General features: G+C 43.5%; 1 protein-coding gene across 1 annotated transcript; it reads right to left on the reverse strand.

Annotated features, from left to right (window-relative positions):
* Window positions 1–3,774: 3,774 nt before the first annotated feature.
* MTMR7 (myotubularin related protein 7) lies at window positions 3,775–57,973 on the reverse strand. The gene is made up of 14 exons (XM_088478746.1): window positions 57,857–57,973; window positions 50,153–50,275; window positions 47,155–47,317; window positions 44,234–44,391; window positions 42,310–42,438; window positions 41,117–41,251; window positions 30,875–31,007; window positions 15,106–15,215; window positions 14,706–14,831; window positions 14,550–14,599; window positions 13,259–13,459; window positions 11,865–11,996; window positions 7,003–7,129; window positions 3,775–4,448 (listed from the first exon to the last, which is right to left on the reverse strand). Exons 1-14 carry the CDS (start codon window positions 57,878–57,880, stop codon window positions 4,086–4,088), a joined length of 1,974 nt encoding a protein of 657 aa, XP_088334872.1. The 5' UTR covers window positions 57,881–57,973; the 3' UTR covers window positions 3,775–4,085.
* Between the last annotated feature and the right edge of the window lie 14,116 nt (window positions 57,974–72,089).

A 72,089-nucleotide genomic window follows, 5' to 3' on the forward strand; every position in this document is an offset into this window, starting at 1 on the left:
GCAACAATTTCTACAAATACTGGACCCAGCGTTCCCGGAGACCTGTGAAGCAGAAAATGGCTGCTGCATGTCTCTGAGGGGGCAGAGGGTGAGGGAGAAGCAGCTCAGGGAACAGCTAGACCACAGCGGAATGGCGCCCTGAGTTGGGGGAGGGGATGCAGGGAGAGCGCCTTTTCCCCATGCTGTTAACCACCGGATCCCCTGGCCTCTAAATATGCCTCTGCGCCAATATATTAATGCCCCGGTGGTCTAGTGGAGTTGTGGGCGCACCGGTGTCCACATCATCGCCTCTGGTCAGTCTCCTGAGACCGAAGGCTAGACTGTGTAAAGACGCGGGCCCCCGCAAGCAGGGGTCTGCCTCACATGTCCCCTGGATTCCGGGCTGCAGCCTGGGTCTGTGGAGCTTGCTAGCTAGTCCCCCCAAGAGCCCCGCCGGGAGTACCTAGCCGGGGCTTGTTGTCACGGGGCCAAGGAGGGGTGTTGGAGCAGCAGTGCAGACTTCCAAGGGACAGTCTTTTGCTGCTGCTCAGTTTAAAACACTAGAAATAAAAAATAAATCATAAAAATAAGCTTGGGCTACTTGAAGCAGCCCTATTAAAAATGGTGACCCAGCTCCTGTCAGACGCCAATGAAACAGAGTTACCCTTGGGCTGTGGGAGTGGTATAGGGGGAAGGACGGGGCATCCTGGGATTGATAAGTTTTGCTGTTGGTATCCTACACCCCATTTTCTCCCTGCGGAACCCTATGGACCATGAAGAAGAAATGCTACTGGACATTACTAAATTTTTAATTATTTACTAGTGTATATTTTCTACCAATGAAGTATTCAAGACTTGGACACCAGAAAAAAAATTCTGAACATAGAGGGAAGACTAGATAATCTAAAAGGCTTCTGATCATCCCGGTGTTTCCCATGTCACCTTATAAACTATTGTACTGTATGCAAGGCAAATAAACTTCTGCAGTACGTTCCTGTCAGAACTAAAAGATCCAGGGAGAAATTGCTGCAAGGTTATTACTGACATGTATATTTGTTTAAATGGAGGATGCCGACGCTCGGGATCCTGGCGGTCAGAATCCCGACGCCGGCATCCTGACAGGGTTAGGAAACCGACACCTGTCGGTAAGTATCCTAACCCTACCCCTAACCCTCCCCGCACCCTAAACCTAACCTCCCCCCAGTGCCTAAACCTAACCCTCCTTCTGTAGTGCCTAACCCTCCCCCTAGTGCCTAACCCCTAACGCTCCCCCTAACCCCACTACTTAACGTCCGAATTCCGGCGCCAGCATACTGAGCGCCAGAACCCCAACAGCTGAGATTTCAACTACCTCTCATAAATGCACAGCTGCCCAGACATTGAGAGTCTATATTAGGTAAGCCACCTGGCACACAATTTAAAGAGCATGTTCATGTTCATGTAATATATTTAGGTTACTATGGACAACTATTGGTAACTAAGACAGCACCCTTCCTAATTGCACACAGCAGCTCACACCTACAGTGGCTAAAGTCCTAATCACTATCCTTTAACAATTTTCACATTTATTGTCCTAAATCATGGAATCAAAATTGATTGGAGCTCACCTGTGCACAATTAATGTTCCTCAGCTAAAATGACAGCGGTAGCAGAGCTGGTCAGAACATGTCCATACAACAGCTCCATCGAGAAGACAGTGAACATCCAAAGCATATCAGAGGAGTGGTTTCGGAAAGGTATCAAGTGGGGTTAGGAGATGAGATTTCTAAGCCTTTGAATATACCCATGAGCACTGTCAAGCCCATCATAAAAAGTGGAGGGAAATATGGCACAACCGTGAATTTGTCTAGAACGAGTTCCCCTCAAACCGGTGGGAGAAGCGCACTTGTTATGGAGGCAGATAAGAGACAAATGGCAACTCTGGAAAATGTGAGTAACTAGCAATGGAACAGCTATAGCCACATGAACTTCACAAATCGGCACTTTATCTGTATGTAGGAAAATGAAAAGTATTCTTAAAGAAAACCGGAAATCTCACAAGACTTTTGCCAGAAAGCACATGGGAGATCCTGACAGGAGAAGGGTGATGAGAGATTCTATGGACTGATAAGATCAAGATTGAACTTCTTGGCCACAAAGTCAGGTGCTTTGTTTGGTGTAAAACGCTCTTCATCAACCCAAAATCACTATCTCAAACATCCAAAATAAAGGGCAAAATTGCAGAGCAAGATATAGGCAAGCCTTGGGAATACAGCTGCAGTCTAGGACTTCAGAGATTGATGTTCCAGCAAAGCAATAACATAAACCTTACAGCAAACAACACATGGGACACAAAACAAACCTTAATCCTATTGAGAGTCTGTGGAATGATTTCAAATTGCAGCTCACCAACAATCTGCAACCAAACTGATTTAGCTACAGCAGAACGCAAAAATATGCAACGCTGATTGGCACTTACCCAAATAGACTGACAGCTGTATTTGCAGCACAAGGTGCTTCTTCCAAGTATTTAAAATGAGGATAAATACTTTTTTTAATTTGTAATTTAGATTTGTTTGTTTTTTTTACATTAATAATTTATGCTGATCATTATTAACTATTTCCCAAAAAATCTACTTTGATTCCATGACGTAAGAATTTAAAATGAAATGCCACATGGGTAAATGCTTTTTGTAGCCAAACATTCGGAAACTAAATAGTGAGAACAAAACATAGGTGACGGCCATTGTGGAATGATGCCATGAGGCAGACATTTTGTTAATAGTGAGAAGCAATTTTTTCCTCACAATTTACCTCTACCTATGAACATATCCCAGACCATTCCAGGGTGTTGTATCATAGATGTACATTGCACATGTGATGATTATTGAGCAGCCACACGATTCCAGTCTGTAGCTCCTGCAGACACAATACTGATTTTCTCTAAAATGAAATTGATGCCAGGGAAAGTGTAAATTCACTATTTGAGGCAAAGATAAATCATGTGTTTGCCGGTTTCAGAAAGAAGGCTCCTTAAACAGAGGCGTCCTCACATATAGCCCACAGCTGAACAGTTGGATTACCCATTCATCTGTATTGTACAACACTAAGGGCCTGATTCAGACTTGGTCGCTAGCAAACGTTCGCTCGTTGCTGGCGATGTTTGCGAATGTGCGCATGCATATGCATCGCAGTGTGCAAACTAGTCCAAGTGATCGGGAAGCGCTCGCTCGCCCAGCAAAGACAGCCCAGTGGAATGAGTGACAGGAGAGGCCGTTTGTGGGTGGTAACAGGGGCAGGCCAGCAGTAACGGGGGAGTGGAGGTGCGGACGCAGGCGTGCCTGAGTGTTTAAACGCAGTTTCAGAGGCGTGCATAATTAATAGGCAGCGTCATAGTACACGTCACCTGGCTGGTTTTTACACTGAAGTGCTTGCGGTAGGGTAAAGGCAACCACAAGCGTTGCGAATGCTCCTGATGGTACCTGATGTACCGATGGTTGTATACACTTCCTGGAGTTGACGTGCGTAAGTGGGCGTCTTAAGACAGGCTGGTGGGCGTCTGGATACACAAAGTGATCGCACGCCAAAACATAGTGGGTGTGCTTATGCCTTGCCGTGCAATCGCCTGCCTTGCTGGGTGTGTTCCGAATTTGCATAAGCTGGGAGCGAGCGTACGCATCTAGCGACCGGGTCTGAATCAGGCCCTAAGTACTATGTATAGAGGTTACCACAAGGCCTGGTTTGCATCACTGAATATCTTAATTGTAATGCAAATAAAACAATTCTAAGTATATTTACTGACATGCATCTGTCTGCTTTACTGGGTTTGGAAATACAGAGGTAACCCAAAGGGCATTTTTATATACCAGACGAATATTACGTCACAGGGGGGCACCTAATTCTCAATTTGTAAAGAAAAATGATACAATTTTACAAAGCTTATAAATAATCCAGGAGCCACCGGAGAAGGACACAGCTTCCAATCTCCTGTACACACCACTGTCCCGATGTGTGGACATAGGGGAGTGGTGTTTTTCTCTTCAGCATACTGTTCCCAGATAGCATTGCACAGCTCCCTATAAATAAATATAAACACATAATATAATAGCAAATAGTTACTAAGACATTTAGGCATTCAGGAACACGGCTTCATCCGAATCAGGGTCCTTTCCACTGTCCTCACTGGGTATGGAGTCTCCCCCACTTGGAGACCTGCAGCTCATGTCCTCCACCCCGGACTCCTGGTCGCTATTAGTAGATAGGTCAGGGTCTGAGCTCCTCAAATGGTCCTGGGTTAGGATGAGGGCAGAGTCCTCCTCGCCCTGGGAAGGGCTGCGGGATGGGAACAGCTTCAGGTTGCTGCTGTAGTCCTGGGGAGTGTTGGCGGGGGAGTGCTTAGTGATACATATCTGGAAGGTATGGTCTTTCTGGTGGTCACAGAGCTTCTTATTGGTTTTGTTGGTCTGCTCAGTTTCCAGTTTAGCTAATCTCTGAAGAGAGAATTGTTACACATGACAACAATTACATACTTCAAACACTTCCAGGGTCCATGATGACCATACACAAGAATAGTGTTGTAAAACGTCTTATTTTTTAAGTTTTAGAAAATGCAAAACATTCAACAGTGCAGATTACTGAGAACTCCTAATCAGAGGACGTGGAGCAGACACTAGATGAGCCATCAGAAAGGCCCACTTGTTCCCTTCGGGTTGGGTAGGGGATGCAGGCACTCGGGATCCCGGCGGTCAGAATCCCGACACCAGCACTCCGACGGGGTTAGGATACTGACACCTGTCGTTCAGTATCTTAATCCTACCCCGAACCCTAACTCTCCCACCCTGCTGCCTAAACTTAACACTCCCTCCCTAGTGCCTAACTCTGACCCTCCCCCTAGTGCCTAACCCCTAACCTCACTACTTACTGTCAAGAGTCCGGCGCCGGGTTTCTGACTGGTGTCAGGATTTTGGTGTCGGCATACTGAGAGCCGCCATCCCTACAGCCGGGATAGTGATTACATCCTATGCCTTTAGATGATGTGACTGTGAATCTATAACTGCATAGTGATAAACCTGCACAGTTTATGTTGTCCTGAGAAGTGCAACATCTTCAGTATGTGCTTTAAAATGAAACAGTTTAAACTTTATTTTACTTTGCTAAAGAAAAAAAACATTTGTGATTTGTATTTATTAATTTGTCAAAGTTCCAGTTTAACATGGAGATCTCCTGACTGTCTAGTGATAGATGGTGTGATTTCAACTTTTTTTTTTGTTTATGGTCCTTGTATAAATTGGGGAATCTGCTGCTAGAGACTTGCTGAAACTCGCCTCCCAAAACCTAATGGAGCCGCTCATGCTTTCATTTTCATCACACCCTAGTGACTGTATTGAATAAGGTGGTCAATTTGATTGCTGCTAAACTTAAGGCCATTACTCACTTCTAATTCTCCTGGATCTCTCTGCTGTATTTGACACTATCAAACACTCTCTTCTCACACACATTCTACATTTCACCGACACTGTCCTGGCCTGGTTCTCATCCTACTTTTGAAATTGCTTTTTGGATCCACCTTCTCTCTACCTCCTTTGTACAGTCCTAGGTCCTCTGCTCATTATATATACATACTGTATATATATGTCCCAAACGGACCGGTACTCTCCACAAGTGGTATTCCTTGCTCCGGTGCCCCCTGGAGCATATTCCACAGGTACACGATACAAAGAAGCAGCTGCACTCGGAGACTGATAAAGGTTCAAATATCACAAACTATGGTATAATACACTTTTGTGGTCTTTGAACCTTTATAAGCCTCCGAGTGCAGCTGCTTGTTTGTATCGTATATGACCTAGGACTGAGCCTTGCTGTAGGAAGGAGGTGGAGGTGTGGAGACACTCTCACTATCCTTGTCTGTCACTCTAACTCCTTTTTTTTCTCCCAATTTTATCTTTTAATATTCCCTGCTTTCTTAGTCTCTCGTTACTATATAGATATATATATATATATATACTCCCCTGTCTCTCTTCACCTTCTTTGTCATGCTATCTAACACAACCCCCAACCCTGCAACTCTCTTGCGCTCTCTTTTTGCAATTGCCCCTTTGTCTCAGTCTCTCTGGCCTGCTCTTTGTCGCTCTTCATTTCCCCTCTATCTCTTAGATACAAGCAGATCTGTAGCATGAAGACATGGCACCCAGAGCATGCACGTACACGGTAGAGAACCCCACTAAATAATTTCACCAAAGGGGGGGCATGGTCAACATGTGGGGGCAAGTTGAAGTGAAAAAGAAAAAAACAATCAAATATTTAGCTGGATAATAGATGCAGGAATTATACATTGTTTTTATCAGTTTTAGATTTAACTAATTTTGAATTAGACATATTATATATATATATATATACACACACACATACACACACACACACAGTATGATTGGTTGGCGCATCATTTAAATTTAGTAAAGAGTGAGAACAAGAATATCACTCGTTGATAAATCTGGGTCTAATGGTGCAGTCAGAATCTCAGCTCGCCCATGGATGCTACGGCCATGACTATTGGCAGAAAGTTAGTCATGCCCCTCATGTCATATCCCCATCACTGTATACAGCTTCTTCCCTAAGCACCCACCACTATTTCCCACATCTGCAAACTCTTAAGCTTGCAGCCCTGTCTCATGCCAGTGTAGGGTATTACCAGTACCAGGTTATTGTTCATATGTTTTCTACTGGGGAATCGGGATTCATGTGTGTGTGGGAGTCAGTCAAGCTAATGTATTTTCTATCAGCGGTCAGTTTTATTATATAGATTAGGATGTCCAGGTATTTGTTAGAAACTTTTACATGTTCAAGTTTGTCCCAATTTGTTGATACAGAGAATACGAACTACAAAGTTAGCTGGTGTGAAAGTGAACATAGAGCTCAGCTATATATGAGGAAGATGCATACAGTGAAAGCAATCACAAATATGGGCTTTAGCCCATTGGTTCCATATAGTGACCACAATGACAGCATACATTTCAAGCCGTGTATATTACATATAAATTCCTCTACCTTTTCCATGAACTCCAGTTCCTCCTCCAGTTGCTGGGTCTCTTCTTTCACCGCCTGAAGAAAATCGGTCACTGACTGTCGGGGGTGCATGCCTTTTTCAAAGCGGTTGTAAAGACCTCTCCAGAACCTGCAAAATGAGGCCAATCAGCAAATTTTCACTGAACCCTAAAGCAGGGCCCTCTTACCTCTGTTTTGGTCTGTTAACACATATTTATTGTTTTATTAATTTGCTTCCAATTGTAAAGCATAATGGTACATGCTGGCACTATATAAATAAATAATAAATACATTTCTAATCCAATGACAGACAGGCAACGGTCACCTCCTGCTCAGTCTAGTGACAGACAGGCAACGGTCACCTCCTGCTCAGTCTAGTGACAGACAGGCAACGGTCACCTCCTGCTCAGTCTAGTGACATACAGGCAACGGTCACCTCCTGCTCAGTCTAGTGACAGACAGGCAACGGTCACCTCCTGCTCAGTCTAGCTGCCGAGCAGTCAGTAATGCCAGTGCTCAAACCATAAATCATTTTTTATGTTTCTATCTACTTTCGCCCTATGGCAGTGGTTCCCAAATTGAGTGCCCGTTGGGGCACTTTCAGGGGTGCCACGAGTTGGTGGTCCAGGACCAAATCAAATTATTTGTGGTACAGTACGTAGGCAAAACCAGAGCTGGTGGCTAAAATATGTGGACAAACAGTGGCGATGATTCAGAGCCAGATGCTCTGACAGAGCGCTCGCTCTGAATCAGGGCCGTCCCTGCCTCCTGGCCGCTCGCATAGCTGTGGGTGACCACCCACAGCTATAGCGAGCGGCCAAAATGATGGCCGCGATGGTCAAGACCATAGCGACCATCGGGCATGCGATGAGACCCTTGCGGTAGGGTCTTGCTGCCGCAAGCCCTGGAGTGCTTTTGGCTCTATCAGAGCCAAAAGCACTCCCACTGACATCACTAGTGATGTCAGTGGGGCTGGCCCCAGACGATAGGCGTTCCCATGGGAACGCCTCCGTCTGGGCAGCCAAGCCCCCGGCACGCCCACCAAAGGGGGCGTGCTGTCAATCACCATCGACAGCACGCCCCCTTTGGGGCGAGACCCATAACAACGGCTTGGCCGTCGTTATTCGGGTCTCGCGCATGCGCACGACGGAGCCACCTCCGTCGTGCGCATGCGCACTTGGGCAACATCGACTCACTTGCGAGCGCCCAGCGCTCGCGAGCGGGTCTGAATCAGGCCCAGAATCACCACCCTATCCACATCCACATAGCTGAACTTAAGCATTACAACACGTAAGCACAATTTATTACATTTAATCATTTCACCATAAGAAACTTTTGGCCTAGGGGTGCCGTGACAAAAAGTGTTGAAACTCTAGGTCGCCGTGATTCAAGTAAGTTTGGGAACCCCTGCCCTTTCAGTTTTTATGTCAGATACCAATGGAAGCATTTAGACATTTTTTAATCATAAAGGCCTTAAACTTTTACGTATCAATATGCAATCTTCAGTCTTCAGACAAGATGCTAAGCTGCAAATGAGAAGGTGCCACCACGTGGTTGGAAATCACTGCCAAAAAGTCATTACAACTTCCATATGTTTCTAAAACTTTGAGTAGTAGAAATATAGGCAGCAAATTGGCTTTATCCACATTACCTATATGACCACCAAGCCTAAAAAACAAGTTGTGTATAGAACATGGCTAAGCTATCAGGTGGGGACAGCTGGTACTAATGTACCGGGAGCAGTTTGCTCTCAGGATTATCAGCTGCGGGACCCCAATGCCGGATAACAAACAATGTGGCCAGGCACTTCTGCTCAGCGGGTGTCAGCCGAGCCGCCTCCTCCTCGCTGCTTAGTAACGGGATGCCAGATCATTTTAGTCTGAGCATCCCGGTCTCATGATGCCGCCCAAGAAGAAGAAGGGGAAGGTCGCCGCCACGGGGAAGGAGAGGAAACCAGAGGAATAGTCAAAAGCGGAGCCAGTGATCCCAGGACAGCAATAAATATTACCTGCTGTGCTGCATATACGTGACCTGGAGGGTGGAGAGGTGAGCATGGCGGGGACTCAGCGGCGGGCAGCCGGGAACTTGCAAGGTGCAGGGCATTTTCGGACTTCTAGTTCTGCACTCTGCACACACAGAGGGGAGACACCTCTCAGACCCAGGCAGTAAGCAGTGGTAGCTGGCCGCACTACCATGGGATGGTCCCAATCCTCCGTGCCGCACATCATCCTAGTGAGTCCTCTCTTTTTCCTCTATGTGGGGCTTCCACTGTCATGTGTGGAAATAACTTTTTGCATAACATTTGTTTTTCTTTTTTTTGCTTTGCTGCACATATGGGATGGGGGTCTGTCTCCAAATTGTGAGGGCCAACTCTGAAGGACAAGGTTTGGACCTCATTCAGAGGCGGTCGTAAGCGGCCGCTCGGTCGTATGCCTAACGACCGAGAAACTGAAAAAGGAAGCAATCGCATGGCCAGTCGGTCGCAACCAAAGTGACGCCCATACGTGAACACTGCACCTCCTCTAGCTAATGAGTGATAGCAGCTAGTGATCGAGTCAATTGTTGTCAGTCGCTGTATGTTAATTTTCTTCTGATGGTTGCGGCCGCTTGTGTTGTGTTGATGTCCACAAAAAAAAAACGCATAGAGAAAGCCATCAACATGAAATTTATTTATTCTTATTATTCGCTAATGCTAACGCAGCTGAATCAATTACAAGCCAATTAGCAGTGTTATTAGCTCCAACAATCAGTTATTAGCTGCTTGCATTGTGTGGCTCAAAATAGAAACATCAGTCCTAACATCAGTTACGTTTGTCACTATCATTTGTACTGTGTGGCTTGCGGGAGCTCCTACCCTACCTTAAGCTGTACGATCAGCCAGGCCTCTAACCTGCTCGCAGAGTGACGTTTTACTACTTCCGGCGTTCTAGGTCGGTCGTAGCAGGTAATTTACGTACGCCCCTAAAACGCCCTCAAAACGCCTGCGTTTTCAGACCACCACCCCCGTCACCACCCACAAATGGCCTTTCATGTCAAATCAACTCTCGGAAGCCACTTCCTGCTCGTAAGCCGTACGATCTACAGCATTTTGGATCGCAAAGCCTCGTACGCACATGCGCACAACCGTGCGCATGCGTGGTTTGGAAACATCGGATGCGTACGACCGAGCGGCCGCTTACGACAGACTCTGAATGAGGTCCTTTGTGTGTACGGTTAGTTACTAACAGCTAAGGATATCATGGTGCATCCTACTATTCACATCCTAGGCATCTGTAGGGGCACAGCACAGGGGTATCTTACTGGGCATTTTACATTGTGTGGCATTTGACACTGTTTAAGTATTGCTTAGCATGTTACTTTTTTGTATATTGTATACATATTGCTTGACATATTAGATGTTGTGGGGTTTAAATCTTGCTATTATATAATTGTGAGGTTCTGGTTTTGTTGTGGACCCTGGGAGGTAATAGGAGCAGACACAGAAGCAGATTTAAAAATAAACGTTGAGTTTTTAATGAGTGGCTTAACAGACATGAATGTGGCAAAACAGAAAGTCCGGGTATAGCACTAAAGTGCACTTTGGAACTGTAGTGATGCAATGGGAAGAAGTCCAGGTAGTGATAACAGAAGGCAGTCCAGTATTCCAGGTTTTGTGAGGCTGAAGTGAATTACAGGCTGAGGTGATAATGTCCAGAGGAAATGTAAGTGGAGGCAGGGTGCAGGGTGAACAGCAGACTCAGGTACTCAGGCAAGGGGAAGGTAATGGAGGATGCAGGGTAGTCCAGCGGGGTTGGAGCAGATAAGCAGGCAGGCAGGTAGCGTATCACAGGAAAACAGGTGGAGAGCACAGGGAACTCTCTCTCAGCTAAGCTGAGAAACACGTTGCACTGGCAATAAAGAGAGGCTCTGGACCTCCCTAAATAACAAGTGCCGTACCATGACTGGCCAGAGAGAGCACGTGACACACCAGGACAGGATGGCTGAATCACATGGCCGGAGGCAAGATGGCGGCGCCCATGCCGAACGGAAGCACCACCAGGCTCTCCAGCCCAGAGTGACAACATGCCCGCACAGAACCACGCACAGCCAATGCCCCTCGCCAAACACCAGTGCCACCGCCAGACGCCCCCCGCCAGTGACCTCACAGGTATCACCCGTAGACCACTATGCCGAGACACCCTGGACGTGACAATAATGTTATGTACTATATAATATTTAGTATATTACCTGATTGTTGGGATTATGCCTATGCTGTCATCGGGCTGTACATTTTGGCTATGAAGTGGTTTAGGCATAGAACCTGTAGAGTGTGAGTTTTAGGTTTGTATGCAAGTGTCTTCTTTTATGCATACTACATTGCACACGGTTTATATTTATTTTTGATGTTCCACATGGAACAGCTACTTCTTCCCTTGCGCGACTATTTGGGTCTTAATTGGCAGAATACCAGGACTGTTGCAACTACTGTCTGCACCTTACCCCCCCCCCTCTACCATCTGCACTGCTCTACCCCCTTATCTACCCCAACTTCTTCTGCCTTTACCCCCAGCTCTACCCCAACTGCTACTTGCCCTTAACCCCCTCTACCCCAACTACTACCTGCCCCCAGCACTGTCCCAACTGCTGCCTGCCTTCACCCCCATTATATCTGATGGGACCAAGAAACAGTGGAGTAGAACCCCATTTTGTTAAAGTGAGGGGTCACTGGGACCCACAATTTTTTTTGCGATCACTGCCATTGGAGTTTTACTTTTGTGGTGTTGGTGTTCCTACATTTAAACTATATGATAAAACTATCAGCATCAAGACACAGACGTTTTCATTTCATACAATGTAATACTAAGAGAGACTGAAAGTAGACTTACTTGAAATTACATGGCGCAGTCTTTGGGTGCAGTGCTGCCTGTGTCTGATTGTCAGCTCTGTACAGCGGATTCATGTAATCTAACTGCTGCTTCCACAAGTAAGACCAAAGTGAGTAGGTTTTCTCTTGAATTCTAACAGATAACAATTACATAAAACATATATTAATGAACTCTAAAGCCGGGTACACACTAGAGCGATGTCAGGCCGATTTGCAGGTTCGTAATGACAAATTGTCGACATCGCTCAGAGTGTGTACCGACGATTGCGTGCTGCACATCAAACCTAGCATTATCTCTAGCGACCTATAGTATGTTAATGAAGGAAGGAACAGTCATTGTTCCGTTGTTCATGAAGTCATTCAAGTGTGTACAGACAAATCCCCGTTCAAGGGCATTTGAACGAATGCCCGTCGCTCAAGTGCGTACCCAGCTTAAGGCTCCACAGCACAATTTATTTTATTCCTTGAATCCAGTCAACAATGATATAAATACAACACTTATGTGCTAATCCACAGTAAAGCTTGGGCAAGAAAACCAGTTGATGGCATACATGGTGCCATAACTCAGTATTCAATTGTTTTAGTGTACCCGATCTGTATAAACTGACGGGAGTTCACGGGGCGCTGTTCAATTGATGCCGCTTATTGTGCTGATCGCGCCCATAGAGGTTAGGTTTAGCCATATAAAACAGCAACACTCGACTAAAGTGCTGGGCACGATCGCGAAAAGAGCAGCTTGGGTGCCCAAAGGGTCACTATTCACGCATTTCAGCTCGCACCCCCTCGGGGTGCGAGCAGAAATGCTGGTGCCAGTAGCTGATCGCGCCCGACTGGAGCAACAATTGAATAGCTCCGTTGGACGCGAAAGGGGCTGAAACAATTGAATTCCGCCCATTGGCACACATTGGTGATCCTAAACATACCAAGACCATGTTTGTGACACTTTCCAACTGATTTCCACGGTACACAAAGAGGGCAGATTTAACTAGCTATGAGGATCCACAAGAACCTCACGAGGTGTGCGGCTGAGCACGTTTCCGGTTACTACGGTAGGAAAACCTTGCATGTTTTTTGTTCGCTTTTCTATAAGATGCAAGCAGAAACAAGCAAGGTTTTCCTGCCTCAATATCTCGTGGTGTATTAGTGTATGAGGTTCCAATGGAACATCGCTGCTAATTGAATCTTCCCCAAATAGTCTCTATCTTCATCATCTGAAGCTTGTTGATACCATCTGCACTACAAGCGGCCAGCAGAAGCAGGTTGCGAGGTGGGAATATGCTTCATATAATGGTGCCAACTGCTATGCTATTCACATACCTGATATTCAGGAACTCGTGTCATTTTCAACGCCAACATAAAATCTACACTTATAAAGAACACCCCATGTTCTCTCACCTCAGCTCTCTCCTCTCCTTCTGGCAGTTGCAGAGGAAGTTTCCATACTGGCATGAGTATATATGATGCTGAATGTGGACCAAGAACCTCTCATTAAATTCAAAGGAACACGGGAATTGTTCCATGAGCTGCCAAACACATTCCAGAAACTGATCCATCACTGGCGATATTTCTTTTGGGTCCCCATCTAAATTTCCATACCTGGAATAAAGGTTTTCCAAAATGCCATTTACTTTAATTGGTTGGTATGGAACACAACTCTCTGCTCTTTATATTCAGAAATGGTCTATAATAGATGTTGTCATTCATGAAGAGGGTTTGTAACAAGTGATAGGTTTGTTCATTTGCTCAATACTACATTGGATGACTTTGTTTTTAACATTTTCCTCACAATATTTCGGGCAAGTGTCTGTGTCAGTAGAGTTTGTTACTGGAATTGGATCCTTCAACTGAAAAGGTCATTTTCCCCAATTTCTATAAGGTTAGAACCAGGGAGTCCTGTGTAAGCTGGGTATGAAGATTCGCTGTTTACAACAAGTCATCACCATCATCAGCATAAGCGCGTATTTGTACCTGCAACGTAGCATGTGCAAAAAATTCGCCTCCTAACTGATATACATGTGTATTTCTGCAGGTCTGCATGCGTCACATGTATGACCCTGTATTTACTGTACCCGGCTTCCCCCTTCCTTCTCCCTTGTTGTAAGAAGAGACACATGCCAAAAAACGTGCAAGTCTGCAATGGCGTAGATGCAATGCATCACAGGGAACACATATCTAAGCAACGGCATGTACAAAAAGTAATCCAACTTCTACAAGAGGTTACACTGTTGAAAAGATCTATGAGAAGCAAGTTAGCCATTTCTCATACAGAAGACCGGTGATACACCAACCGCAGAATTACATACAATTCAACCAGACCCATCCAGGTATGTTCGTTAAGTATCCTTCCTCTAAAACATGAACAGGTTGTTTGTATTAGTGCAGCATGTGAAATACTGTACTACATGCCGCCATAGGATATCACAATTTAGCCACTTAGCATCAGTTATCATTTACCAGGGATGGGCAGCAGAAGGATGTACTGTAGGTTACGTAGCTGAGAACCACATTACGCTCACACCTGACCCCAGGACAAACAATTCAGCCAGAAACATTTTGCCGATTCATGATAAATATGTAGCTGGGAGTTTCCTATAATCTAAGAATAGCATCCATAGGTGATTCCAGAGAAGAAAATTAGTTGTGAATAAACTGCTGTTTTGAATCATTTTGTATTTACCAACCTTACCTGTGATTAAATTTGTGACCAAAAGAAATCCAGTCCTTTTCAATTAATACCTTTTGAGAAATGAGATAAATAAATAAGATTAGGCATGTAAATGTGCACTGTAATCACTACGGTGAATCAGAACAAGTGTAAAAACCTTGTAGTGAAACCTCTTACCATAAATCCTTTGATGGTTCTGTAATACGGGTCAAGTAGTAGACTCGCCACAGAACAGACCTGGGCAGTGCGGTCCCATCCATCAGAACAATGAACAAGCACACTGGTCCCTTCTTCCGACACCGCCTGAAACAACAACAAACGCATATTCTTCAGAATTATGACAATTGATAGCATCATGTCCTTTTTATATGATGCTGTGATACGATTGATCGGTTCTATCTGACTACTTGTCTGCTTAACACTGTATAATAACCACTTTGGGGAAAAGCCAACGTGAATATGTGCTATACAATATTAAGGCAAATAATTTAAAGTTCCTCAGGGAAGTACAATACTCATTATAATGAACCTTAGGGAAACCATTTCTAAAATGTTAAAGGCGTAAAGCCCTAAATACCTTTGCAATGAAGATGCCAGCATCCAATATTGTTTTGATGTGCCTCAGCCATCCAGAGGCTTCTAGTCCCCAAAGAAATTCCCCCATAGAAGGTGAGCGAAGTTCTGAAACTACAATTGAAAGGATTTAAATGGTCTCAGTTTTATAAATAATCACCATATAAAGAAAGCTTTAATAGCAACAAAACAACTGCCATATCATATGTCATATCATTTATAGCAACAAAACAACGGCCATATCATATATCATATCATTCATAGCAACAAAACAACGGCCATATCATATATCATATCATTCATAGCAACAAAACAACGGCCATATCATATGTCATATCATTCATAGCAACAAAACAACGGCCATATCATATGTCATATCATTTATAGCAACAAAACAACTGCCATATCATATGTCATATCATTTATAGCAACAAAACAACGGCCATATCATATATCATATCATTCATAGCAACAAAACAACGGCCATATCATATATCATATCATTCATAGCAACAAAACAACGGCCATATCATATGTCATATCATTTATAGCAACAAAACAACGGCCATATCATATATCATATCATTTATAGCAACAAAACAACGGCCATATCATATGTCATATCATTCATAGCAACAAAACAACGGCCATATCATATGTCATATCATTCATAGCAACAAAACAACGGCCATATCATATATCATATCATTCATAGCAACAAAACAACGGCCATATCATATATCATATCATTCATAGCAACAAAACAACGGCCATATCATATGTCATATCATTCATAGCAACAAAACAACGGCCATATCATATGTCATATCATTCATAGCAACAAAACAACGGCCATATCATATGTCATATCATTCATAGCAACAAAACAACGGCCATATCATATGTCATATCATTCTCATGAGAACAGTAAAAGCCATGGTTTTACTTTGTTTACTTTCTAAGCTTGAGCAGTGCCATTACATTCTACAGAGGTCACCCATGTATTTGGATCAAGTATACTTTCAATATGTCCAATTCACTAAGTTCCACCTGTAGTTCTCCAAGTACATAAAGATGCCCTGGTACTAGGATGTGACAATCTGCCAGGTTTTTCTTATTATATTTAGTATCAAAATCGTAGTGTGTCAGGTAATAAGTAGTTGTTATTAGTATCCCTTTACAACAAGTATCCAGGTTTGACCTAGAGCAGGGATGGCGGAACCTCAGGTCCGGGGGCCGTATAAGGCCCCCGGAACCATTTGGTCTGGCCCTCTGAGCTTTTTTCTGCTAGCCTCATCTGGCTAGCAGGGTGCCTAGAATGTCACTCTGCAGCCAGAATCTATGCAGCAGTGCCGCCTGGAGCACCCTTAGGACGCTTCAGACTGTCACACCGCTGCCCTTACAGCTCCCCGGAGCATCATCAGGATGATCCAGGCATTGCTGTTATCACTGGTGGTTGTGGCCTAGCACCCGTGTGACTTTACATGGAGGGGGCGTGGTCTGCACCAGGCCCGCAAATAATGTTATATATCAAAATGGCCCTCGGCAGAAAAAAATGTTCCCCACCCCTGACCTAGAGTGTACACTCACAGCCACAGTGCCTCAGCTGTGCCGTCCACAGGATATGAACTAAATGTCACTTTGCACCAGAGCCTTAGATGGCCTGTCCAGCACATTTCATGGAGCTTCCACACTCTCCACCAGCAGAAGAGTAATACTATGTGCTCGCCTAGATGCCTGGGGAGGGGAACATCTGCAGAGGGGCAATGTGCAACCTTCTACCACTGCTGAACATTTACTTATTATCAGTTATTTATATAGCGTACACGTATTACACAGAGCTTTCAAGAGAATATTCCGTCATTCATATCAGTCCCAGTGGAGCTTACACTGTATATTCTCCATTCATTGAAGAAACTTGTCCATTTCTTTTCTGGAAAACTTCTCATTTTAGACTAAATTATGTCCATATTTGATGATGTGTGCGAGCACATCAGGACTCCCACTACTACATGAGGCTTATTTCTTACATTACACATAATGCACTTAAAAATATACAGCAACACTGGGCCAGTAAGTCATGGGCACACAATTATATTTCTCAGCAAAACCGCAGCACACATAAGGGCAATTCAATTAGCCGTGGCAATGTTCCGCAGGAGAATTGATCCCCCTGGACCATACAATTAGCTCCGAACTCAGCCTGAACTTAACACATATTTCTTTTAGGGTCTGATCAGATAATCAGCCTGTTATATGGGCGCAAACAGTCTGTTAACACATAGGTCCGGGATTATAACAGATAATTTATTAGGTGAAAAAAATTGCTGTAACTGAATTGCCACGGGCGTTAAAGCCCAAGGCTACCACCTTTTTTCACCCCAATAAATTATCGGGCCTAATTGAATTCCCCTCATAGGTGTAGATCTACTAAAGCTTCTAAAACAGCCAAGTGGTGGTGATACATAGCAGCCAATCAGATTATGTCTATCATTTTTTAGAGTGCAAATACAGGGATGATAGTAAGAATCTGATTGCTATGGGTAACACTAACACTTGTCTGTATTAGAAGTTTTAGTAAATCTATACCATAAAAGGAGCATTGCATCTTGTTTTTAGTGTTTCACTTGTCTACACTCTTGTCCTACGATAAAGAGGGCATAGAGATGCAGCTTGACAGTGTTAGTAGTAAATCTGAAAGTCACAGTAAACTATTTACACATAATAAAAAATGAAGAGTCATGTGCACAAGACAGAACAGTGTTGTAACAGTTATTAATCACTTAGATTAAATACAAATGTAGATACAAAATACAAACTTAATACAAAACATCTGTTTTCTCCCTTTGAGTCCAAATGGAAATATCAATTAAATAATACAAACAGACAGCAATGACTTCATACAGTATAACAGCAGCCACACTAATATATCCAAGGCTCAACACATTTTTCTAAAATCTAGATGGCAATGTAAAAGATTAGGGGGCAGAGTTTCACCCTCTATCAAAATATGTGAAATCTTGAATAGCCCATCCCACATGCCCCTTCAATGCCCATCATAGCCAGTCACATGTCAATCTCTAGCGTCCAATTCATAGTATGCCACACACCAGGGCCCACAATTCATAGCATGCTACAATGTAATGCCCCCTCATTAGTATGCCACAGCATAGTGCCCTCAATTCATAGTATGCCAGTGTGGTGCCCCCAATTCACAGTATGCCACACCATAGTGTACCCAATGCATATATAAATTGCCCCCTATACTTTCTGTACTGTAGTAGTGGTTATACTATTTACCTTTCCAATAATTCTCTTGACATAATCCTTTGTATTAAAAAGAAAAAAAAGCCAATAAGAGTGAAACATACTGCTCAGCATGAGCTCCCGAAGCAAATAAGTTAATCTTCAAGCAGCCAATAAGAAGCAGAGGGTGGGTTTTTTGCTAATTGTTTTTTTGTTTACATGCTGCCAGGCAAGATGGCGGCGGTTTATGCTCTTTTTTCACCATTTTTTGCAGCTTACCTTTATGCAGCTTGCGTAAAACCACAGGATATTATAGCTGCCAGTTTGTATTTTATTCATGTAAAGATTCAGCTTATTTCCAGTAGTTTTGATTTAATAAATCTGGTATTGTAACTCGTCAAAACAAACTTGTTGATTTAACGAAATTACCCCCTCATTAATTTCCCCTTTGCTATGTACAAGTGTCAAAAATTATCCGCACTCTGGCTGTAGAATTTATTTTAATCAGCTTTCAGAAAAGACAAATACATTTTTCGATATAATCTCCCGCCTTTTCAATACACTTTGTACATCTATCAACAAACTTTCGTATTCCCTCATTAAAAAATGTTCTAGGCTGAGCTGCGAACCACTAATGCACCGCTGTCTTCACCTCTTCAGCAGATGTGAATCTTCGTCCTCTTAGGGCTAACGATTTGCAACATAATCCACTGTCACTCGTCTATCCAACAGAATCAGTTCACATGCACTCTCTATGTTCTCATCATTCGTGGACGTGGACAGGTGTCCGACTCCTTCTGCATGGCTGACACTTGTGCGACCTTCTTTGAACTTCTCTATCCAATCATACACACTTCTTTGTGACAAAACACTTTCTCCTTACTGTGCACAAAGTCTTCGATAAATATCGGAACCAGACCCACCCTCAGACCACAAAAAAAATTACTGCACGCTACTCGTCTTTCGTGCAAATCACAAGTGGGGCAGCCATTTTTTCTTACACTGCAGTCGCAAATGAACTGACGTAACACGCTCAAACCTGCATAGCAGTGACTGGGGAGACAGCGACCTAGTACAGAGAGCGTTGATAAGACAGTGCGGCCGACAGAAGCTTTAATATAACTGGAGTGCGGATAATTTTTGACTCACCCTCATATATCAGTGGTTTCATGTCTCACTGAAAAAGGTGGAACTGTATAAACTAAAATCCCATGTTTCTCCCTGAATTCACCTGGGCTTCCTACACATCTTTTGGTTTCCTCCACAATCCAAAAGACATACTGGTAAGCTTTGACTATAATGGTGAAAGCATTTGCACGTGTGTGTGACTGTGATAATGAAATTAGGCCCTGATTCAGAGCCGGACGCTCTGACCAGAGCGCTCGCTCTGAATCAGGGCCCACCTCCATAAATATGGAGCGTCCTCCTGGACGCTCGTATAGCTGTGGGTCACCACCCACAGCATATACGAGCGTGCAGGATGATGGTCGCGATGGTCTTGACCATCGCGACCATCGCCACTGCGAGCAGAAGCCTGCGGTTGAGTTTCTCAACCGCAAGGCCAGGAGTGATTTTGGCTCTATCAGAGCCAAAATCACTCCCACTGACATCACTAGTGATGTCAGTGGGACCGGCTTCTGACAGTAGGCGTTCCCTTGGGAACGCCTCCGTCTGGCAGGCACGCCCCCGGCACGCCCACCAAAGGGGGCGTGCTGTCAATCAACATCGACAGCACGCCCCCTTTGATCAGACACTACGAGCGAAGGAAAGTCCTTCGCTCGTCGCGTCTCGCGCATGCGCACGACGGAGCTCCCTCCGTCGTGCGCATGCGCAGTGCAGACCATCGACCCACTTGCGAGCAGACAGCCGCTCGCGAGTGGGTCTGAATCAGGGCCTTAGATTGTAAGTTGCAGTAAAGCAATGATACAATGTAGCTGGATAGGTTTGTGCTATAGAAAAGGCTTAATAACAGATTCCGTTCCTTTATGTATTTGCAATTACCCTCTGAATTCCATCGCAGGCCTGTACTGGGAATAATTAGTATATTACATATTACTACATTCATAATACAGAATGTACCTCAAAGTACATAAAGAAATCACACTGCACACAAAACAATTGGGAACCTGACAAGTGACCCCAAGGTTAAATACCATTCAATCAAAATCACTCCTCATATCTGTTTTTACACAAGGTCAAAAAACACAATTAGCCAGGAAGCAGGAAGCTACTAAAATTAAATTCCACAGGTTCAACAAATATTATTGTATATTATCTTTAGAATATTTTTAGATGGAGAACACTTCTGGACAGGTTTACGAGAATTATATAATAAGGACACAATGGTGCGTGGTCTTTGGGAATAAAACATTCACATAACATAAAAATTAGTAACAATGCATAACTGTGACGTGGTAAATATAAAGCTTCCGCCAACAATATCCGACGGGAAAGTGTCTCGCTGCGAGAGGATGAGACCTGAGGACTTCAGAAAGATATATGAAGATGAAATGATAATCCCTGAGATGCCCGGCCTTTCTAGGTCACCTCACCCCTTTCTAGGAAATAAAAAAAAAAGTGAAGATATCTTCCAAATTGCTAGAACTGTTCTATAATACACCTACATACATGGTTTTGGCTGCATCTGTTCTTATCACATAATCACATAATGTAATGTTTTGCATTGCAGAGATAACATTGACACCTCAAAAGTTTAGAATTTGGTTTATTATCATTGAAAAATAATAAAAATAAAGTGATATATACTGGCAGGGAGTGACGATAAATAGCCATACCTGAGAAGTGTCAGATTGTAACTCTGACATTCAGTATTCTGGGGCAGATATCAAAGTCTGAAGGATTAGGGGGAGATATATCAAAGCTTGGAGAGCGATAAGGTACCAACCAATCAGCTCCTGTCATTTTTCAAACATCCTGTAAAATGGCAGTTAGAAGCTGATTGGTTTGTACTTTTTTCTCCACTTTATCGCTCTCCAAGGATTGATACATCTACCCCTAGTTTAAGATGTCCAAATGACTCAGCCCAGTGACACTTATTCTGTTATTTTATTGGTTAGATACACCCTCTAACACAGTTTATGTAACATTCCTCTTTCTGCACTGTTTATATATTATCTATTCTGTTATAGCTTTGTAATTGATAATACCCAAAAATATCATTACCAGTGATATTTGCATTACAATGGCACACTAAATGTATGCATTGTGTCTCAGCATCAGGTGATGGAAACTAGGAGAGCGAAAAACGTATCAAGCAATATGCTGGAAGAGCGACAGAGGAATGGCATTATTGACGTTTTTGTGGAACATTACGGGGTCGATTCATCATGTTGGCTGCAACTATACTGGCACTGCGTGCATTCAACTACATGAGGGTATTCGCCCGTATGCTGATTTGTATGCATCTATGTGATCACACCACCCCTTATCCATACGTTTGGTTTAGTAGTGGTCACCATTATAAGTGCATACTTGCACCAGCCTTATCCTTACCCTTGGCACTCCCCCATTAAACTTAGGCTTGGTGCCAAAGGGCGATTGCCAACCAGTTACTTCTATTCAGTCACAGGTGGAGATGGTCGCTCATAGAGGAGTACGCTTCTCTACTTAGCATGCGCAGTGCTAAAAGATGCAAGATCTGTCAGCAAAACAGACTTGCATGCAACGCTGCATCAGTCGCTAAGTGACTGGTTACCTGTGGACATCATCTTACTATCAACAAGTGACGGTTATGAAGCCAGTACAGAAAAATAACAAAGGAAAAATTAAATAGAAATTGTTTTTTTTTTATATCAGGTTTTGCTTTTTTTCCGGTTTTGCACAGGTTCAAAAGGTTCCGGTTTTGCACAGGTTGCAGTATTGAGGCTGAAGTTATCCTTACGATGTAAAACGTGGTCATGGCATAAATAGAGTTCTAATGTAATTCACTACAAACCTTGGTAGTGAAAAATTCAATTAATAGCACTGCCTGCTCCACATGTAATGTACAGTCAGGTGCATAAATATTGGGACATTGACAGAATTTTCATATTTTGTCCTCTATTCACCACCACAATGGCTTTGAAATGAAACAAACAAGATGTGCTTTAACTGCAAACTTTCAGATTTAATTTAAGGGTAATTACATCCAAATCTGGTGAACAGTGTAGGTATTACAATGGTTTCTATATGTGCCTCCCACTATTTAAGGGGCCAAAAGTAATGGGACTATCAACTCAAAAGCTATTTCATGGACAGGTGTGGGCTATTCCCTCGTTATTTCATTATCAATTAAACAGGTAAAAGGTCTGGAGTTGATAATATCGACAATAGAATGTTGAATATTATGATGACTTGTTGACATAGTGGAAGTGTCAACATTAGCACAAGGTTCAAAACACCTAGTCGACAAACTACTTGTCGACATTATGGTGGCAACTTGGTGAATGTCGACATAATACACAGAATTGTGTCAGTTATGCAAATATTATGCTAATTTGTACACTTCTCCCGATGTCTTGTTGTGACACGACAATTTTTAAAATTAGTTTTGGAAATATATCCCAGCATACATATGCCACATATAATTAATTTCATTCAAGTTTATATGGTCTGAATTTCACTTGAGATCCAAAATGAAAGTGAACTAATGTGACCTGTTTATCTTACAAACCAAAGGTTACTGACGCACTTGTTTTAAATTTAGTGCCATACTCCTGCTTGGTCCACTTTCTCCCCAGATCATATTTCCTGAACTTATCAGATTTCTTACTAGGCTGAGTAGAGTTATGCAATCCTGGAGGTAATGTATAGTAATGGGGGAGACATCACATAGCTCAAAAACAAAGCCGTGGAAAGAAAATGAGACATAAAAGGAGGCTAAGGAGTCTATTTACTAAGCAGTGTTAGGAGACAGAGTGAAAAGCTCCTAACTGCCATCTCACTGGCTGTGTTTGAAAGATGACAGTTAGAGTGATAAGGTGCCAGCCAATCAGCTCCTGTCTCCTAACACTGCTTAGTAGATAGACCCCGAAAACTTTTCTGTTGGGATACAGCTACAAAAACAGTTCCAGAAGAAGCAGGGGCGTTTTAAGAGAGGAGGGGGCCCGTGTCGATTCCCCATCTGGGGCCCCCTCCTCTCTCCCCGGCGGCCGGCAGCAGACTGACGCGTCTGACCGCTGACTGCAGCATCAGTGGTAGTGGCAATAGAGTGTGCCCAGAGTCTACTGCACATGCGCAGGTCGTTGGGGAAATGGTGTGGCCACCATTTTCCCGGTGAGTTCCTCACTGTGCATGCGCAAAACGCTAGAAAAATGGCCACGGCGGCCATTTTCAGGCCATTTTGTGCAGGGCTGAGACACCCGACGCAGGACCTCGGAGAGGTAAGTATTAGATAAAATGAGTGCAAGGTGTGCGGTGTGGGTCCCCCTGGACCCAGGGGCTGGTGTGCACCGCACACCCTGCACCCATTATAGATACACCCCTTAGAAGGTGGTCATTCTCTTTCCTGAGCATCTGTGGAGTTGTTACCATGCTAGTATTTACAACTGTCTAACACAAAAGGTACTGCCTGGAGAGGTGGAACTAGTTCCCTACATAGGTAATAGCTGTCTGTATACTACTGTGAGGCAGGTGTGATTTGGCCACCCAGAGGCCTTCAGATGTATTTAAAATATTTGTATTATACAGTCAGGTCCATAAATATTGGGACATTGACAGAATTTTCAGATTTTGGCCTCTATTCACCACCACAATGGTTTTGAAATGAAACAAACAAGATGTGCTTTAACTGCAGACTTTCAGATTTAATTTAAGGGTAATTACATCCAAATCGGGTGAACGGTGTAGGAATTACAACAGTTTCAATATGTGCCTCCCACTTTTTAAGGGGCCAAAAGTAATGGGACTATCAACTCAAAAGCTATTTCACGGACAGGTGTGGGCTATTCCCTCGTTATTTCATTATCAATTAAGCAGGTAAAAGGTCTGGAGTTGATTCTAGGTGTGACATTTGGATTTGGAATCAGTTGCTGTCAACTCTCAATATGAGATCCAAAGAGCTGTCACTATCAGTGAAGCAAGCCATCATTAGGCTGAAAAATAAAAACAAGCTCATCAGAGAGATAGCAAAAACATTAGGTGTAGCCAAATCAACTGTTTGGAACATTCTTAAAAAAAAAAAGAACGCACCGGAGAGCTCAGCAACACCAAAAGACCCGGAGGACCACGGAAAACAACTGTGGTGGATGAGAAAATAATTATTTCCCTGGTGAAGAAAAACCCCTTCACAAAAGTTGGCCAAATCAAGAACACTCTCCAGGAGGTAGATGTATATGTGTCAAAGTCAACAATCAAGAGAAGACTTCACAAGAGTGAATATAGAGGGTTCACCACAAGATGCAAACCATTGGTGAGCCACAAAAACAGGAAGACCAGATTAGAGTTTGCCAAACAACATCTAAAAAAGCCATTACAGTTCTGGAACAACATCCTATTGACAGATGAGACAAATATCAACTTGTACCAGAGTGATGGGAAGAGAAGAGAAGGAAAGGAACTGCTCATGATCCAAAACATACCACCTCATCAGTGAAGCATGGTGGTGGTAGTGTCATGGCGTGGGCATGCATGGCTGCCAATGGAACTGGTTCCCTTGTATTTATTGATGATGTGACTGCTGACAAAAGCAGCAGTATGAATTCTGAAGTGTTTCGGGCAATATTATATGCTCATATTCAGTGAAATGCTTCAGAACTCATTGGACAGCGCTTCACAGTGCAGATGGACAATGACCCGAAGCATACTGCAAAAGCAGCCAAAGAGTTTAAGGCTAAAAAGTGGAATGTTATGCAATGGCCAAGTCAATCCCCTGACCTGAATCGATTGAGCATGCATTTCACTTCATGAAGACAAAACTGAAGGGAAAATGCTCCAAGAACAAGCAGGAACTGAAGACATTTGCAGTAGAGGCCTGGCAGAGCATCACCAGGGATGAAACCCAGCGTCTGGTGATGTCTATGCGTTCCAGACTTCAGGCTGTAATTGCCTGCAAAGGATTTGCAACAAAGTATTAAAAAGTGAAAGTTAGATTTAGGATTGTTTAGTTTGTCCCATTACTTTTGGCCCCTTAAAAAGTGGGAGGCACATATAGAAACCGTTGTAATTCCTACACCGTTCACCTGATTTGGATGTAATTACCCTCAAATTAAATCTGAAAGTCTGCAGTTAAATCACATCTTGTTTGTTTCATTTCAAAGCCATTGTGGTGGTGAATAGAGGACAGAATATGAAAATTCTGTCAATGTCCCAATATTTATGGACCTGACTGTATATGTGTATTTTTCGTTTTCTTCACGATTTGTCTAATTTATTTCTCACCTGACGGGCTTGGGGCTGGTCAGCCTGGACACATCAGTGCCAACCATTGCATAAAGGGGGCAGCCCTGACCACACAGAGACTTCACCTTAGCACTCCGATCAAAACTAACTGCAGATGCTGAAGCACATGTGTGTGGTTGGGGCCCACTTTAGTTAGCAAACCCTTAGACAGGTCTGGCAAGAGGAATAGCCAAGTCAAACTTCAAGCATGGGCAAATCAGATATCTAAAATGGACACCCACATATAGCCATGGGTATTCAATAGATGTAAAATCCTCAGCTTTCATAATATACCAATTATGAGCAATGGCAGCTCCAGGGGTGGGGCTGCAGCACAGTCCAAAATTCAAATAGGGGAGCCACACCAACTGCCAGTGAGTCCCAGCCAGTGATGTTTGGCAGCGTGTGAAATGACAGTTGCTGTGGTTCCCCTATTTGAATTTTGGACTGTGCTGCAGCCTCACCTCTGGAGCCGCCACTGATTATAAGTAATACTGTATTGCCAGGAATGCTAATACAAGCAGTATGGGACCTGTGGTTGAATTCCAACACTATGCATCATAAAGAGCCAGGATAATAACAGCAATATTGCCACAGCATTGAAAAGAAATTCATGTCCTATTCTGCAGATTTATTTTTGCACATCTGATACTTTAATCAAAAAATATGAGCAATCTACCACCAATCAAAAACACTGGATGATTTTTTTCTTTTTTACTTCCCTCTGAGAGATTTAATTTGTGTTGGAAATATGATCAGGGATGGTTAAGTGAAGTGGCATCTGCACATAATGTCCACCTCTGAATCAGGCCTATAATCTCAGAAGGAGAGAACACCTGATAAATTATCTTTATGTGCTGGCTCCATCGGTGACTACAATAAACACAAGGTTCTGCAGTAACTATGGACCTCTCTCAGACCTGGTCGCAAGCGCCGAGCGCTCGCAACCGGGTCGATGTTTAGGCCCTGCACATGCGCAGCAGCCACAGTGCGCAAGCCCCAGAGCGAGAGAGAAATTCACGGAGCTCACTACAAAAGGGGCGGCTGTCGATGTTGATCGACAGCTTGACCCGTTTTGTAAGCGTGGCGGGGGGGTGGTTTCACAAACGGAGGCGTTCCTTAAGGAACGCCTGCCGTTTTGTGGGTGGCCGCACTGACATCAGCAGTGATGTCAGTGGGGACCTTCCTGCTCGATAAGAGCAGGAAGCTCCCTAGGGCTTGCTGTTGCCGAGACCCAACCTTAGGGTCTCGTTGCAAGCCCCGAAGGCCGCGATGGTCTTGACTATCGCGCCCATTAACCTGGTCGGTCGCTAAAGCTGTGGGTTGTAACCCACAGCTTAGCTAGCAACCAGGAGGCCGCACTTGAAAAGTCAAGCGCCCGCCCTCATTCAGAGCGAGCGCTCGCTTCTTGCGACCGCCTCTGAATGAGGGCCTATATGGGATGTACCAATAGAGGCAGTAACTATATGGGATGCACCAGTAGAGACATTAACTACAGTATATGGGATGTACTAGTAGAGGCAGTAACTATAATGGTTACACTAGTAGAGGCAGTAACTATATGGGATGTACTAGTAGAGGCAGTAACTATATGGGATGCACCAGTAGAGGCATTAACTACAGTATATGGGATGTACTAGTAGAGGCAGTAACTAATGGTTGCACTAGTAGCCGCACTTGAAAAGTCAAGCGCCCGCCCCCATTCAGAGCGAGCGCTCACTTCTTGCGACCGCCTCTGAATGAGGGCCTATATGGGATGTACCAATAGAGGCAGTAACTATATGGGATGCACCAGTAGAGACATTAACTACAGTATGTGGTATGTACTAGTAGAGGCAGTAACTATAATGGTTGCACTAGTAGAGGCAGTAACTATATGGGATGCACCAGTAGAGGCAGTAACTACAGTATATGGGATGTACTAGTAGAGGCAGTAACTATATGGGATGTACCAGTAGAGGCAGTAAATACAGTATATGGGATGCACCAGTAGAGGCATTAACTACAGTATATGGGATGCACTAGCAGTGGCAGTAACCACAGTATATGGGATGTACTAGTAGAGGCAGTAATTATGTGGGATGCATTAGTAGAGGCAGTAACTATATGGGATGCACCAGTAGAGGCAGTAACCACAGTATATGGGACATACTAGTAGAGGCAGTAACTAGAATGGTTGCACTAGTAGAGGCAGTAACTATATGGGATGCACCAGTAGAGGCAGTAACTACAGTATATGGGATGTACTAGTAGAGGCAGTAACTATGTGGGATGCACCAGTAGAGGCAGTATCTGTAATGGATATACTAGTAGAGGCAGTAACTATATGGGATGCACCAGTAGAGGCAGTAACTGTAATGGATGCACTAGTAAAGGCAGTAACTATATGGAATGCACCAGTAGAGGCAGTAACTATGTGGGATGCACCAGTAGAGGAAGTAACTACAGTATATGGGATGTACTAGTAGAGGCAGTAACTCTATGGGATGCACCAGTAGAGGCAGTAACTATATGGGATGAACTAGTAGAGGCAGTAACTATATGGGATGCACCAGTAGAGGCAGTAACTATATGGGATGCACCAGTAGAGGCAGTAACTGTAGTTGATGCACCAGTAGAGGCAGTAACTATATGAGATACACCAGTAGAGGCAGTAACTATATGGGATGCACCAGTAGAGGCAGTAACTATATGGGATGCACCAGTAGAGGCAGTAACTATATGGGATGCACCAGTAGAGGCAGTAACTGTAATGGATTCACTAGTAGAGGCAGTAACTGTAGTGGATGCACCAGTAGAGGCAGTAACTATATGGGATGCACTAGTAGAGGCAGTAACTGTAATGGCTGCACCAGTAAAGGCAGTAACTGTAATGGATGCTCTAGTAGAGGCAGTAACTGTAGTGGATGCACCAGTAGAGGCAGTAACTATATGGGATACACTAGTAGAGGCAGTAACTATATGGGATGCACCAGTAGAGGCAGTAACTGTAATGGATGCACTAGTAGAGGCAGTAACTGTAATGGATGCACCAATAGAGGCAGTAACTATATGGGATGCACCAGTAGAGGCAGTAACTACAGTATATGGGATGTACTAGTAGAGGCAGTAACTATATGGGATGTACTAGTAGAGGTAGTAACTATATGGGATGCACCAGTAGAGGCATTAACTACAGTATATGGGATGTACTAGTAGAGGCAGTAACTGTAGTGGATGCACCAATAGAGGCAGTAACTATATGGGATGCACCAGTAGAGGCAGTAACTATATGGGATGTACTAGTAGAGGCAGTAACTATATGGGATGCACCAGTAGAGGCAGTAACTATATGGGATGTACTAGTAGAGGCAGTAACTATATGGGATGCACCAGTAGAGACAGTAACTATATGAGATACACCAGTAGAGGCAGTAACTCTATGGGATGCACCAGTAGAGGCAGTAACTATATGGGATGCACCAGTAGAGGCAGTAACTATATGGGATGCACCGGTAGAGGCAGTAACTGTAATGGATGCACTAGTAAAGGCAGTAACTCTATGGGATGCACCAGTAGAGGCAGTAACTATATGGGATGAACTAGTAGAGGCAGTAACTATATGGGATGCACCAGTAGAGGCAGTAACTATATGGGATGCACCAGTAGAGGCAGTAACTATATGAGATACACCAGTAGAGGCAGTAACTATATGGGATGCACCAGTAGAGGCAGTAACTATATGGGATGCACCAGTAGAGGCAGTAACTGTAATGGATGCACTAGTAGAGGCAGTAACTGTAGTGGATGCATCAGTAGAGGCAGTAACTATATGGGATGCACTAGTAGAGGCAGTAACTGTAATGGATGCACTAGTAGAGGCAGTAACTGTAATGGCTGCTCTAGTAGAGGCAGTAACTATATGGGATGCACCAGTAGAGGCAGTAACTATATGGGACACACCAGTAGAGGCAGTAACTATATGGGATGCACCAGTAGAGGCAGTAACTATATGGGATGCACCAGTAGAGGCAGTAACTATATGGGATGCACTAGTAGAGGCAGTAACTGTAGTGGATGCACCAGTAGAGGCAGTAACTATATGGGATGCACCAGTAGAGGCAGTAACTACAGTATATGGGATGTACTAGTAGAGGCAGTAACTATATGGGATGTACTAGTAGAGGCAGTAACTATATGGGATGCACCAGTAGAGGCAGTAACTATATGGGATGCACCAGTAGAGGCAGGAGGGAGGACAGAGATGCTGCAGGCCAGGAGATAAGGTTTGAATCTCACAAAGGCTCTCACTTCGACTCATGACAGGAACAGCCCTATTTATGCTAAACAGTAGCAAAGATTACAGTTATTTTTTTTAAATAGAATGCTACTTATTGTACAGATGTGTCCTCATACATCTAGCCTCCTTGCGCGTTAAACAGCCCTTCTAATTCCGCCATGACGTGACTCTGTAGCGCCGAGTTTCTGTGTGTGTGACTTTTTACCTTCAAATGCGTCTTGTTTACACACAGTGATGCAAATAGCTAGCACAAGCAGCCTTTGCTGATTACAATGATATGCAGCATGCCTATGTTCTGTGTGCGTCTCCGGGTGTGCCTGAATGCGAAACGCTACGTTACAGTGTTACAGCCACATTTAACATGTTACTCTGCATTTAACATGCAGATACACTCACAGATGCAGAGAATATAGGCATGCTGCATATCATTTTAATCAGCGGAAGCTGCTTGTGCTAGCTATTCCCACCACTGTGTGAATAAGACGCATATGAATGTAAAAAGTTGCACGGAAAACGCTCGGTGCTACCGAGACACACGGAGCTCCCGCATTATGTGTGGCGCAACTTGTAGCGCATGAAGGATAGATGTATGTGGACACATCTATATTTCAAGTAAGTGGTGTTTATCCAGCAGACAGCAGTCCAAGTCATATCCAAGGTGTTGTGCTGCTCCAAAATGAAATGTTACCAAAGTAACTAGGATTGCAGGTAATGCCATTTCTGTGTACTGTAGACTAGTCTATCAGCGGCTGACCACATATTACCACACAGTGTAAAGCCTGGTTATGCACATCCACCACATAAATTCTCATTCCAATGATGAAATACACTATATCACAAATATAACACAACATCAAGGGGGATGATTTACCTTCCAGCATCTTCTGCAGACTGTTCCTCATCACATGGATGTTCTCAATGCCAATAAACTGAAACTTTATATCCGAATAGTTATCTTCATTCTCATAGCCTTTCCCCGCTGCACGGTTTGCCATTGCATTCAGCTGGAAGCAGGACCACATAGAGGGTTAGTCTTTCGGATTATTATTATTATCACACTGCGCTTTACAGATAATATTTAGTCGTCCACATAAGTCCCTTCCCCAGTGGAGCATTCAATCTCTGTTCCCTACCACATAGGTTAATGTTAAACATACATTCTATGTTATTCGTCAGAAGCCAATTAAACTAACAGCTAGTTTTTTGGGATGTGGGTGGAAACCAGAACCCTGAGGAACCCCCTGCAAACAGTAAGAGAAAAGGCTGATGTGCGGGGATGATTTGGGTCATCATGGCCCCGCCCTACACTGCGCAAATGCGCATATTCAGTCTGAGCCCTAACTCTGCTCACATCATTAGGGATGGGGGGCGGCCGACTCGCAGAGGTGCCCAGAGAAGACTCTGCAAAATTAAAGGGTTTTCTGGACATTTCAGGAGATTAGGAAAGTATGCTTTATTACCTGCATTGAATTTATTACAAATACATGCAAAATAAACCATAAAAGTATGACGCCATAGTATGAATACATGGACAATGTTTTACAGATGTTATGTTCCATTTGGAGAATATGTTAAACGTACCTTTATCTAGCAGCAACAACATGCAAAATCGACACAGCCATGAATATATATATATATATATATATTTTTTTTTAAATCTATTTATTATTTCAAATAAAACATATAAAAACATCATACAATACAGTAGTATATATAAAAAAAAAAATTTCAAAATTGAACATTTCCAAAACAGTGGTGTAAAAGAACCATATCAACTATACACATGGCCAAAATATGCATCAACGTACGTCACTGGAACAAAAGTGATTCTGAAATTCAAAATCAGTTATTTGACCACATATTCAGAAATTCAAATACATAATACCAGAAACTACATTATAATACAAATACAATATAAATAGTATTATAAAATAAAATAAAGGTAGAAAATGAAGGAGGGGAAGGGAACAAAGGGGAATAGGGGAAATTCAATCATGTAATAATTGAGAATGGACTATCTCTTATGATCAAGAATGATCCCAAGTGAAGCAATTCCGAACATAGGGCCTGATTCAGACCCGCTCGCAAGCGGGTCGATGGTGAACCAGTGCGCACGCGTGGTGTGCTCAAGCCCCGTAGCGAGTGAGAAATCACTTGCTCCGGGGCTGGCAACAAAACGGAGCGGCTGTCGATGTTGATCGACAGCTTGCCCCGTTTTGTAGGCGGGGAGGGGGGGTGGCTGAACAAATGGAGGCGTTCCCGAGGGAACGCCTGCCGTTTGTGGGCGGCTCTGCTGACATCACCAGTGATGTCAGTAGTGGAAAGTCCACTTGGGCTTGCGAGACCTGAGACCTTACCACAGGGTCACCTCGCAAGCCCGATGGTCGCGATAATCGCGACCATCTCCTGCCCGCTCGCAGTAGCTGTGGGTGGGCACCCACAGCTTTGCGAGTGGACAGGAAAAAAATATATATATCCTCCCCGCCCTGATTCAGAGCGTGCGCTCGCAAATAGCGAGCGCCTCTGAATCAGGCCCATAGTCAGAAGCAGCCCCTGCCAATCATAATAGCATAGCAAAATACAATAAACAAAAAATAGGTGTCATCCATCATGTCATATTCCTATATAAATACCAAGATGTGGTTTCGATTACTTTTAACACTTTCGACTGTGTGGAGGAGTCGAGCGACTCAATATAAGCATCCCACTTGTTATAAAAGGAGACTACACCAGTCTCTATTGCTGGGAAAACAGCCTGTCTGTCATAGTATAAGGTGGTAAGCAAAAGTGATTTTACCGAACCCAAAAATGGAGGAGTAGAGGTGGTCCAGTTACATAATATTATTAATAAAAACAACTACCTTTCCCCAGAATTTGCGTATTTTCGGACACAACCACATATTGTGAAAAAAAGTTGAGTTTGGGCGCCTACATTTGAGACAATTACTCGATTTCTTTGCCACCATGAAGCTCCTGCGAGCCTGTGATATATATACTCTGTTGATGGTCTTGATATGGACATCTTGTAGCCATGAGCAACGCAAGAATCTCAGGGTGGAGTCGTAATGTGTAAGCAAGTTATCCACTGAAATTATAGATGGTATGTCTCTACCCCATGACGCTACTGTTTGTTTCCAAACTCGATTATATGAATTACCAACAAGATCCAGTGTAAGATATTTAGTTTTGTATGGATGGAGTAATATATAGGATAATAAATTGTGAAGCAAATCCGGAGAGTTTAGAGATAGTATTTGTGACATAATAGAGCGAGCAAAGTGGATTATTTGGAGATAACATGTAAAATTCCCTGTGGGGTATAACATTTGTATCGCGTAAAACACTAAAAGGCAGAACAATTCCACCCGGATCAAAAACATCTTTCACCAAGGCAATCCCCTTAATTCTCCATTGAAGGAACAAAGAGTTGTCCAAACCTGGGGGGAACAGAGACTTACCCACAAATGTAACATATTTAGAGCTAGTATATGGCCTATTGAGTTTCAAACATATAGTACGCCAAGCTGCATATGTGTCGTGAAATAATAAGTTATTAAAAATATAAGCGGGAATAAGCCGCTTAGGAGAATGAAGTAATGCGGCTGCCGAGTACGGTGCAAACATGGCAGCCTCGGTTGATGGGTGCGTATAGGTGTCTCTACATAGTAACCACTCACGGATATATCTGAAATGTACAGCTCTCATAAACGTAGGAATATCAGCCAGTCCTAAGCCCCCTCTCGATCTGGGCAACTGTAATTAGCCACTGCAATACGGGGATGACCTCCTTTCCATAAAAAGGAAGTGAACAACTTGGTAATAGCCTTCACATCTGGTAAACCTAAACAAATAGGTATAATTTGAATCGGGTATGACAACTTAGGGAAATCCACACTATTCTATCCAAGAGGGAAAGGGGCATCATTTTCCAGGCATCTAGCAATTTGATTAATTGTGATATAATAGGTGAGTAATTTAGGCGATATAATGATGAGAGAGACAGTGGGATATTAATACCCAGATATTTTAATTGGGTAGGAGAGATTCAAAAATGACTGTAAGCCGGGTGTTGCAAGTCAGTAGAGGAAGTATTTGCAATAGGCATCAGTTCCGATTTATGGAGATTGATTTTGTACCCAGCAAATGATCCAAAATTAGACAATGCAATTATGGCCGGGATGGAAGAAACTGGCTTAGAGACAAACAGGAGCAGGTCGTCTGCAAATAAGGACAATTTAAGTTCAGTAGATCCCATAGAAATACCCTTGAAATCAGTTGAGGTCCGCAGAGCGATCGCAAGAGTTTCCAACGCCACAGCAAATAGGAGGGGAGGTAAAGGGCACCCCTGGTGAGTACGTCTCTGAACACAAAACGAGGGAGAAAGATAACCGTTGCTAGACACCTGGGTAGTTGGGTAGGAATATAATGTTGACAAAAGAGATATAAATTGACCAGGGAAACCAAATTTGGATAAAGTGCTGTAAAGGTGATCCCATGTGACAAGGTCAAATGCCTTTTCAGCGTCCATTGAAATAATAGATTTGGGTAAACTATCAGAAGTCAAAGCAGTCGACTGTATCACAGAGATCACCTTGCAGATATTTATAGTAGAATGGCGTCCCCAAATAAAGCAGATCTGGTCCGGAGCAATAATATTAGGCAGAATTAATTTGACTCTGTCAGAGATTATTAACAATTTGTAATCTGTATCTAACAATGATATGGGCCTATAAGATGTAGCGGATCACGACCTGGTTTAGGAAGAACTTTAATAGTGGCAGAATTAAAATATGGAGGGATATAATTCTCAGTGAGAATAGAATTATAGAAAGAAACTAGGAGAGGGCAAATATTATTTTGTAATATTTAAAAAAATTCCCCATAAAAGCCATCTGGGTCGGAAGCTTTTAAGGTCTATAATTTTTTAACACCTGCCAAAACTTCTTCCAAAGTAATTGGCGTAATAAGCATATCAGCCTGTTCCTGAGTGATAACAGGAAGAATAACATGTTCCCAGAAGCTCTGCTTCTTATTTTCGTCTACAGTGCCTTGCAAAAGTATTCACCCCCCCCCCTTGGCTTTTTACCTTCTTTGTTACATTACAACCTGTAATTTACTTGTTTTTTTTTAATCTGAATTTTATGTGATGATCTGCACAAAATACTTTGGTGAAGTGACATGAGAAATATATCAAAAATAATCTTTATAGATAAAATTCTTAAAATTGGCAAGTGCATATGTAATCACCCCCTTTGCCATGAAGCCCCTCAAAAGTTCTGGTGCAACCAATTACCTTCAGAAGTCACATAATTAGTGAAATGAAGTCTACCTGTGTGAAATCTAAGTGTCACATGACATGTCAGTATAAACACACCTTTTCTTAAAGGCCCCAGAGACTGCAACACCACTAAGCAAGAGGCATCACACCATGAAGACCAAGCAGCTTTCCAAACAAGTCAGGGTCAAAGTTGTTGAGAAGTACAATTCTGGGTTGGGTTATAAAAAAATATCCAAATCTTTGATGATCCCCCGGAGCACCATCAAATCTATCATCAAATGGAAAAAACATGGTACCACAACAAACCTGCCAAGAGAGCCACCCCCACCAAAACTCATAGACCGGGCATGGAGGGCATTAATCAGAGAGGCAGCACAGAGACCAAAGGTAACCCTGAAGGAGCTGCAGAGTTCCACAGCAGAGACTGGTGTATCTGTTCATGAGACCACAATAAGCTGTACACTCCATAGAGCTGGGCTTTATGGAAGAGTGGCCAGAAAAAATCCATTACCTAGTGATAAAAATAAGAAGAACGATTTCAGTTTGCCAAAAGGCATGTGGGCGACTCCCCAAATATATGGAGGAAGGTGCTCTGGTCAGATGAGACTAAAAGTTAACTTTTCGGCCTCCAAGGAAAATGCTATGCCTGGCGCAAACCCAACACACCCCATCACCCCAAGAACACCATTCCCACAGTGAAACATGGTGGTGGCAGCATCATGCTGTGTGGATGTTTTTCAGCAACATGGACTGGGAAATTGATTCGAGTCAAAGGAAAGATGGATGGTGCTAAACACAGGGATATTCTTGAGCAAAACCTGTTTCAGTCTGCCTGTGATTTGAGACTGGGACGGAGGTTCACCTTCCAGCAGGACAATGACCCGAAGCATACTGCTAAAGCAACAATCGAGTGGTTTAAGGGGAAACATTTAAATGTGTTGGAATGGCCTAGTCAAAGCCCAGATCTCAATTCAATTGAGAATCTGTGGTCAGACTTGAAGATTGCTGTTCACAAGCATAAACCATCCAACATGAAGGAGCTGGAGCCTTGAGGAATGGGCAAAAATCCCTGGGGCAAGATGTGGCAAGCTCATAGAGACTTATCCAAAGCGACTTGCAGCTGTAATTGCCGCAAAAGGTGGCTCGACAAAGTACTGACTTTAAGGGGGTGAATAGTTATGCACGCTGAAGTTTTCTGTTATGTTGTCCTAAATGTTCTTTGATTCACAATATAAAAAAAAAAAAAAAACACAACTTCACAGTTGTAGGCATGTTCTGTGAATGAAATGATGCACACCTTCAAACTATCCATTTTAATTCCGGGTTGTGAGGCAACAAAACATGAAAAATGCAAAGGGACTGTATATATGGGTCTGAGTACAGATCTTTATAAAAATTACCAAGCAGATCAGCGATGTCTTGACCTTTTTTAACCATATTGCTGTCAGAGTTCAAGAGGGATACAATGATTTTGAATCATATTAGAGAGGAGGCGGCCCGTTTTATTGCCATGTTTATAAAAGTGACAATGTTTAGTAAAAGTATGACGGTCAGCAATATGATCCATAACAGCATCAAAATGAGATTTTGCCTTTAAATATAATTCTTTATTAGAGGGGGAAGGAGTAACCTTAACATTTTTATAGGAGTTAGTTAAGTCTGACTGGGCCTGTAGGTATAGTTTGGAGCATTCTTTTTTATGTTTGGAGACGTAGGCTATTATTTCCCCTCTGAGGACTGATTTGGCAGTTTGCCAATACAGGGAGGGGTTTTCCTTGTGGACAGTATTTTGAGTTTCATACTCACACCACTTTGCCTCCAACATGCTACGAAATTTAACAGAGTTTGCAAGGTATGTTGGAAAACGCCATGGTCTATAAGAGCCACTGTCAACAACTGGAACCATAAGAAACCATATTAATGCATGGTCCGAAAGACCAATAGGTTCAATACCAGAGTCTTCCACCCTAGATAGCAGAGACTCAGGCAGTAAAATATAGTCAATCTGAGACAAAGTGGAGTGGGCAGCTGACAGACAAGTGTACTCCCGGTCAGTAGGATGTAACACTCTCCAAACGTCCAGTAACCGCAATTCCGAAGCCATTAAGGGAATACCTAATGATGGGGGATTACGTACACGAGTTGGGGGGCGTTGTTTATCTATGTATTCTGAAAATACCATATTAAAATCGCCCGCAAAGATAATAGAAGTCTAAATATATAGATACCTTAGCTAATAATGACTGCAAAAAACGTTTGTTGTATACATTAGGAGCATATAAGTTGCATATGATAAACTTGTCACCCAAAATATTCACCTCAGATATTGTGTATCTACCGGAAGGGTCAGCATATAAAGAAAGAAGTGTGGGAGAGAGCTGATTTCTAACCAATGTGACAACACCTCTTTTTCTAGAGGAATATGAGGCTGAACATAGAACTGAATAACCCATACAATTAAGCTTAATAACTTCAGGTGGCAGCAGGTGTGTCTCTTGTAGCATATTAACATCTATATTCAGTGTTCGTATATATGTGACTACTTTCTTGCGTTTGATGGGGGAATTAATCCCACCAACATTCCATGAGCTAAACTTCAATGGGGCCATATCAGAGGAAATATAAAAATATCAGCATATACGTATCGATTGCAATGTATAGTAAGGTGGGCATAGAGCAAATAGATAATATAAAGAATACCGTGGGGAACACATCACTAAGAGCAAAGATATCTTGAAGATAAATTATCATGATTGAAATGAAAGGAGCAAAAAAAACAGGGAAGTTGCATATAAGAAACTATAAAAAAAATAAACAAAAGGATTAGGGGAAAATAAAAGTGTGGGTACAATCTTCAGAAAAAGAAATGATAAAAAAAAAACAAAGCAAGGCAGAAATAACCTCGCAGGCCATCAGGTCAAAATTAGAGCTTCCTAGCTAGAAGTATAGTAAAACTACAGCAAACAATATATGTAGCACAGGGACACGACGCTAAGGAGCCGCAGCTACTGAACACATTCCATATTAAATAGGTAACCATAAATATTGTAGTAACAAATATCTGATAGCAGTGGAATGCATATATATATGAATAATGACAGTATAGTCGCCACCACCAGCGACACATTATAGAAATTAAACAGTATAAAAACTAATACAAAATAAGAGCTGTAAAGATCAAAATGGCTATAATACATACACGTAATAAGGCACATCTATAATTATAGAAGAGGAAAAAAAATGGATTATAGGCATATATATAGGACTCAAGGGATAACTGGTATATAAACTATCAGTTGGCATATTCCGAAATAAGCAGTCACCCCTAGGTATCCACTTGATGAGAAGAAGAATCACCAATCACGGCCTCAGCTTCTTCCCAGAGATATGCTGTTGCGTCATCTGGGGTAGAGAAATCCAGACAGGAATTTTCAGTAAACAGACGAAGTCTTGCTGGATATAGTAATGCAAAACGTTGATTTTCTTTGACCAGACCAGCACAAACTGAAGGAAAAGCTTTACGAGGCCTTGTGACTTCCGCAGAATAATCTTGGAAGATAAATAGCTTATGACCCTCCTAAACCAGGGAGCGCCTTCTCCTAGAAGCTTGCCATTTCGCCTCACGGTGTAGAAAATTCAAGCAGCGAAAAATCCCCACTCTTGGCCTGGCATCTGGTTTGTTGCGTGGTGGGCCAATACGGTGTGCTCGCTCGACAGCCATGTCAGTGCAAGAGTAACTAATTTCCAGCAATTCCAGCAAGGATGTAGTAATAAAACGTGATAGGGACTCACCCTTAATGGTTTCGGGCACTCCCACAATACGCAGAATGTTCCACCGAGACCGGTTCTCTAAATCATCCAATTTATTAAGAGTATGAAGATGTCGCTTATGGAGAGTATCATACTGTTGTTTTAATGTGAATACATCTTGGAACACTTCTCCCATTTTAGCTTCATTAACCTGCACCTTTTTCTGCAACTTTACAATATCATTGTGTGACTCTTGCAGTGCCTGCCTGAATGAGTCTGCCTGTTCCTGCATCAGAGGGGCCATGGTGTCTCTAATAGCCTTCACTATATCAGCATAGGAGGCCAGGGCAGGAGCAGGTATTTCCCCACTCTGAGAGGTAGCTGCTAACAGAGATGGAGGTGAGGAAGCAGCTTGGGGCTGTGTTTGCAGGGAGGTCGCGGCCGCCATCTTGGAACCGCGCCTCTCCCGTTCTGAGCACTGTCGCTGTTTGTTAGGTATGGAGAGAAGTAAATATCTCTCCATGCACTGCTGGGACCCTCCCTGAGCTGGCGGTGGCGGAATTCCGGCTGTTTAGACCCGCGGCGGGGCCCGAAAATAGATAGTTACCTGCTGGTTTCCAGGAGCAGTACTACACCGCGAAAGTTTGTCTGAAAATACTGCCTTAGGCTATGCACAAGCACAGTGATAAGAATTGTGCATCAGACATAATTTCCTCCTGCAAATCCACTTGTGTTCACCTCTAAATCAGGCCTTTATTTAGCAGGTGTTTAGTACTGTAGAACGGGAACTTTCCCAGGGACAAATCTTTAAAACCTGGGACTATAGCTGGAAATAAGGGACAGTTGGTAAATACGTTACAGGCAGTGCCAAAACTGGACATATATATTTCCCTTCCCTGAAATGGTAGTTTTAAAAGGATGACTACTGGGCAGTAAATGTAAATCCTTTATACAAATCTTGTGGTGGCTTTTACTTTCACGGTGCATTTGCAAAATGCACACCAAAGGAAAACCACCAGGGGGCAGTACTTCCTATCTAACAATGCAATGCTTGTACGACCAGGAGCAGGAGGAGAGATGAGAATTAGTTTCACAGCTGTTCCACAGAATATTTGCTTCAATCGTCTTTTGCACGTGAAATTTCCCATCTCTATTTATAAACTTACAAAATGGTCATTTACCACCCACCCCACCTCCCTGGCATCTGACAAATAGTCACTTACAATGAGATAGGCAAGAACCTGCACTGTAGAATGTACTGCATGTCCAAGCCTCATTATTACGCTCAGCAATAGTTAAACTGTACATTCCGTGCATTAGAGACCAACGTTGTACTGTTGATCCAAAAGGTAATCGAAGATAGTCTGATTCAGAATATATTGTCAATCTATGAAATATCAGTACAGCAGGTTTCTCATTGAGCTCTCGCAAATTTTTAATTGTATCAGAGCCCAATAAAACACCAAGGGACCCATTTATCAATATACCTAAATACCAGCGGCATATTTCATTACGTATTGCAGTGATACTAAGGAATATGTCACTGGTATTCATCATTACATACCTAACCAGCATGGTCTGGCGAGGTCCAGCGACGATCTCCCTCTTCAGTGGCGCCTTCTCCTCTGTTGTCAGTAGCCTATCGCTACTAGCAACGGGTTGCTTTGTCATGTGTATGACACTTTCACCCGGTGGGGACCCGGCAGTGCATGGAAGGCTTTGCATGAAGCCAGAAAGGCTGCAGTCAGTTCCCTATTGGCGACAATGGGGACTGATACGCTCTCGCCATCTAAAGATACAGTGACAAACAGCAGTAAATCTTAGATTACCATTGTTTGGATGACATAACCCCTTTAGCAAGTACTATACGGAGCCCTAAATATAGATACTGGAGGGGCTCTGACTGTAATGGAGTGGTGGAGTTGATACTGTACTTTATAAAAGAGCTGCAGTATAAAGTCACATTTATTCATCTTTATGATTCATATGTGAACATTGAACTTTTGAAGTTTGTGCACTTTGCCATATGGTTCCGTATACATTTTAATTACTATTATATTTACTGGACACATCCAAAGTACTTACTTTTGGCCTGGTATCAACAACATAAAGGAAGTCACTTTCTGGATTTGTTTTTCTTATTGCCTGCAGCATCTGTTCATCTTCAAGACACCGAGCGCTGAAGCCAGACAATGGCTGACTACTACGACAAATGGAGGCCTGGAAGGAACACAAATAAAAGTAAAGGAAAATAAGCTAAATGCAGAAAAACAAAGTTAGTTAAACAAAGATCATTCATAGATTTACAAAATCCACCTTTAACATATATGTATAGACAATGCTTAAACACAAATAAAAGTCCTAAAATATTATACCACATACAAATCAGCGACAGATGTTTGGGAGTTAATTCTGTGTTTCTCTCCGTTGTCATCCTAAATTCACTGAGTGTTCTGTGGGTAGCGCCAGCTGGGGAAAGCAAGCAGGAGGCTATACTGTAGAATTGTCCATAGACTTACGGTTAACAACCATTAATTGTTTCCTGCCATGGATGGGGAAGAAGCGATGATAAATAGCCCATCACTTTTCTGTATTGCATCTGTGCAGCCACCTCTCCTTTAATCTGCGCCTGCGAGGCCGCAAACCATCAGCGGATTGACCATCATTGTTTTTCCACCCATGGTTAAAAACCGTTGATGTTTACACCATCAATGTACAACCTTACTTTAGTTGCAGCTCCTTAATATACTGCTGTATGATAGACAGGTGTATCGGCCCAATTCAACCACTGTATGTATGAATATATGTATGTATGTATGTATGTATGTATGTATATTAAGGCCCTAGCTCCCCCACACAAACACACATGCATATGTAAGTACATAGATATGTATGGGGATGGAAATGATCCCTCCCCTAACACTACCACCGCAGTATAAATAGTCTACCAGATTCTGCTCTCCAACACCTGGAGATTTTCAAAGGTGCGAAGACTGACACTAAGAGGGATAAAGGAAGAGGAGCTATAACAAACCTTCTAAAGTGGACAAGCAGAGAAGTTACCCACAGTAACCAATTAGCTTCTAGCTATCATTTATCTAGTAGATTCTATAAAATGATAGGTAGAAACTGATTGGTCGCTATGGAAAACACCTCACCTCCACTTGTCTCCTCTTTAGAAGGTTTGATAAAACTCCCCCTAAAACACAACAATCTGCCGGTCCATGTAACACTGTCTGTTCCCTACAATGGCATCATAACAGTATTCATACACTTACATTGTTATTTTGACAATAATAGGACAGAGTGGGAAAACGGCCCCTGCTCCTGAATTTGGAGCTCCCAACGATGACTGGCACACTGGCAGATTTTGGTACATAGAGGTCAGTAGGATATGAGTCACAGACCTGAAAGAGACACACTGATGTAGGCTTGTTCTAAGACAATCAATTAGAGGTAACTTTAATCTGGTAGAAACATAAAAAACACAACAAATGCTACTATTTGTCAGTAAGTATTTTTTTTTCTTCAAAAATATATACTGTAAATATCGCTTACTAGTATTTTAGACCTGTCATTTCTAGGCTCGCTACCTATAGTGACTGGTGTCTCTCCCGTATTCACTCTCTCTTCCCCCTGTACTCTCCACCATGTTTTCTCTTTCTGTCTCTCATCTCCATATCCCCCCCCCAATCACTCTCCCCTTCTCTTGGCCCCCGTTTTCTCACTCGTCCACCCTGTTCTCGCTTTCTCTCTTCTACCCATTCTTTCGCTCTCCCATGATCCATTCTTTCTTTCCTCCCCTCCCTCAATCTCTGTCTCCTGTCACTGTGCTGCTCTGATCCATGCATGTGCAGTTCACTGAATCTGAAGCCCAGGCTTATCCCTAAGGGTAAAGGATAGGCTTAGCATGAGTCCTAGTGGTGGGTAAGGGGGAGGGTTAAAGGGGTCTGGTACAAGGCGGGTATTTTCTTGTTTTATGTAAGCCGGTGGCTGCTGTGTTAGAATAGATGGGTGGGTGGGGGAATAGATTCTGGCTGTAGCGGGGACACATGTGCACCTGTAGTGGCAGAATTGTCACCACCTACACTAAACTGACACCATGCACAATTACATCATATATACTGTAGGTGTCAATTTTTCTTTAAGTATATAAAAATACTTTCTTACAGAGAATTGTATTTCTCTGCATATTTCTCTTGGATAAAACGTGTTGTGTCTGCTACAATAAAATCCCCAAGACAATCATATAGAAAGTAAGATCTTGCGGATATAGCATCTTGTAAATGTAATTAACGTTTCATAGGGTACTGTAGCTATAAAATAATAATTAATGTATTATTTAAACATATGAAAATGCAATATGGAAAGATTAGACTTTTTTTTAGAAGAAGAAAAGTACCAGATAAGCGGTGTAAATCCAGGAATACTATGGAAGTCAGTTCGAATGCATGCTGACTGCAGATTATACAGTAATATTTCAGATATACAGCATTCATGTTAACTACTTACAGAGCAATTACAGATGTGTCCACATACATCTATCCTCCATGCACTACTAGCCGCGTCACACATAACGCGGGAGCTCCGTGTGCCTCGGTAGTGCCGAGCCTTTTTCGTGCGACTTTTACCTTCAAATGCGTCTTATTCACACAGTGATGCGAATAGCTAGCACAAGCTGCTTCTGCTAATTACAATGATATGCAGCATGCCTATGTTCTGCGACTGGAACTGCGGGTGTATCTGCATGCTACGTTACAGGGTCAGCGGCTACAACACTGTAACGTAGCGTTTCGCAAGCAGGCACAGACGCACAGAGAACATAGACATGCTGCATATCATTTTAATCAGCAGAAGCGGCTTGTGCTAGCTATTCGCATCTCTGTATGAGTAAAACGCATTTGAATGTAAAAAGATGCTCGGCGCGATTAGAAGGGCTGTTTAACGCGCAAGGAAGCTAGATGTATGAGGACACATCTGTATGCAGTGTGTCAGTAAGAGAAATGGGATGAGTGTAATAAATGAATAGTCTTGTGTGTATGCTGATAGCTATTCATTACAATATGAATGAAAAATGGACTTAATAAAAATAACTGATCAGTTTCCCTTGTTTTATTTATTTTTTTCTCACTGGAACAGGACTTCTAACCAGTCATTCTGATGACCGTGCCGGACTATCTTGTGTTGATTGTTCTCACTTACACGATAGTCCCGATTGACATCACTGAGCTGCCACAGGCTCTTGGGAACTCCCATTCGAATGTATTCCTCATTTAAGTCAATTAGCTTCCAGCCTTCCTCTCGCTCTGCCTTGTCCAGTTTTGGATTGAAAGAAAAGCAATATAGCTCTTCATATTTGACTGGAAGGAAAACAAAACATAGGGAACTGTAATAAAAAACTCAATATAAATCTTATTAACGAAATAAAGAGAAAAGCAGATTTTTCTGCTTTATAAAGTCAAAGTCTGATTTAGAGGTGTACGGTTTTCCGATGTATACGGAGTTGAGCGATCAGTAAACCAAGCATGCATCTAAAGGGGCATTAGGTATAAAAAAAAGGTGGAGTGCTCATATAAAACGACAGGAATTCAACAGTGAATTATTGGCAGCTGACACAAGGGGATATCTGCCTAAAATTCCCCTAAAAAAGGACCAAAATGTCAAAAACACTAGTGTCTGCGCCTATAATCACCTGACCATAAAAACAAACCAGAAATGTAATATGAATTAAATTTATTGCAATGACAATAGACCTGTTAGAACTGCAGCTCCCCAGGACATAAATTTAAAACAATGCAGTGCTATAGTAGACCACTCTTGAAACTGAATAAAAATGGAAATAAAAATAAAAAACAAATAAAATGAACAAGTTCCTGGGTGGATGACAAAAGTTCCTCTAAATGCTGATAACTGGGTATAATGATTCAATATAAATGGCAAACAATTTTCCCAGTGGTATAAGTTATCCGCATCTCCTTAGACCAAAAGAGGCTACTCGCTGCTGATGTATTAAAGTCCCAAGTGAGCCAGCTGAGCGAGTGGACATATGATAGTTAATAGGAGCCCGGCCAGCAAAAAATTCCACAGGGGCAACAGTCGGCAATAGAAATTCAGCCTATCCATTAGGCAGCCTGAAAAACTGAACGTCTAGCGTTCAGTCCTTCAGGTCACCGGGTGCGGTGCCCGCACTGAACGGCGTTCACTGAACGTCATTCACTGCAGGAGATCGACCCCCATATCTGAGAACATGCTGAACCCGACGATCATCGTCAGGTTGACGGGCATGTTCCACAGATAGTCGTCATCGGCAAGGACCCAGCGTGCACACGCATTGCTGGTCCTTGTCGGCTATCCATTAGACGACTTTCTGAACGTTACGACCAAAACCTTCTGGTTTAGGTCGTATCGTTCAGAAAGTGGTCTAATGGATAGGCCCCCTAAGTTGCATGGTGCATCAAGGACCATTTCTGTAGTTGCTGGCAGCGACTATTCGCAGTGTGATTGATAGTCAGTGTTTGGACGAGGTAACGGTGAGCAGCAGAAAAGAACGCAGGGGCATGTCTCACCCTGCGACTGCGATCCTGTATGCAAAGAGAATGGGTCTGGCGTCTCAATTCCCACGGTCATAGGGACCATAGGCTTACTCCGGACTGCAACAAGCGAAAGATCTGCGACCGACGCTGTGCCTGTGTACGCAGACGCTGCAACATTTACGCAGATGCTTGGATTTGCAAAGTCGCAGGTGGGCGTCTCAAAACATCTTCCTGTGGCTGCGACATTTGTATATTCTTGCACAGCAGCTGTGTACAAATTTGCAGCTGCGACGACATTAGCAACATTTATTATCTTACTACTGAAACTTTAACCGCTTGCCGGGCACAAACTCATCCGCCGCCAGGAGTGCTTTACCAGACATGGGCGCATCCCATGCGTCCGGGCCAGCCTGCTGTGTCCCCAGTCTGTATGGAGGAAATCTGTTCTGCACATGAGCAGAACGGATCTCCTCCTCCTGCAACGACTCCCTGGGAGTGATGTTGCGGTTTGTCATCGCCAACATCACTCCCAAATTGTACCCCAGAATGTCGGCACCTCAGGTGTGCATGCACTGTAACAAAAGTGTGAGGATATATCTGCTGCGGTCCCTCCATAATACCACTGGGGGAAAACGGGTGTTTTCGGGGAATGTGCCACAAATATTTAATGAGAAATAGGCGCCTCAGTAAAAAAAAAAAAAAATAAGATTTTTTTAATTCAATAAAGTTATGTTCTTTAAAATTAAAAGGGGATTAAAAACTTTTGGCATGCCATTGTAAAGTAAAAGGTAATTAAGCATAGAGTAAGAGATAAACTAATTATTTTACACAAGTCATGTTGATTGCCATATCCCTCTGAATTAGACTTAAATTTAAAAACAATGTACAGGTGTGCCCTACTTCTATCCTCAATACGCCACACATCGGGAGTCTTTTTTTATGTGCAACTCTGCTAACATCGGGCAACTCCAGTGCAACTCTGCTAACATCGGGCGTCTTTTTTTATGTGTGCGACTGAGCCGGCAAATGGAGCTTGACGTGGAAAAGAGCTGTGACCGCTGCATCGTAGCACTGCGCATGCTGATTCAGAGACTCAGTCGCACACAGATATACAAGCGTCACATATCAAATTAATCAGCAGAGTCTCCTGGTGCGTCCAAGTCACATGGCACTGCCACTGCCTGGTGCTATCAGAGTCTCACAAAACATGCCGCGCCGAGAGGGTTGTTTGGCACGACTGCAGTAAAGATGTGCGAGGACATATCTGTACCGTATGGACTGACAGAACTGCATCTCTCCTATGTTTCTCCATACTGCTGAAGGCATGGAGACATAGAATTACATCATGTATAAAGTCAATGGCTTTGCTGAGCCCCCTGACATTACTGCCACACTTATAAGGTAATCATAAATCTGGCACGTATTCCCTTCCATAGATAATTCTTAGTACAGCACATACTTTTACAGTCAGTAATAACCATGCGATAATGGGCACACAAGCTTGATTGGTAATGCAGACTGCAAATGTGGCTCACTAGGAGGATAATTACACCAATTATCCGTACCCCCCTACATCCATTCATACAATACCTGGCCGTGAAAGTCTGGCTAATGATATGTAAATATCATGGCAGTCTCTCTCCTGAGGAATGATGAGCTGGATAACCTGGAAGTTTTTGCAGCGGAGAAGTAAAGGGCAGCCGGAGACAGTGGTCGCTTGTTTTTCAATAGTAGCGATCTGGCTGTGAAGAATCTATAATGTATATATAATTATATATACCAATATTAACATAAGTCGTTTTAGTTTGGCTTAATCAGAAGAGATTTCACAGGATACATCTAACATGCTGTGAAATGAATAGGCTGTGTTTGCTGTCATCATAGGAAGGAACTGAATACATTTCAAGACCAAACCACTATTTGCCAATAAACTGTCCATCATGAATGCAGGTGAAGTCAGACACAGTGCTCCAGACATAAAAGCAACAATTATCCTATTGATTTCAATGGGTATCTGGACTATAGTTAGACAGTTAAAAGGTCGACAATGTCTAGTTAGACACCAGAAGTTAGACAGGCAATGGGTGTGATGTTATGGTTTTGTTGTGGGCCCGGGGTGGTGATAGGAGCAAACACAGAAGCAGATTTAAAACAAAACGTGGAACTTTTAATAAGTGGTTTGGCAGACATGAACAATGGGAGAAAATAAAGTCCAGGGATGGCACTAAAGTGCAAATGGGAACTGATGTGAAGCAATGAGTAAAAGTCCAGGTATTGGCAGATAGGAGCAGTCCAGTAATCCGGGTCTTGTGTGGCTGTAATGAATTGCAGGTTGAAGTGAATTTGCAGGCTGTAGTGAATTGCAGACTGAAGTGAATGGAAAATGTCCAGGGGATTAGCAAGTGGAGGCAGGGAGCAGGGTCACAGCTGACACAGGTACTCAGGCAAGGGAGAGGCAATAGGAGGAGGCAGAGGATTCCAGCAGGGTATTGAGCAGGTCAGGTAAGCAGGCTAAGGCAAAGATCCAACAGGCAGTAAGTAAGCATAGGAACTCTCTCTCAGCGGTGGCTGAGAAACACGTTGCACTGGCAATGAAAGAGAGCTCTCAACTCCCTTAAATACCCAGTGCTCCTCTGTGACAGGCCAGAGAGAGCATGTGACCCACCAGGATAGGGCGATTAGATCACATGGCTAGAGTCAAGATGGCGGCGCCCATGCTGGAGTGGACGGAAACACCGCCAGGCCAAACCAGCCCAGAGTGACAACATGTTCGCACAGGATCACGCACAACCAATGCTCCCCGCCAGGCACCAGCACCACCGCAAGACGCCCCCCGCCATAGCGACCTCACAGGTTATATCCGCCGACCGCTATGCCGAGAAACCCTGGTCGTGACAATAGATCGACATGGACAAAATGTCAACAGTGACAAAAATGTCGACACACTAAATGTTGACTTGAAAGAAAGTCGCAAGGTACAAATGGTTGACAGGGTCAAAAAGGTCATCACGAAAATGGTCGACACTTTTTTTTTTAGTGTTAGGGTAAGGCACTTACTGGAGGGTTAGGGATAGGCACTTACCCCGATGTAAAAGAAAAGGTATATCCTGTACAGCAGGATAACCGAAGAGACTCTTGTATGAGTGCCCCCACACAAGAGTTTCTTCGGTTATCCTGCTGTACAGGATATACCTTTTCTTTTAGATACTTGCTATTACTCTTGGGGAGCACTAGCAACCAGATTCCAATCAAGGAGCTTTTTTGTCTCCATCAATTGGGTAATGTTGGTCTGTTTCTATACTTGGGTGAGTTACTTTATCCTGTGCAGAGTCCTTCTGAGTTGTTTTTGCACTTACCCCGATGGTTAGTGTTAGGGACCAGGAGGGAGGGTTAGGCATTCACCGGAGGGTAAGGGTTAGGCACTATAAAAGGACGGTTAGGGTCAGGCACCTACCCAGACGCTTAGGGTTAAGCACCAGAAGGGAGGGTTAGACTTGGGCACTAAGGGGAGGGTTTGGGTTAGGCACCAAGGGGAGGGTTAGGGTTCAAGATTAGGGTTAGAAAAAAAAACGTGTGGACATTTTTGGGTCGATCTTTTGACCCTGTCGAATCTTCGAATCTCACAGGACTAATTCTCTTTTGCTCCCCTATGTCCCAGGGACTGGTAGAGGAGGAAGAAGTATATTCAAAACCAACTTATATTCGTTTTTAGCCACAAATGGAAGACAGTATTCGTTGGCGGTGTTCCCCAGAGTCAGATTATGCTCTGATAGATTAGAGGAAAAAAGAAGACTCTTGTTTGGGGGGCACTCCAGATTCTTCTTACACGTCGACCTACCTTTCGTCGGTCAACATATTGCCTGTCTAAAGGCCCCCATACATCAGCAATTGATTGCAGTAATTTGCAATCGATTGTGTATAAAAATCTTTCCCTTTTTCAATCGATTGCAGAAATGCCACAATCAGTTGAAAAAGAGAAAGATTTTTATACACAATCGATTGCAAATTGCAGAATTGCTGCAATCAATTGCTGATGTATGGGGGCCTTAACATCTGGTGTCTATCAAGACCTTTTAACTGTCTATCTTTTATACCACACCCATTTCAATCAGATCCTTTTCAGGTAGTGTAACTATTTTGGAAGAATATTTTCCTTTTCTGCATATTATAAGCTGCTAACCTAATGAAACTTCCACTTTTAGACAGTTGCATATGACACAGAGAGCACAGCAGAGTTATGTAATACCTCTCGGCAACAACTATATATCTAACTATAACCGATCATATATATATACTATACATGACAGAAAATAAAGCAACATATTTACTAAACGTTGCAGGAGGGTACGAACAAAAACAGTAACAATATCTGAAAGGAGAAATCATCTTTAAATGCCACCTGCACACTGGTAATGATACTGTTGCTATCTGGAAATGTAAAATAGTATATATAAAAAAAGAATTCCTTTTGGTCATACGTGGGCCCACCTATGTCACCACCCTGTTCCTTAGCTTTCCCTTCCACCTGTCCATGCTAGTTTATGGAACATCTCACTTTCAGAATATAAAAAGTGAAAAGCTAATGTACCCAGGTTTCTTTGCGAGTTTCTGAGATATTTTCAACAAAAATGAGGTGAGTTGCGGTGAGATACAAGGTTCCTAAGGCCGCCTTCCTGGAAGCTATCCGGTCAAACAATCGGACATTCTCAACCTTTAACAATAAAGAAAGAGGAACATTTTCAGTAAACATCATAGAGTAATACACTGTATATGTATAAGCATGTTACCGGCACTGGAAACCACTGTTGTGGGAGAAATATTACAAATTATTAAAATATATGTAATGTGTTCCTGGGTGTGACCTTATATAGAAATAAATACTCTGTCCAGCCCTTCAGGCATGAATGGGGTGCAACAATCCAGGTTCATAGTATGGAATACAGCAGCGTGTGTATCACCATCGTTTATATGACGCCGCACATTCCGCAGTGCTGTACCGTCAAATGTACAGGATTGCAGTGAATGACACATGAATACAGCAAGGGGAAAATCAATGCATGAATAATACATAACACCAAAACAATGCCACACACAGGCTGTCAGTCTTTCCTAGAAGTACCATGGAGCTCTGCTAATTCATTCTATGGGAGATTCTATGTGCACCCATTCTGCCCAACAAGACCGAACACCAGGAGCAGCATTGTTCAGATTTACAATGAGGATACAGGAAGAGACTGGTTGCACTACAACTGTAAGAGATTGCTCAGCAACACTCTAAAGAAGCTACTGTATTCTATTGATGACTGGCCAACATCAACTGCATATAAAAACCCCAATCACACCTTCAAACATCTCATTGTACTGAGCTCTGGGATCTAGTGAGGTTTAAAGGCTAATTCTATATGATATATTTAATTTGGATAACTACTACCTTGCAGTCATTATTGATTACATTTGCTCTATATTAGAATGTATTTAATGGGCTTCCTTCACTGTGGAGAATGACTTTATCACAAACCATTTACATTGTAACAGAACCCAGTATATGGTTTCCTCCTCCAATTGTGTCCTTCTCCTGACAAAAGACTCGCACTGGGTAATTTAAACCCCAGTGTTGTTGGGAGAATAACACAGGGGGGACAGGACTTGTATATGTTCAAATGGTTTCCAAGGTAAGTAACTGCTGGCTAGGAAGGGAAAGAAGCTGGAGCATTAGATAGTTACTGTAGGTTCTGAGTCATGGCTGTGCAGGACCATAGCTGCAACATGTTCATAAACAGTAATGTGACAGCATGCAGTAAATCTAGTGTAGGTAGGCAGTTTGGAACTCCAGCTGCTCGGAACTACACATTCTAGCATGCCCTGCCACATTCTTGGCAAGCACTAACATAAAAACTATGGCAGAGAATACTGGGATGTGTAGTTCCACAACAGCCGGAGTGCCATAGTTTGCCCCTGCAGTAAACCAATCCTGCCGTAAAAGTGGAGAGTCAGGTCCTAGGACATGATTCAGACACAGTAGCGTCCATGCGTGCTTCTTTTCAGCAGATGTCTGCGATTTTACGTTAATACTTACATAAGCCCTTCACTAGTGTACATCTTAATGTACAAGTACTGGGACGCCCACTTTGTACATTTTTAGATGCAACAATCTATCTTGGTGCGACTTTAAACACAACAATAGAAAGTGCCAGAATAGGTCATCGATTAAACACCTGAGTTTGCACACAGTTATGCAACACTCCCATTACACTTCCACGGAGGGGATAGTGACAGTGCAAGGTTGAGTTAGATATCCTAGTGGTGTGGTAAGGTACTATTGCAGCTGTTTGTTTGAATTTGCATTGATGACCTGCTCTGTTCAGTGCTCATCCCTTCTTGTCCACCATACAATTCTTGATCTTTATTAATAAATAGCTGATCTTTTTTAATCTCAATTAATCTCAATACTAGGCATAGCTGTTACTAGGCTTAGTTGTTATCTTTCCTTGATTAAAATAAAAATACTAAAGGTGCGTACAGACAACGATTTTTTGAACGATTAAACTATAACAACGTCGTTATCGTTCAAAAAATCGTTCAGTGTAAAACGATAAACGATGAACGATTATCGTTCACTCGCGTTCATGTTTGTCGATTGTAGTTTGTAGTTCAGTCAGACTGGCCAACTGAACGATTTTCAATAGAAGTTGCTAAGTTTTTCCTTCAACACACAGAAAATCGTTTATTAAGTAAAGTAAAACCAACTAATCTGTAAAACGATTTTTGTTCACTTTTTCAAGGGAAAAACTGAACGAAATCGTTCAACGAAAATCGTTCATTACTTACATCGTTGTGTGTGTATGCACCTTTAGTGGTAACATAATAAGGGCTCCCATAATTCTGATGTAAAACCAGGGCACCAATGCGATGGTTTCTCTGCCATGTAATCCATCCTTTGCTTCCATTAGTGATCCCCACTTATCATGTTCAAGTCAGAAATCTGACTTATGGGGACACAATGACGGGGGCTCTCTTAGGAAAACCATGAAACAAGGCAGCCCATAGGCATAGCTCCAAACCAGCCGAATATGGTCAGAATTGTCTCAATTCTCTTAAGACTTTTAAATTGTTTGATATACAGTAGAATAGCTTGTGTGTGTTCTCTTGGCTGGTGTCATATCAGCACCCATAAAAGCATGTGGGTAAAAAATGTCAACATGGTCTGAATGTCGACATGGAAATTATGTCGATATTCCCAATTATATGGTCGATATGGTCATAAAATCGGCATGATTATAATGTTGCAGTTGACATGTCAATAAAATTTTTAGGGGCCCATTTATCAATGAGTTTTATCATTTGCAACACAGAGACGTGAACTCAGGGGAGGCTAAGCCTCCCCTGTCATACTCCCTCCCCTGTCATACTCCCTGTCATGCTCCAGAGTTTTGATATAAAAATGATTAGAATAATACAAAGAAGATATTTATAGCTTATACATTTTAGTTAAAAGTGGCCAAATTTGTGGAGCTCCCTAGAATTGCAGGGAGAGATGAGAGGTGAGGCAACAAGAGCTCAGCCTCACCACTCAGACACTGCTTGCAGAGATGGGGGCAGAGCCACACCACATCCAGTAATACTGCACAGAAAGAGAGCCAAAAGAGGCATGCCTCCCTGTGAGGGGAGGGGTGGGATGCCTTGAGCACTGATTGACACCACGGATGGTTCATGTGACCAGGAAGGCTCAGAGACCCACCAGAGCAGCAGCAAGGGGAGGAAGAGAGGACACAGTTTTTGTTGCAAGTAATAGTCAATATACACCGGAAAGTAGTGTAGTAAGGGGAGAGTTACAGTGAGTAGGCAGTGAGACAGACTCTCAGCACTCACCGCACATCACTTATGCAAGAGTATTAAAACTCATTGTGTATGATAATGGTGCTCCAGCCAATTAGCTCGTGTTTGAAAAATGACAGTTGGGAGATGATTGGTTTGAGCACCATTTATCATACGCAACGAGGTTTAAAATGGAATATGATAAAACTCGTTGCTAAATGGGCCCCTGTGTGCATTGAGCCCTAACCGCAGCCCAACCCTAAGCCTAACCCTAATATGGACTGTCAACATTGTGCCCGTCAACCTTCACAATGTACACATTATGAAAATGTCGAAATCATGTCCCCGTTCACATTGTAAATGTTGACATTATTTTTCTGTCAATATTTGTTGACATTCTGAAAGGTGACATAATGACTGCATACTCCCATAAAGCCTATACCAGTAAAATTTGCTACTATTAAAGGAGCAAAAAAACTGAAATAACAGTTCGAATAAGTTCAAGACAAATAGACTCTAGCCTTATGCAGGCCATACACTAATACAACCAGCATAAGGTGAGATTAATCTTCCGATTTCCCTTTAACTCCCCGGCAGCTCCCTGGCAGTCTTGACCGCACTTTGGACAGACGATGTACATACGATCTCACGATACGATCAATCGTCTGCCTGCTGAAAAACTGATTATCATTATTCAAAATGTCACTGAAATTACGCCAGTTGGACGCACAATGCATCGCATGCACAAATACACGGCACAATCTGCATACGATAACGATAGATAAATATGGGCTGCACATTGGTTCGTATCCTACCTAAATACAAAACGATTTCCATACAATTCATCGTACAAGGCGTCTAAAATCGAGCAATCGGTCCCAAATCACACTAGTGTATGGCCAGCATCAGACTGGAAGCATAACTAGGAATTACTGGGATAAAAGTAAAATGAAGGAAACCACCAACTTGTGTACATAAAACATGTCTTTACCTATCTGTTATCTGTGTAGAGCGAAAGAGAATGTGAAGGAGAAGAGAGGATGATAGAGCGAAGGACCACCTAGGGCCAATCACAGCTGTCAGCTGTGTGCAATCAAACTCATAGAAGTCTGCCAAATATACAGCATAAACACTGACGTATTTTCCCTTCTCTGTATTGCACACAAAGACAAATATTGCAGGGACCATATTCCCTATGGGCAAGCGTCAGACCAGCCATTCTGTTTAATGCTTAGTCTTTGTTGTCCTTATGTATTGTCAGGTTAAGCATTACTGGATACCATTGTCCTTATTACTACTCCCAGAGCTAATAGTACAGGGAAATAGATGTAGGATTGTATTATGTTGTTCCACAAACCCATCAAGTGTGACAGCAGCAATGCAGATTATATTGTTCTTAAATCTCCAATGTAAGTGTGTACTGAAGACTGAGGGGCATATTCAATAAGCCGCAGTGCTTACAGGGGGCAGATAGCCTCGAGCTTTAACACTCAGAGCTATTCAATCATGAGCCCAATTCCTCCCGAGGTAAGCCCGTGGCTAACACGCATTAACCTATAGGGACCTATGGGTTAAAGTGCTCACTGCAGCTGCAGTAAGGGCAGAAACCCATACTTACCCTGGATTTCTGTTTGTAAATATCGGATATCATCCACTTTGACCAGATCATCGTGATTTGGATTGCAGAAAATTTTCTCATATGGGACGGGATGTACCAAACATAAAAATGATGGTATACAGGCGAATAGGGGGGAGATGTATCACAATTTATTTACGAAAATTGATAAATTTTCTCCATGGTCTCAAAAGTTCTCTGTTGACTCCAATGCTCTTATAACAGACAGCAGGGAATGCAGGATACCCTTTGAATGTAAAGGACTAACCAATAAGCAAAATAAGTAGTTGAATATACTAACTTGGACAAGCAGGGAAACAACACTAAAATATTGCTGTAACTTGCTGTAAGGAAATTGCTCATTATTTATTTGCTACATATGTAAATATAGTTTACACACTTATAGTTTATACATTTATAGTTTATACATTTATAGTTTACACATTTATAGTTTATGATGCAAGACCTGTAACATTCTGGAATAGAAGCAGTTTCTTATTCATAAATTAATCCCTTTGGGCCTGATGCAGAGTTGGACAGATATCGGCAAAATGTTGCTCCCGAACTTCGTGCCCCCCAAAAATATGTATATTCACTTGTATGGAGAGTTGTGGGTGGACACCCATATGTCATCATTATCAATGCATATTTCTACCTATCCTATACTAGGCGCAAAGATATGCCTGGAAACATGCCTATTTAGGCTTATGATCATATATGTATGCCCTGCATTTCCATGACCACGCTGACATATGCCCATGTGAGAACGCCCAGTTACAGCCCAAACTCTTCAGTTGTAAGAAAAGATGCAATCAGCGGTGTGACATGGAAGATAAGCCCCCCTAAGCTCTGGGCCCTATAGCAGCTGCACCTATGATAGTTACGCCCATGTATGCAATTGAACTATGCTCGACTCTGCATTACCTGTACTTGCACGTGCGCAATTCCCAAGCATGCATAGCACAAAAACACGCAAGATATACTTTGCCAACAGGCGTATGTTCAGCTTTACACCGGCCATTATGGAAATGGCTACAAAGACAACAGTCCAGAGACAGTCAGTATGATCTTCAACAAGAGCAATAACATTTAATGGAAGGAAAACTTACAAAGGTATCAATTCAAAGTAATATGATCATTAAGACTGCTAATTGAGAAACCGGCTGTATAACTATTCTTATTGGGCAAATGAACAGACATATTGGCGCAATATAAAGTGACTGGTTTCAGCACAAAGAACACCCCGCCATACACCCTATGCCAGCCACTGTAAAAATAACAGTGTCACACAAGGCAATAACTCTATAGACCCCCTTATCCTCTTCTAATGTATAATCAACTCGTAATAAAGCAAATTATAGTAAGAAAGTTGCCTAGTGTGACCCTCTCTATTCTATAGAATTGGTAGCATGTAACCCAGCATGTTACTATGGACTGTAAGCAATGGCATGGAAAAGCATGTGTTAAGATATAGGACCTCATTCAGAGCCGCTCGCAAAATGTGAGTGCTCGCTCTGAATGAGGGTGGCCGCATGTAAAAAATGATCAGGCCTCCTGGCCACTCGCTAGGCTGTTACCACCCACAGCCTTAATGAGCAGCCGGGATGATGGTCGCGATGGTCAAGACCATCGGGGCTTGCGACGAGACCCTTGAGGTAGGGTCTCGTCTGACGCAAGCCCCAGAGAGCTTTCGGCTCTAATAGAGCCGGAAGCTCTCCCACTGACATCACTGGTGATGTCAGTGGGGCCGCCCACAAACAGCAGGCGTTGGCTTGTGAACGCCTCCGTTTGTGAAGCCACCCCCCCGCCACGCCTACAAAACGGGTCGAGCTGTCGATCAACATCGACAGCCGCCCCTTTTGTAGTGAGCCATGGAGCAAGAGAATTTCTCTCTCGCCCCGGGGCTTGCGCACGAGCAGTGCGGCCGCTGTGCATGCGCACAGCCAAACATCGACCCGCTTGCGAGCGGGTCTGAATGAGACCCATAATGTCCATAGCGTTCGGCTTTTTTTTTATAGATTCATTTGATTTTTATATAGTATTTAACTAGTCTGCACCATTAGGTATAATGTAACTAATCTTATTATATCATATACTTCTACAATGACAATCACAACAATTCCCAAGACAATAAAGTCATTATGTATATCAGATTACAGGAACTGGACAAATGAAAAGAGATAAGGATCTACTACTGTATACTAACCAGGGCACAAACTGACAAATTGTATGTTATTTACTTTCTAGAACATAAGGATTTCAGAGCAGGTGTTTTATTTTCAGTTATTTCATGCTATGGTATATAACTATTATACGAGTAAAGTTTACATATTTATCATCCTTTAGTTATATTGCTAGATAAATATATAACTACACAATTGGAACAAGATGTCTCCTTTGCAGGAAGATTGTCACCATACATACACATACAATATGCCCACAACACTTTTACAGTAAAAAGTCATTATATAATAATAATAATAATAATAATAATAATAATAATAATAATAGGAGAAGGAATGGTAAGATTACAAGTGATAACATTGAAGTCATGCTGATGGTATTATCATAATCCCAGATTAGGGCAGGGCCTGCATCATTGCTCTGACCATGCACTGCTTCCATCTGTACATACTGTATATTTATACAGTGAATAGTGATGATATTAGATACAGGCAGCAAACGCTATTCCTCGCATGATGTGTCAGGCTGCAGCTACAGTGCTGGCTGCAATGAAAAAGCAGGACCACAAGCAGGACAGACAGACAGACATAGGGATGGATGAGTCACTGCTATACTGGATTCATGGCTGCAGCATGCAGGGAGAGATCTCCTTCCTCTCACACCACCCTGTGCACTAACCTTGGGCAGCCTGATGTGCTCCATGTTGTGTGTGCTGGTCAGTGCAGGAGGATCCCGGTGGCCATTGGCTGTTCCCCCCCGGGGTGACGTTCGGAGTGCGGGATGTGGATGTGTCAGTGGCCGGCTCCTCCCCTCCAGGTGCTGCTGCTGCTGCTGCTACGGAGACACAGCTCTCTGTATATACTACTGGGATGTGTATGTGCTGCACACAGGATCTCACCCAGCTGCTACCACTACTGTGTAAATGTCATTATAGCTCATTGTGTTATGTAGAAGAAATCTGTATGGGCCTCCTGTACAGCCTGAGGTATCCAGGTGGTAATACATTCTTCCCATTTACTATTATATCTGTTTATTTACTAAACTAAATACAAACCTAACCCTGCTGTCTCCATTTCTGTATCATATGGAGAAATATACAGTACTTGGTAGCTTTTCCTATATATATATATATATATATTTATTGGAGATATAATACATCTACCCATACAGTAACACATCTACATAAGTCTAGGGGACTAAATGAGCCCAATCAACAGTGTTTCCTATGAGGCTCTCACAGATAAGTGCCTTGCTTCAACATTAGTGTACCGCCTTTAGGTTGACAGCTAGTTGTATATATATTTTGAGTATATGCGTTTATTTGTCTTGTCATATTATTATTATTGTTTTGTCTATGTAATAACGTGGATAAATATTGTTGGTGAGGCTGGTGGGTGTAGAGGTGGTGTGCTGACATACGTATATGTGTATACAAACAGTGGCGGCAGTGGAGTATAGGCCTGATTCAGCTTGGATCGCAAGTCTGCGGACACAAGCTCCCGGTCGATGTTTGCGTTCTGTGCATATGTATCCACCGCAGCGCTTGCACAAAACAGTGGCTGCGATCGTGAAAGTGAATGCAGCGGATACACAGAGCCATCGCAGAGTGATTGACAGGAAGCACCGTTTGGGGGTGGTGACGGGGGTGATCGGAGAAATGTAGGCATGCCAGTGCGCTTGGACGCCGTTGCAGGGGCATGCATAAATTAGTCACTGCGACGGCATATGCAGCTTGAGCTCTCACTGCATGCAGCAAAGTTAGCAATTTAGTGGTAGGATTAGACCTGTCTTAAATGTGCGAGTGGCTACGTTGTACTTCGATGTTACCGATGTTTTGGTTGGATTGCAAGGTATTACGGATGTGCGAGAGGGGAAGTCGGTGTATGCATGTTGTCCGTGCGAGTGCTTTGAAAATGCAGTTATTAGCATACTTTTGTTGCAGAACTGCGTGCACGATTGCAGCCGCGATCGCATTAGCGATCCTTGCTGATTTTTTCGGATAGCCCCCAGCACCCCTGAATGTGTAGGCAGATCTCCCACATCCCGCCCACCTCCCATGTGTCATTTAGTCCTGTCCCCTTCTCACAGACCCGCAAATCACTGCCTTTTCCTGTGGTGGGGCGGGGCCTAATGATGTATACAGTTTGGCCCCACCTCCCATAGATGTTTGCAGAATCTCCTCTCCGGGCTGCTCCCGTGGAGGAGTCCTGTAATGTCGGCAAGTATGGTCCAAGTGCCGGGCAGAGTCTGTGCAGGGTGCTCTCTCCTAATGCCCCCTTGCTCATGGTTGTCTCTGGTTACACTAACAATACAAGACATACACATTTTGGATGCCTAATCTGTAACCAAAAACACAAGAGGGTATAAACAAGTATAGAAGAGGGTATAAACAAGCATAGCATAATACATCAACATTTCAGCTTGCATTTTCGTAGAAGGGTATTTTCTACATGTGACATCAAACCTTTGGTTAACATATCAGCAAGATTCTCCTAATCACTACATATCTCACGCTGACTATAAGTGCTATATACTAACTCTCTTATGGAATGGCGTCTTATAGCAATATGCTTAGTGCAACCATGGTGTTTTGTGCTATAGGGCAAGTCGAGTGCACCTTTATTGTCACTTACAATGCTGATAGTATTAACTGGACTCACGGCCTGATTCAGACCCGGTTGCAAGCGCTGAGCGCTTGCAACCGGGTCGATGGTGGCCCAGAGCGCATGCACACGACGGAGCCGGCTCCGTCGTGCGAATGCGCGAGACCCGGATAGCGACGGGCAATGCGTCACTTCGGGTCTCGCACCAAAGGGGGCATGCTGTCGATGTTGAGTGACAGCACGCCCCCTTTGGTGGGTGGGCCGGGGGGGGTGGCTGCCCAAATGGAGGCGTTCCCATGTAAACGCCTCCATTTGGGGGCGGCCCCACTGACATCACAAGTGATTTCAGTGGGAGAGATCTCGGCTCTGTTAGAGCCGAAATCTCTTTGGGGCTTGCAGCAACGAGACCCTACCACAAGGGTCTCGTCGCAAGCCCAATGGTCACGATGGTCTTGACCATCGCGACCATCTTCCTGGCCACTCGCTATAGCTGTGGGTGGTCACCCACAGCTATGAGAGCGGCCAGGAGGCCATTCAAAAAAAGAAAAAGACTGGCCCTGACTCTGAGCGAGCGCTCTGTCAGAGCGACCGGCTCTGAATCAGGGCCTCAGTTCACATAAAGTCTCCCTTCGCCATAACGCCTCTTTGGCTGATTCTGTGTGTGCCACATACTCAGCTTCTGTAGTAGATAAGGCAACAGTAGACTGTTTTCTGCTAGCCCATCTGACGGCTGCGTCCGCTAAGGTAAACAGGCATCCGGTGTAGAAACGCCTATCTTCCTCATCTAATAAACAATCAGCATCACAGAAAACTTGTAGATCTACACTTCCTGTTTTCTCAAACTTTAGTTTCAAGAAACTTGTACCTTTCAGATATTTCAGGATACATGTAACAGCAATCCAATGCTCTTTTCCAGGATTCATAGCAATTTTACTGACTTCATGCATGATGTCTGTACGTGTATCAATGCTTGCATATATTAAAATTCCAATTGTACCTTGATAAGGAACTCCTCTCATCTCCATCTCTGCCTCTGAAGTTAGACAAATAGCTTTTGATATTTTTGTACTTTTGTCAGATAGTGTGCTGACAGGTGTAGCATCTGCCATATTAAAATAGTTGAACAACAAAATAAATTAGTGTCATTGGTTGGCACTACTTGTTAAATCGGAATTAGAAGGTGAGTCAAAACTTTGGATAGTAAAATTACCCAATTAAGGGACTATCAAATTAATTCCAAAGATGCATACAACATTTTAAAAGGCAAATTAGATAAAAGAACAAATCATAAAATAAGATGAGTTTTCCAATGTTCAGCCTCTCACCAATGATAGGTGCTGCGGTGGGCTAGTGGTCTATAGGCATAAGGTCCCGGGCTTAGCAGCTCGGCACCACCGCAGTTGGATATCTCCTCTGTTTCACACGCATTCCATTGCAACGCGTTTCAGATCCTTCAGGATCCTTCTTCAGGCAAAGATAGCATGTGTGGGTTAGTAACTGAGTTTAAATACCTTCAGGAATATTCTCATAGGAGCGTATTTTCCCGCTTGAGCTGGTGAGTCCGGATAAAATGTCTTCCTCCTTTTTGCGTGAAACCGGAACTACATTTGCTCCGTAACACCGGAAGTATGTAGTCCGTGCGTACCAAGATACTGGTTCCACCGGAAGATCATGCGTGTCAAGTTGCGGCCATGTTGAAAAAGTACGCTCCACGGTGTTACATGCTGCAATGATTCCTACACATATAGCGCCCATTTTGTTGAAGTCCGGAGGTATACTTAAAAAGTATATACATGTAAAAAAGAATAAATAGGATTAGTAAAATTGATAAATAAAATTAATAAAAAAGAGTGAACAACAATCATAAGATAAAAGAATAAATTAATCTAAAAACCATTTTAATTCAAACTCAAGATTTAGTCCTGTGGGAGACAAAGTATTTAAATTGAAGATCCATTTCATTTAATTGATAGCCAACCTTTTTTCTTGGTCTTTGGATCTCCAATTTTGCTTGAGTTACTGAATCCCCAGGAATCTTTTAATGTGTCTTTCATTTTTATTATGCACTTGTGAGAACTAAATTAGTTGAGCATCACCTCAGTGTACCCATGTTGGTCAATAGTAACAGTCCCAGCATTCAAATTTAGCTTGATTCTCATATTTAGTAATTGGTATGCTGGTCCAAGGTCTTTGAGCTTGAACTTTTTACCTAGAAACAATATTTTGCTTCCTTGTCCAGCAAGCAACAAATCATCTACATAAGCAACTATGATGAATAAATTTTTTTCTTTCCACTTGCATTATAAGTGTCACGATCCGGTGCAAGTGTTCCTCTGTGGAGGACGGTGAGCCGGGGGGTTCGGGTGACTAGGGGAGTGACTGGACTAGGTCTCCTAGTTGCGGCCAAACCCAGGTTTGGCGAGACCTGCCCAGAGGCGCAGAGTCTAACTCACTTGGTGGTTTTCTCCAGTGACCCCTCCAATTGGGATTTGGTTTTCGCTGCACCAAGTGAGCAGGTTGCGGCCATCTGGACAGGTACCTGGGAATGGCAGAAGACCGAGACTATAATGAAAGCTATAACACTTTAGGTGAACGGAATGAATGGACTCTGGAGATGGATCTGAATGCTAGAAAACGGGAAGAATCTCAATGCTAGAACACAGGTATGGACTGGAAATGGTTAAATATATTGGTGCTGATTTGCACAGACAAGATACAGAGCACAGTGGACAAAGGCAAATACTGGGAGTGCTGAAATGCTGGTACTGCTTTGCACAGACAAGACATAGGGGCTGATTCAGAGCCGTTCGTTAACAGCGTTCCGATGTTGAGAAAGCGCGCATGCGTCGGTGTAACACTGCGCATGTGCGTACGGCATATTGCGAGCTTTTTTTGTCTCGTTCGTCAAATAGTGTACAGGAAGTGACATGTCAAATGTGATTGACAGAACAGGGCGTTTTTGGGCGTTGACGGGGGTGGAGCTGGAAAAACGCTGGCGAGGCGTTTTTGGGGCGTACATACATTATCAGATGCGAACGTCAAATGTGTTCGTACCAACTCATACGTCACTGGATGATCCTCTTTCCATTCAAAATGCTCGCACAGCTTAGGGTCTGGATTACTCAACCACATTGGCGATGGCCTTCTCCTCCGTCCCGGCACTCCACGATGTTGCATCGATTAATCACGGCTTGTCAGAAAAACAATTAGTGTTGTATTGAAAACCGGCTTGGAATGTGTTTTGAAATCAGTTTTTTGGGTTAGCACAAAACCGTACGCAGGTGGAAATCATAGCTGCTAATGTCAGGATTACACAATCAATTAGCGTACATTTGTGGGTCTTTTGTTTTGGGTTGATATTTTGTTTTTGGCCTATTGTAACAATAATGTCATCATGTTTGTGTGTTTTTTTCCATTTTGCTTTTGCCTGGAGAATTTGCATCCTTATGTAAATTTTAAAACGTTCTTTAAAGAGCCCTTTTTTTTTTCCGGTAAAATTTTGGGCGAGCTCGTTTTTGCCTTGTGGGCCAGGATTAAATGTAAACCATTTCTACAATAATGTCAGAATACAATGTTGAACATTTTTTTCAAATTTATTGGAAAATAAAAACATTTTCATGCACATTTTTGGCCCAAACATTTTTTGCAGTGTTCTTCCCAAAATTTTTTAGAATTGTGCAAACATAAAAGGTATGGAAACGTAAAGCTAAAGATTAAAAACAATTCACAAGAAAGGAGAGGGAAGTTTTGGCCAGAAAGGAATATGGGGCAAGCACAGAAGGAGTGTGGGAAAAGTAGCCAGTGCTGTCAACATTTTTTCCCCCGTTTGGCAGGGGGAGGGAGGGCACCAGACCGGGTCCGAGATGTCATCGGGCTGGCCCGTCCAGAGGCAGATGTTGTGGCCTCTGGACTAGGCACAGGTCTAGGCACATTTGGAGGATTGGCTGATGTTGTGCCAGAGGTGGAGGATCCTGATGTTCCGGCAGGAAGGGAGGTCGGCTCCACCATGTGCTGGCGAACGAGCTGCTCCAGGGCATTGGCGATGCGGATGTTGGCCCTGGTATTTTCCGCCAGGCCTGACCAATGGTCACGTTGGCCGCAGCATTTTGCTCCAGGGCCTCAGCCACCCGTACCAGACTGGCGTCCATCCTCTGCAGAATCTCCGTATGGAAATCCGATTTAAAATTGAGTTCTGTGAGGAGGGACACTGCCTGCGAGGGGGATTGCCCTGGACTGGCTTCTGCAGGGTCCTCAGCCGGATGTACTGGTTCCTCCCCTGCAGAGCCGGCAGAAATTCTGCGGCCAAGGCTCCCCTCTGGAGCAGACTCGTCCGCCTGTGTCTCTGTTGGAAAAATGAGAAAATAGTCACATTAGAATCTACATATTGGCACAATAACATTTCAGAGTTGGTGACATCACAATATTTACCTTGGACAACATAAGGAGCCGCAAAGTCTGGCATGTCCGTATCCATGTTGGACACGCCAAACACCTCCACAGCCTGCACACACCCCTGTGCCAGCTCTTCTAAATCATTCAACTCCAATGACACAGGGGTGGGACCCCCACCTGTCCCCCTTGCATGCCTAGCCCTGTCCGCCAGTTTTTGCTTCAGGCGATATTTGAAGTCGGCCCATCTGTGGGTGAAATTGGAACCATTATCCTTTTGATTTAAATGGGTTTTGGTTTTAGGGGGGGTCAAGTTTTTACTTACCGCCATTTGACATCCTGGGCTAGACGGACATAATCACCCACCCTATTGACAGCAACGGCTACCTCCTCCCACATTCTCCACTTCTGGCTTGCACTCATATTCCTGTCTGCCTGTGGCAGGATGTCCACACACTTCTGAACCAAAACCTCCATCTCCTTTCTTGTGAATTGTGGCTGCCTTTTCTTTTTGCCAGCTTTGGCCGGGATACTGGGCCCAGCAGCCTCTTCCATGTCATCCTCCTCACCTATTTGTTTAAATGTTGAGAATTGTAAGCTTCACAACTTGCACTATATTATGTTTCAAATTAATCATTGTTTACAAATGCCTGAAATACTTACCGCAAGACTGTTGCCCATTGTTTCCCTGGTCTGTAGCCATGTCTTATCTCCAAACAAGAAATACACCAGAACTTTTTTGTTGGCTCGTGACGTATTTATACATGCGTCCTTATTTTTCGGCCGCATCATTGATTGTGCGTTCCTATGATCCTGTCAGGGCTCTGCTGGGGATCAGCGTGGCCTTACCTCCTCGCCAGCTTCCTTTGATCTCCCGGGCGGTCGGGCAGCTGGCGCGGCGGCTGAGAGGACGCTGAGCATTCTCCCCATGCATAGGGGACTGCGGGCGGTCCGGTGTCTGGACTCGGGTTTCCCGGCATGGGCGCCGCCATATCAGTCGGCCCATGTGACTGTACTTCTGGCCTGGGATAGGTGAGCGGCAGCTGATCGCTGTGCACCTATCAAAGGGTTCTGTGGGGTATATAGCCTGCTTCCACCTTTCTGCAAACTGCCTGAACAACGGTTGTCTTCTAGTCCCTAGTTGAGTTCCGGTCCAGGTTCCTGGCGTTCTATTTCCTCTACAGTGTGTTCCATCTCTGCCTGTGTGCCAAGACGTTACTGTGATCCCTGTGCAACAGTGAGTTACCATCTGCCTGTGTGCTAAACGTGTCTCTAGTGAACCTTGTGCAACAGTGAATTACCATCTGCATGTGTGCTAAAACGTGTCTCTAGTGAACCTTGTGCAACAGTGAATTACCATCTGCCTGTGTGCTAAACGTGTCTCTAGTGAACTTCATGCAACAGTGAATTACCATCTGCCTGTGTGCTAAACGTGTCTCTAGTGAACTTCATGCAACAGTGTATTACCATCTGCCTGTGTGCTAAACAAGTCTCTAGTGAACCAGGTGCAACAGTTAATTACCATCTGCCTGTGTGCTAAACGAGCCTCTAGTGAACTTCATACAACAGTGAATTACCATATCTGCCTGTGTGTTAAACGTGTCACTAGTGAACTTTGTGCTACAGTATTGCCAGACTTCTTTACGTTGTTTGTGGATCACTCCACAGTGCCTTAAACCTTAGGCATCTCTTATTAGGGCCACGGTTATTTGTGTCTCCAATTCCCACTGAGCTCGGGTACCTGGTCAAAGGACCACGACCTGCTCACAGGGTGCAGCTAAGCCCAAATCCCGATTGGAGGGGTCACTGGCGAACACCATCCTGTGGGTTAGACTCCGCACCATTGCGCAGGTCTCGTCAACACTCGAGAGCGGTGGATGAGGAGAACATATATCCAGGCCCCTCGCCTCCGTTTCCTCCCGCAACCCGGACCCAGAGTTTCCACTCCCCCAGTGCCAAGCGTGACAGATCCCTCCTTAATTTGTGCGGGAAACTAAACACTATTTATGGCTTGGGGCGTCTCGAGTCGAGGTGGCGGTTGTTGATTGTTGGAGGTTACGTTGGTCGGAGTTGATTGTTAGCGGGTTTTGGATTTGGCGTTGGTGGGAGTTGTTTTTGGTTTGTCTTTTTCTTTATTTTTTTTCCGTTCGCTTTTTTTCTGGTGGTTTTTTTTTTGGCGTGTATTTATTTGGTAAGTTTTTGGTTGTCTAACTTTTGTTCAATTTGTGTCTCCTTCTTTTCCAGAATTTTGGCTCGTTAATGTTTCCAATTTTCCCCTTTGTTAGGTTTCTTTTGGCTCTGCCCCAACGACCTTTTGATCCGGAGACTTATATATTATCTATTGGTAAGTTTTTTTTTTCACTTGGTTATTAAATGTTCATGTTTGTATTTACGCAACTTTGTTTGACCTTACAGTTTTAACCTTTGGTTTTATTAGTCAGAAATGTTTCAAATAAATCGTGTTTTTCTATCTGCGTATATTTGGACTTGTATGTGCGAACTAATTAGCATGACAGATTGTTCAGGCCGCACAATGGAAGCCGCTGGGTCCCAAGGTATAGGGTCCCTTCAGGACCTGGCCTCTCGGATGGATAACCAGGAGGCAGCCCAACAGCAAGTGGCCCAGTACCTGCAGGAGCTCTCTAGACAGCTGGTCTCGATCCAAACTACATTGGCATCTATTCTCCCGGTTCCACCAGCTGCAGCCGCTGCACCCCCTCCACCTGTTTTGCCTCAAGGGGCTTCGGGATCCAAATCTCGTCTCCAGTTGGCAACCCCGGAAAGATTTGATGGTAATCCCAGGCGGTGCCGAGGGTTTATTAACCAATGCGAGATCCAATTTAAATGTCTCCCCCAGAATTTCCCCACCTCTCGAGCAAAGGTGGCATATGTTATTTCCCTGTTGACCGGGGCTGCTCTGGACTGGGTCTCTTCCCTGTGGGAACGAGCTGACCCTATTGTGTCAAATTATGAAGGATTTGTTTCAGCATTTAAAAGGATTTTTGACGAACCAGGCCGCTCCGCTTCAGCCTCATCCGATTTGCTTCGTGTGCGCCAGGGGACCCGATCTGTTGGTCAGTATGTAGTTCAGTTTCAAACCCTGGCATCTGAGCTAAAGTGGAACGAGGAAGCTCTCAAGGCATCCTTCCTCCATGGACTATCAGAAAGGAAGAAGGACGAGTTGGCCTCCAGAGATTTACCGGAGTCCTTTGCTGATGTCATCTCCCTCTGCATCAAGATTGACCTTCGCCATCGGGAACGCTGGGCTAGTAGAGGCAGGGGGGAATGCTTTCAGGTCCGTACTCCTCCTGTGAACCAGTCTTCTCTCTCTCCTAGTAGTGAAGAAGAACCCATGCAGGTCAATAAGTCCAAGCTTACAGCTGTAGAACGCAACAGGCGTTTCCAAAATAAATTATGTATTTATTGTGCTGCTCCCGACCACATTTTGAAGAATTGTCCTCTGCTTGCGGGAAATGCGAGACCCTGACTGAAGTAGGGAGCATTCAGTTATTGGTTATGTCCAAGTCATCCCAAATAACAGACAGTCTTCTACCAGTGTCGCTTTCCCATGGGTCCAGGACAAAGAGGGTTAAAGCTCTAATTGATTCCGAAGCGGCAGGCAATTTAATTTCAGATACTCTCGATCGGACTCTAGGTATTCCTGTCGTTCCATTACCCAATAAACTAGTACTCTCCGGCTTAGATGGTAAAACAGTGCTAGGAGAATCTCTTTCTTCTCTCTCCCATCCAGTATCCATCAAGATTGGATGTCTTCATCAGGAATGGCTGGAATTATTTGTGTTACCTAAATCTCCCTATGAGCTGGTGTTGGGGCTACCCTGGTTAAAAAAGCACAACCCTGTGTTCAATTGGAATAAGATGCAAATTTTGTCCTGGGGATCAAGTTGTTCACAGAAGTGTTTGTCCAAGGTGGTTCCTTTGCGTAAGTTAACCACAGTTACCTGTCCATCCGAGATGTTCTCTCCACCCTCTATCTCTGTGGGTCCCTCTCAGTCCAATTTACCAGAACCCTACCAGGATTTCGCTGATGTATTCTGCGAACAAGCAGCAGATAAACTCCCTCCGCATCGACCATGGGATTGTGCTATTGACCTGCTTCCGGGGAAGACCCCTCCTCGTGGCCGTGTTTATCCATTATCTGTTCCTGAGACTACCGCTATGGCAGAGTACATTAAGGACAACCTTGCTAAAGGATTTATCTGGCCGTCATCCTCTCCTGCTGGAGCAGGGTTCTTCTTCGTAGGAAAAAAGGATGGAGGGCTCCGCCCTTGTATAGATTATCGGGGCCTAAACCAAATTACGATAAAGAATCGGTATCCACTACCCTTGATTTCCGAACTTTTCGACAAGGTCCGAGGAGCTCAGTTTTTCACCAAACTAGACTTACGCGGGGCCTACAATTTAATTAGAATAAAGGCAGGGGATGAGTGGAAAACCGCTTTTAATACTAGGGATGGACACTTCGAGTACCTGGTAATGCCTTTTGGACTCTGTAACGCGCCAGCTTTATTTCAAGGCTACGTCAACAAGATTTTTCGGGACATTCTCTATAAATTTGTGGTAGTTTATCTCGATGATATTTTAATTTTTTCTACAAACTTACAAGACCATCATCGGCATGTACTAGAAGTGTTGTCTCGTCTCTGAAATCATCGTCTCTTTGGAAAGTTGTCAAAATGCCTCTAATCAGACCTCGGTACCCTTCCTGGGGCATATAATCTCTGGAAAAATTCTTCAAATGGACCCTGATAAACTGAAAGCTATTGCCGATTGGCCTCATCCTACTTCGTTGAAAGCTACTCAACGTTTCTTGGGTTTTGCAAATTATTATAGGAGGTTCATTCCACATTTCTCCACATTGGTCTCTCCTATCACTTCTCTCACAAGGAAGGGAGCCAGCCCATCCTCTTGGCCTGATCCAGCAATACAAGCTTTTAAAAAATTAAAAATTGCATTTTCCAAAGCCCCAATTCTCCGCCAGCCTCAGCTGGATCAACCATTTACGGTAGAAGTGGACGCATCCTCTGTTGGAATTGGGGCCGTATTGTCTCAGATCGCTGAAGATGGGAAGATCCACCCCTGCAGATTCTTCTCCCGGAAATTCTCTCCCGCAGAGAAAAATTATATTATTGGAGATCAGGAACTATTAGCTATACGCTTGGCACTAGAGGAATGGCGTTATCTTCTGGAAGGAGCTAGATTTCCAGTTACGGTCATTACAGACCATAAGAACCTAACTTATCTACAAACTGCTCATAGATTGAATGCCAGGCAGGCCCGATGGTCTCTTTTTTTTTCCAGGTTCAATCTAAGGCTTCAATTTCGCCCAGGCATTTTAAACAAAAAAGCGGATGCTCTCTCCCGTTCTTTTATGACTATGGTAGAGGAAGAGGACCATCCACAGATACGTCCAATTCTTGATCCAATTGTTTTCGCTCCTACACAGATATCCTCTCCGCCTCCGGGAAAAATTTTTGTTATTCCCAGTTTACGTAAAAAACGGTTGACATGGGCTCACGCTTCGTTATTTGCTGGACATACAGGAATCACTAAAACTTACCAATTCCTACTACGTTCCTACTGGTGGCCCACCATGAAGGGAGATGTCAGAGAATTTGTCCTGTCCTGTATTAAATGTGTGCAGCATAAGACACCTCGCAGGAGGGTGATGGGTCCATTACGCCCATTACCGGTTCCAGTTGCCCCATGGACTCATATCTCTATGGACTTCATTTCCGAGCTACCTCGATGCAAGGGACACAATACGGTATGGGTGGTTGTGGATCGCTTCTCAAAAATGGCACATTTTGTTCCTCTGGTTGGTCTTCCATTGGCTCCTCAATTGGCTAAAATATTCATCCGGGTTATCTTCAGATTACACGGTCTCCCTAAGGAGATAATCTCTGATCATGGGGTCCAATTCGTGGGCAAATTTTGGAGAGCCCTGTGCAATATATGTGGAGTTAAATTAAAATTTTCTTCAGCATACCACCCTCAGACGAATGGTCAAACCGAAAGGGTTAATCAAGAACTTGAGACCTTCATCAGGCTTTTTGTATCATCTTCTCAGGATGATTGGGTGGACCTTCTACCATGGGCAGAATTTTCTCACAATTTTAAGTATCATTCGTCATCCAAGTCCACACCCTTCTTCACTGTCTTCGGTAGACATCCCCGAGTCCCTGACTTCGAACATCTTCCAGCGGTAGAAGTTCCGGCAGCAGTCAAGGAGATTGAGTTATTTTCAACCCTGTGGAATAAGATTCACCATTCCTTGGTACAATCCTCAAAGAATTACAAGAGATTTGCCGATAGGAAACGTTTGGCTGTTCCCTTTTTAAAAGTTGGGGATAGGGTTTGGTTATCTTCCAAGAACATTCGTTTGAAGGTACCCACGATGAAACTTGCTCCACGCTTTATTGGCCCCTATCGCATCATTAAGATAATCAATCCTAGTAGTGTATAAGTTGGAACTTCCTCCACAAATGAAAATCTGCAATACATTCCATATTTCTCTTTTACGTCCTCTGGTGCTCAATCGATTTCAAATTGTTCCTCCCAAATTGCCTCAAGTACAGACTTTACAGGGTACTGAGTTTGAAGTGGAGAAGATTTTGGATTCACGCCTTAAGTTTAATACTCTTCAATACCTCATCGATTGGAGAGGCTATGGTCCCGAAGAAAGGGCTTGGGTCAAGGCTTCCGATGTGCATGCTCCACGGTTGGTCCGAGACTTCCATAGGAAATTTCCAAATAAGCCTATGGGGTGTTCGGTGCCCACCCTGAAAGGGGGGGTACTGTCAGGGCTCTGCCGGGGATCAGCGCGGCCTTACCTCCTCGCCGGCTTCCTTTGATCTCCCGGGCGGTCGGGCAGCTGGCGCGGCGGCTGAGAGGACGCTGAGCATTCTCCCCGTGCGTAGGGGACTGCGGGCGGTCCGGTGTCTGGACTCGGGGTTCCTGGCATGGGCGCCGCCATGTCAGTCGGCCCATGTGAGTGTACTTCTGGCCTGGGATAGGTGAACGTCAGCTGATTGATGTGCACCTATCAAAGGGTTCTGTGGGGTATATAGCCTGCTTCCACCTTTCTGCAAACTGCCTGAACAACGGTTGTCTCCTAGTCCCTAGTTGAGTTCCGGTCCAGGTTCCTGGCATTCTATTTCCTCTACAGTGTGTTCCATCTCTGCCTGTGTGCCAAGACGTTACTGTGATCCCTGTGCAACAGTGAGTTACCATCTGCCTGTGTGCTAAACGTGTCTCTAGTGAACTTCTTGCAACAGTGTATTACCATCTGCCTGTGTGCTAAACGTGTCTCTAGTGAACCTTGTGCAACAGTGAATTACCATCTGCCTGTGTGCTAAAACGTGTCTCTAGTGAACCTTGTGCAACAGTGAATCACCATCTGCCTGTGTGCTAAACGTGTCTCTAGTGAACTTCATGCAACAGTGTATAACCATCTGCCTGTGTGCTAAACAAGTCTCTAGTGAACCAGGTGCAACAGTTAATTACCATCTGCCTGTGTGCTAAACGAGCCTCTAGTGAACTTCATACAACAGTGAATTACCATATCTGCCTGTGTGTTAAACGTGTCACTAGTGAACTTTGTGCTACAGTATTGCCAGACTTCTTTACGTTGTTTGTGGATCACTCCACAGTGCCTTAAACCTTAGGCATCTCTTATTAGGGCCACGGTTATTTGTGTCTCCAATTCCCACTGAGCTCGGGTACCTGGTCAAAGGACCGCGACCTGCTCACAGGGTGCAGCTAAGCCCAAATCCCGATTGGAGGGGTCACTGGCGAACACCATCCTGTGGGTTAGACTCCGCACCATTGCCCAGGTCTTGTCAACACTCGAGAGCGGTGGATGAGGAGAACATATATCCAGGCCCCTTGCCTTCGTT

This window comes from Taudactylus pleione, unplaced genomic scaffold, assembly GCF_031769625.1.
Source record: "Taudactylus pleione unplaced genomic scaffold, aTauple2 ptg000218l, whole genome shotgun sequence".
Taxonomy (NCBI): Eukaryota; Metazoa; Chordata; class Amphibia; order Anura; family Myobatrachidae; genus Taudactylus; species Taudactylus pleione.

Excerpts from the sequence above, each read along its gene's own strand:
- MTMR7 (XM_088478746.1), bottom strand. The coding sequence starts at position 57,880 with ATGGAGCACATCAGGCTGCCCAAG. Across the intron at positions 11,997-13,258 it reads AAGGAGAGGAGAGAGCTGAG|AATTCAAGAGAAAACCTACT; the intron begins GTGAGAGAACAT and ends GTTATCTGTTAG. Across the intron at positions 4,449-7,002 it reads AACTGGAGTTCATGGAAAAG|AGATTAGCTAAACTGGAAAC; the intron begins GTAGAGGAATTT and ends TTCTCTCTTCAG.